This window comes from Lotus japonicus, chromosome 6 (genome assembly GCF_012489685.1).
Source record: "Lotus japonicus ecotype B-129 chromosome 6, LjGifu_v1.2".
NCBI classification, from domain to species: domain Eukaryota; kingdom Viridiplantae; phylum Streptophyta; class Magnoliopsida; order Fabales; family Fabaceae; genus Lotus; species Lotus japonicus.
Window position 1 is genome coordinate 40,943,894 of NC_080046.1, and position 60,870 is coordinate 41,004,763.

At 35.8% G+C, this 60,870-nt stretch overlaps 5 protein-coding genes and 1 long non-coding RNA gene across 8 annotated transcripts; 4 read left to right on the top strand and 2 right to left on the bottom strand.

Annotated features, from left to right (window-relative positions):
- The first annotated feature begins 4,498 nt into the window (after window positions 1–4,498).
- Window positions 4,499–12,023, top strand: LOC130722242 (cellulose synthase-like protein E1). Of its 2 annotated transcripts, XM_057572917.1 has the most exons (8): window positions 4,499–4,869; window positions 5,161–5,497; window positions 8,702–8,842; window positions 8,965–9,099; window positions 9,394–9,606; window positions 9,736–9,960; window positions 10,394–10,741; window positions 11,372–12,023. In XM_057572917.1, the coding sequence occupies exons 1-8, from the start codon at window positions 4,583–4,585 to the stop codon at window positions 11,912–11,914; spliced, it is 2,229 nt and encodes a 742-aa protein (XP_057428900.1). In that variant the 5' UTR covers window positions 4,499–4,582; the 3' UTR covers window positions 11,915–12,023. The 2 variants fall into 2 exon arrangements, with proteins under 2 accessions (XP_057428900.1, XP_057428901.1); XM_057572918.1 differs by lacking the exon at window positions 9,394–9,606 and having other exon boundaries at window positions 4,508–4,869.
- A 457-nt stretch (window positions 12,024–12,480) lies between these two features.
- On the top strand, window positions 12,481–23,566 carry LOC130722243 (cellulose synthase-like protein E1). The gene is made up of 8 exons (XM_057572919.1): window positions 12,481–13,054; window positions 17,299–17,635; window positions 20,079–20,219; window positions 20,344–20,478; window positions 20,766–20,978; window positions 21,115–21,339; window positions 21,899–22,246; window positions 22,898–23,566. The coding sequence occupies exons 1-8, from the start codon at window positions 12,768–12,770 to the stop codon at window positions 23,438–23,440; spliced, it is 2,229 nt and encodes a 742-aa protein (XP_057428902.1). The 5' UTR covers window positions 12,481–12,767; the 3' UTR covers window positions 23,441–23,566.
- On the bottom strand, window positions 15,126–15,935 carry LOC130722245 (uncharacterized). Its single transcript, XR_009013845.1, has 2 exons — window positions 15,385–15,935; window positions 15,126–15,316 (listed from the first exon to the last, which is right to left on the bottom strand). It is a non-coding gene; the product is annotated as an uncharacterized LOC130722245 (long non-coding RNA).
- Window positions 23,567–28,847: 5,281 nt separating the features above from the next.
- Window positions 28,848–32,811, top strand: LOC130722244 (transmembrane emp24 domain-containing protein p24beta2-like). 2 transcript variants are annotated; one of them, XM_057572920.1, is made up of 5 exons: window positions 28,848–29,420; window positions 30,549–30,763; window positions 31,833–32,019; window positions 32,132–32,239; window positions 32,465–32,811. In XM_057572920.1, the coding sequence occupies exons 2-5, from the start codon at window positions 30,557–30,559 to the stop codon at window positions 32,587–32,589; spliced, it is 627 nt and encodes a 208-aa protein (XP_057428903.1). In that variant the 5' UTR covers window positions 28,848–29,420; window positions 30,549–30,556; the 3' UTR covers window positions 32,590–32,811. The 2 variants fall into 2 exon arrangements, with proteins under 2 accessions (XP_057428903.1, XP_057428904.1); XM_057572921.1 differs by lacking the exon at window positions 28,848–29,420 and adding an exon at window positions 30,129–30,246.
- Window positions 32,812–33,658: 847 nt separating this feature from the next.
- LOC130723421 (protein NOI4) lies at window positions 33,659–37,386 on the bottom strand. The gene is made up of 3 exons (XM_057574466.1): window positions 37,172–37,386; window positions 35,026–35,211; window positions 33,659–34,032 (listed from the first exon to the last, which is right to left on the bottom strand). The coding sequence occupies exons 1-3, from the start codon at window positions 37,175–37,177 to the stop codon at window positions 33,991–33,993; spliced, it is 234 nt and encodes a 77-aa protein (XP_057430449.1). The 5' UTR covers window positions 37,178–37,386; the 3' UTR covers window positions 33,659–33,990.
- Window positions 37,387–54,666: 17,280 nt separating this feature from the next.
- Window positions 54,667–59,411, top strand: LOC130723636 (poly(A)-specific ribonuclease PARN). Its single transcript, XM_057574742.1, has 7 exons — window positions 54,667–55,097; window positions 55,221–55,351; window positions 56,156–56,481; window positions 56,661–56,774; window positions 57,219–57,345; window positions 57,436–57,706; window positions 58,183–59,411. The coding sequence occupies exons 1-7, from the start codon at window positions 54,754–54,756 to the stop codon at window positions 59,009–59,011; spliced, it is 2,142 nt and encodes a 713-aa protein (XP_057430725.1). The 5' UTR covers window positions 54,667–54,753; the 3' UTR covers window positions 59,012–59,411.
- The last annotated feature ends 1,459 nt before the right edge of the window (window positions 59,412–60,870 follow it).

Sequence of the window (60,870 nt, forward strand, 5' to 3'; positions counted from 1 at the left end):
TGCGAAATTATGGTGGGAAATACTTTACCAATGAGACGGTCTTTGAATATCCGGAGAATTTTGTGCCGGCTATCAGAGATAGCTTTACAGATGAGCTTCATCCCGTCATGAAGCGTAGCTCCAGGATGAAAAAGCTCCAATTTTTTTCTCGTAAGGTATGCTTCTCTCAACTTTCCAATGTTTTTTTTGTTTTTGTGGACCTTTGACACTACCAAGGAAACTCACATTTGGATAGAATACATGGACAATATGATTTCTATGTATGGTGTCCGGAGTGAGGTAATAGAGAAAAAAATAATTCAGTTTTTGTTCTCTTGTAATTATTATGTGGGTAGTCCAACTTCTCTATGTTTGTGTAGTATGACATAACGAGTGTATTCCGGAGTGCTCTTCAACTTGGTGCTCCCAAAAAAGTTTATCTAGAAATCTTAGGATCGTATGAAAGGGTTGTGGAGCGTGATCGTCAATAGAGACCGAATGAAAGAGGGCCTACTTTTGCTGATGAATCACTAAAACAAATGACCAAGAAGTTTCGCCATTCATGCCTAGTACTTTGTTTTAACCTGTAAATATAGATTCTTCACTGAATTAGGAACTGTACTAGAAACTTACTTTTACACTAAATTTCAGGTTTGGATGAGGCGTTTACAAAGTCTTTTGAAGCAAAATCACGATGACACATCTGTTATGATGAGTGCTGTGTTATATCTTACCAAAAAATAAGCATGCAAAATTCATCTCTAGGTAGACAACTTGAGGCTTTGGCTAGAAGAATCGGTCGAAAGTGTTTGTTTGACAATCGCTTTTAATTGCTGCCAAAGCGAACATATTTTCTATGATGAATTCTTTGAACAAGCTTTTTGTGTATGTGGTGAAGATGGATATGAAGATCCCCACGTTGGTGTCGTGTTCTTCGGCTCTGGTCGAAAAGACGAATTCAGTAAAGGGTTGATCGATCGTTCTACGAAACCCATAGGTGGACCTTTCCCCCTTTCTTTGTCACAAATCATGCGGGATTATGATGGACAATACTTTACCAATGAGGAGGTCTTTGAATATCCAGAGAATTTTGTGCCGGCTATCAGAGGTAGCTTTACGAATGATCTTCATCCTGTCATGAAGCGCAGCTCCAGGATGGAAAAGCTCCAATTTTTTTCTCGTAAGGTCCTCTCAACCTTACAAGATGTTTTTGTTTTTGTGGACCTTTGACATTACCAAAATTTTGATTGTCAGGATGTACCATCGTATTTGAAACATCGGTTGAAAGATCTCTCAAGGAAGCTCACATTTGGATAGAATATATGGACTGTATAATTTCTGTGTATGGTGTCCGGAGTGAAGTAATAGAGAAAAACTCAATTCAGTTTTTGTTCTCTAGTAATTATTATGCGGGTAGTCCAACTTTGCTGTGTTTGTGCAGTATGGCATAATGAGTGTATTCCAGAGTGCTCTTCAACTTGGTTCTCCCAAGAAAGTTCATCTAAATCTTGGGATCGTATGAAAGGGTTGTGGAGCGTGATCGTCAACAGAGGCCTAATGAAAGGGGGCCTACTTTTGCCGATGAATCACTAAAACAAATGACCAAGAAGTTCCGCCGTTCATGCCTAGTACTTTGTTTTATCTTTTAAATATAGATTCTCCACTGAATTAGGAACTGTACTGGAAACTTACTTCTACACTAATTTCAGGTACGGTTGAGGCGTTTACAAAGTCTTTTGAAGCAAAATTACGATGACACATCTGTTATGATGAGTGTTGTATTATGTCTTCCCAAAAAAAAAAGCATGCAAAATTCATCTCTAGGTGGAGAACTTGAGGCTTTGGCTAGAAGAATCGGTCGAAAGTGTCGTTTGACAATCGTTGATGATTGTTGCCAAAGCGACCATATTTTCTCTGATGAATTCTTTGAACAAGCTTTTTGGGTCTATGGTGAAGATGAAGATGAAGATCCCCACGTTGGTGTCGTGTTTTTCGGCTCTAGCCGAAAAGACGAATTCGGTAAAGGGTTGATCGACCATTCTAGGAAACCCGTAGGTGGACCTTTCACTGTTTCTTTGTCACAAATCATGCGAGTTTATGGTCAGCAATACTTTACCAATGAGGAGGTCTTTGAATATTCGGAGAATTTTGTGCTGGCTTTCAGAGGTAGCTTTACGGATGAGCTTTATCCCGTCATGAAGCGCTTCTCTCAACTTTACAATGTGTTTTTGTTTTTGTGGACCTTTGGCATTACCAAAGTTTTTATTGTCAGGCTGTACCATCGTATTTTGAAACATCGGTTGAAAGATCTTCATAGGAAGCTCACATTTGGATAGAATACATTGACTATATGATTTCTATGTATGGTGTCCGGAGTGAGGTAATAGAGAAAAACACAATTCAGTTTTTGTTCTCTAGTAATTGTTATGTGGGTAGTCCATCTTTGCTGTGTTTGTGCAGTATGACATAATGAGTGTATTCCGGAGTGCTCTTCATTGTCTATATTGATTAATTAAACATAATATGGGTATATATGTAATTAATCTTATGGTTCTGTTCTGTTTGTGATGTATTTGCCAAACACAGTAAACATAACATTTTTGTCCCGTTCCATCTTGTTATGTTCTGTTCCGTTCTGTTCGGTTTCCAAACGCTACCTTAGGGTAGATCAGACTTTCTGATATGGTTTGGGAACACAAAGGATCGTCTTGAAAACCGGTGACAAAAGATATGAACTTGACCCTAACCGCGGCCTGCCGGTAGAACCAAAGTTATCAAAGATAAAAGGGGAACTTGACCCTAACCGCGACCTACCGGTAGAACCAAAGTTATCAAGTTTAGTTCTTAACCCAAGAACAAATGGGAAGCTCTCACAATATGAGAAAACTCAATATCATTCAGATTCAAAAACTGATTTGTTCCATACATTGAGTCCCTATTTATAGGCTAAGTGGGATGCTACTCTTTCAAATAAGTAATAATGCTCCCACTAACATTTAATAGACTCCACTAGAGATTTATAGCTCCACTAGCATTGGAAACTTGAGTAAAAACCCACTATTCCTAAAGATGAGTCAAAGACTCATAAAATACATTAAAAACCAACTAGGGAAATACAAAATGTCATCAGAAAATTCACCCCTATATTAAATACGAAAATTCAAGAAAATAACTAAAATGAACTTATTTACTAAATATTAATGTCCATGAGGGCATCTTGAACATGCAGATTGGGCTCTTGAAAATTATGCCTTCAAGTTGGGTCTAAGTCATCATCATTCTTGAGTTCAAGAAAATTGACCCACTTTGGAGATGCTTCTAATTTACTCTGATCTTCTTTTCCCTTGAGCTCTAAAATCAGTCCTTGCAAAGCTTGCTTCATTCTTTTGGTCTTGGACCTTGTCATTGGACCTCCTATTTCCTGCAAAGGGTCTTTGTCTGGGCTGGACCGATCCTCATCACTCTTAAAAAGAGCATACTTACTCAGACCTAAAAAAATTATGACAAGTAACATGCTAAACCTATACTTTTGACGTGCTTAGTAAGTCTGACGTATTAAAGCAAGATTTAATTTATTTCCACTCTTATTACTTGCATGTTTGTATGAGTTTACACTAAAATTTGAATAAAGTGGAGCTATTTCAGAATATAGGTAGAATAATTTAAAAATAAACACGTTTTACCAACAATAATAATCTATCGCATTGGATTTTAGATGATATTAATGTTATCTTTACCTAATTTATAAGTTATTAGTCATTTTTATTTTTCTTATTCTAATATTGATTATTTATTGTTTCTTTTATTCTACTTGTACATTAAGTCATCATCGAAAAAAAAACTTATACATTAAGTTGCATCTCATAATTTTGTGTTTTAGTGTCTTAAAGATGGTAAGAAGCTCGTAATTAATAGTAAGGCTTAATACATCATAAGACCCCTGTAATTGTAAAGGGAATTAAATCCAGGGCTTGAAATTTTTTTTGCATCAAATTGGGTCCCTAGGTATATTTTTTTAATTCAATTAAGGCCAAAGTGTGGCAGCCTTCAATTTTATCCCCGGCATCAATTCCACGTGGCTTTTATAATTTTTTTTAATTAAAAAATAAATAAAAATTATTTTTAATTCCAACTCATTAAAAAAATTATTTTTAATTATTTTTAAGGCCAAATAAATTTTTAATTGAATTAAAAGCCAAATTTTTAAATTTTCTTTTAGGGCAAATATTTTTAATTTTTTTTAAGGCCAAATTTAATTTATTAAAAAAATAATTTTTAGTTTTTTTTTTAATTAAAAAAATTATAAAAGCCACGTGTAATTGATGACTAGGACAAAATTGAGATTTGACCTTAATTGAATTAAAAAAAATTTCTTAGGGACCCAATTTGATGCGAAAATTTTTCAGGCCCTGAAACTGATTCTCTTTACAATTTCAGGGGTCTTCTAATGTAATAAGCCTAATAGTAATAATACTCAAATAAAGAGCAATCTTTCCGTGCTTATACATGTGTATTGGCTATAAATGGGAATGCACCCAATCCAACTCAAAGCAACAAGCAACAAACAACAAGAAGCAGAGATAAACAGAACAGGATCGAAGTCATGAGCAGCGTTGATGAGTGTTCTCCATTGTTTGAGACAACAAGGGGCAGAGGAAGGTTCATCTATAGACCCTTTGCAATCTCATTGTTTGTGGCTATATGCTTCATCTGGGCTTATAGATTCACCCATATAACAACAAGAACCGGTGAAGAAGATGCAACAAAATATTGGGCATGGCTTGGTTTGCTTGGAGCTGAGCTATGGTTTGGTTTCTACTGGATCCTCACCCAAGCTCTCAGGTGGAACCTTGTGTACAGGCAACCCTTCAACACCAGGCTCTCTCAAAGGTCCTCCACATACTATCTTTTCAATACTTTAATCTATGTTAGTCAGTACTCACACTGTTTTTTATGTGAATTTTGAACAGGATTAAAGGTTACAAACTTGTTTTTTGTTTTATTTTAGTTTTACAAAATTAATTTTATTGAAAATGAATTTAAAGTAGTAAACTCAGCTCCTACCACCTTGAGCTATCATACGGGGACAAAGTGTTTAATTTCTAGCATATCTCCAACAACAAAAAATGAATTATCTATATACATCTACTTGATTTTGTTGTTACATTTTATGAAAAATAGGTATGAGGATGTGTTGCCGGCGGTGGACATTTTTGTGTGCACGGCGGACCCAGAGATTGAGCCGCCGATGATGGTGATTAACACGGTGTTGTCTATGATGGCATATGATTATCCAGCTGAGAAGATGAGTGTTTATCTTTCAGATGATGCAGGGTCAGAAATCACATTCTATGCTCTGCTAGAGGCGGCTAGCTTTGCAAAACATTGGGTTCCTTTCTGCAAGAGATTCAAAGTGGAGCCCAGATCACCTGCTGCATATTTTAATAGCATTATCTCAACTACTGCTTTCCCAAGTGATGATCACACTGAACAAGCCAAAGAGTTGGCAGCTATAAAGGTACCAAAATCAAAGTAATGAATTTCAAACTTTTCTGCATGATTAATCACTACATGAGTACAATGTTTATTATAAGACAGTCAATGATATTAAGGTTGAAAATGTTAAGTAGGCGTTAGGTAGACATTCCCACCACTTAAATTTGTTTAAACTTATACTCTTCTATTTTTATATATAAGTCACATTTGTTTAATTTTTTAAGTAAGATAACTAGTTATTAGTAATAAATTTATTAAAAAATGTATAAACTTTCCTAAGCTGTTCTTATTTAATATTTTATAATTTTTTCTCTTCAATTCAAAAATCTCATTATCTCATTCAAATTAAATATTAAATATGTGTGTAATTTTAGAAAAAAATTAAATAATTCATTAATATTATAATATAACTTATATTAAGGAATTTTTTTTGATTTAATAAATAATGACGGTGGGAGTAAGTAGAACAATATGAATGATGGCTAAGAGTGAAAAATGGTCTCAAAATTAGAAGTTTGAAAAAGGAAAAGAAAAGGGACCACCAAGAATTCAACTTGGCTTGTAATATGGTATTTTAATGGTAATATTTTTTTATGAGACGAAAGTTTTGAATGAAAGTTATGAATGTCCCCATAAGTAACTACTTGAGTTCAGAGAAGGGCAAGTGATTGAAAAGTGAGGAGTAAAGTAGGGGGCAAGCGGATTCAGTTTGACTTGCGCACCCAACTAATTTAAATTGAACCAAACACATTTTAATGGGCTAGGTTGAGTTATTGGATAAGCTCTTTTTTGTTTAACTGCATCCTATTATCATGAGTTCGGGTATCGAGTTGGATTATATGAAATTTTGTATAATTTTATAAATTTTAAAATGATATTATTTCATTTTGAACTCGACCACCCAAACCGAGCTAACCCAATTGAGATCAAGTGTTGGGGAGAGTCACGGCGAGGACCCACGGGGCAAGGTCGAGGGGAAACACCAAGGAGATCTTGGACACCACATCTTAACCCAAAACCTTAAGGCATTAGGTTTATGTGTCCATCTCCTTAGTGTTTCCCCTCGACCTTGCCCCGTGGGTCCTCGCCGTGACTCTCCCCAACAAGTGGTATCAGAGCCGATGGTTCGTGGGACCATGACGACTCCTTGTGTCGAAAGTCTTCCTAGCAGTGTGGCTAGGCGGCGGGTTCCGTTGGCAGCAAACGGCGGTGCAAGGTGGATAGCTTCCGCAGACGGGAGGACCATGGGTGATGTGGTTGAAGGACTCACACTTAAGGGGGAGAGATTGTTGGAATCAAGTGTTAGAGTCAAGTCCCACATCAGAGAAGTCAAGGTAAGAGGGAGAGTTTATAAGGAGATGGACCCATAAACCTAATGCCTTAAGGTTTTGGGTTAAGATGTGGTGTCCAAGATCTCTTTGGTGTCTCCTCTCGGCCTTGGCCCATGGGTCCTCGCCGTGACTCTCCCCAACAAGTGGTATCAGAGCCGATGGTTGGTGTAGCCATGGTTACGGCTCCTTGTGTCGAAAGTCTTTGATGCCATATAGATGAGCTATTGACAGCTTCAGTTACTGCTATCATGTCCTCCTCTGCAACCATATAAAGGGAGCCTCGTTTCTTTCCTCGAGCTACAACCAGATTGCCTTTCGTTACCTTCCAAGCTCCACCCCCAAAAGTGGTGTGATAACCCTCATCATCCAACTGGCCTATAGAGATCAAATTTCTCTTTATTCCAGGGACATGTCTGACGTTATGCAATGTCCATAGAGTTCCATTAGAGGATCTGATATCAATATCACCTCTTCCCACAATATCAAGTGGTTTTCCATCTGCAAGATAAACCTTTCCAAACTTTCCACATATATAGTTATGAAAAGATGCACCTGAATCAATAACCCATGAATCAACAGGACTATCCAAGCTGCAAATTAATGCGTCTGCTACTTCCTCAGTTGCTGCATTAGCAGATTCATCATCATCTTGCCTCTTTTGGTAATTTTTCTTCTTCCTTGAGGCTTTGCATTGATTGGTGAAGTGACCTTTTCTGTCACAATTCCAGCAAGTGATGTCATTCCTGACTCTTGTCTGACTTCTGCCTCTTGATTTTGATCTGCCTCGGCCTTGGCTTTGATTGTGACTCTTCTGGCTACCTCTTCCTCTACTTTCAGTATTCAATGCTGAACCGGAAGTGTTTGAAGACTCTCCTGAATCTTTCCTGCGAATATCTTCGCTTAAGATCAGGTCTCTGATGTCATCAAACTTCAGCTTGTTATCCCTTGCGGAGTTACTAACCGCAGTGACAGTTGCAGCCCAACTATCCGGTAAGGATTGTAACAGACTCAAGGCCATCAATTCGTCGTCAAAGGTAATCTTCACTGACGATAGCTGCGAAATAATTGTATTAAAGCTATTAATGTGTTCAGTTACAGAGTTACCTTCTCCCATTCTGAGATTGAATAGACGTCGTATCAGATGTACTTTATTGGCGGCAGATGGCTTCTCGTACATATTTGATAATGCCTTCATCAGATCTGCAGTAGTCTTCTCATTCACAATGTTGAAGACAACATTTTTGGATAACGTCAATCTGATCACACCAAGGGCCTGTCGATCTAACAGATCCCAGTCTTCCTGCTTCATGTCGTTTGGCTTCTTCCCTGTCAAGGGTTGATACAACTTCTTTTGGTACAGATAGTCCTCCATCTGCATCTTCCAAAACCCGAAGTCTCTGCCATCGAACCTCTCGATCTTCACCTTCCCTTCTTCTAGCGCCATTGCTCCCACTTCTTCCTCTAAACTGAGGATCTATCCCACGAACCTAAAGCTCTTGATACCAGTTGTTGGGAGCAACAATAGAAAAGAGAGAAGAGACCAAAGAGAAATATTACTACCTAGTGTAGCCGTGGACGTAGGTACACACATTGTGTTCCGAACCACGTTAAAATTCCTGTATGATATTTCTTTCTCTCTTCTCTCTTTTCTATTGTTGCTTAAGGAAAAGAGAGAAGGAAATTTGGAAATAAGGAAATTTGAACCAACATCAAGTTGGTTTTGTTCTGGTTGAGAAACAAAAATAAGGAAATTTGAACCAACACAAACAAAACCTGTTTTGTTGGTTAGACATTTCAACACCATAATTCTGGCTTGAATTTTATTTTTTAAATTGTGATGTTAAAATAAAAATGTTGCATTTTGGAGAATTACAGTTCTTTGTTTCACGTTGTAGAAATTGTACGATGAAATGGAAAAACGAATTGAAGATGCAACCAAGCTGAATGAAGTACCTAAAGAAGCACGTTTAAAACACAGGGGATTTTCTCAGTGGGACTCATATTCTTCTCGACGTGATCATGATACAATTCTTCAAGTATATAAATTGTTTCTTAACTAACACATTCAATTCAATTCAGTGCATAGTTATTCCATCATTCCACATACCCTGATGCATGTTAATTAATTTACACACTCATGTTTTGATTTTGTTACTAGATACTACTTCATAAAAACGACCTTAGTAACTCTAAAGATGTTGATGGGTTCGTTTTGCCAACTCTGGTGTATTTGGCTCGTGAAAAGAGGCCCCAATTTCCTCACAACTTCAAAGCTGGAGCTATGAATTCATTGGTAATATATTGTATATCTACATCCTTATATGTGTTAAAGACCACTCTTCTGACACAGTGCATGTTTGGATACACCATGTAAAACCAGTGAAACCAAAATCACGTTAGACTGCCCATAAAACTAAAGTGATTTTGGCTCACCATGGTCTTCCACCATGCATCCAAGCAAACATATAAACTATGAGTTTCTTCCACCAGAATCACTTCTCCATTTAGATAGCATGTTTGGGTCAGACTCCGTTTTATCATAATTAATTCTAGCACTTAGAAGCGAATTATATGCTTTTTAATTCAGCTGAGGGTGTCCTCCAATATTAGCAAGGGGAAAATCATTCTAAATGTAGACTGTGACATGTACTCAAACAATTCACAATCTGTGAGAGATGCTCTCTGCATTTTCATGGATGAAGAGAAAGGCCATGAAATTGCTTTTGTGCAGTTTCCACAGAATTTTGATAATGTCACCAAGAACGATTTATATGGGAGTGCTCTACTAACAATTAGCGAGGTGAGTTATCTGTGAAATCTAAAGTCATAAAAATTAAAGAATGTTATTGCTATTTCTTAATTTACTTCATACATAAATAGCATTATGTTTTTATTCTTGATGATGATGTATGTTTGTATTTATATGAAGGTGGATTTCCATGGTGCTGACGGTTGCGGAGGCCCTTTGTTCATAGGAACTGGATGCTTTCACAGGAGAGACAGTCTATGTGGGATGAAGTTCAGTGATGAATACAGGAGTGACTGGAAGAGTGAAGAAAACCAGTTCATAGAAGCAACCTTGCAAGAACTAGAAGAAAGATCAAAGCCTCTTGCAAGTTGCACCTATGAGCAAAACACACCATGGGGAAAAGAGGTACCTCTCAGGTCCCAGATTGACTAGAAATACAAATAAATAAGTTCTTGTATAGGGTAGAGCACCCATCAACCCTAACCTAGTTTTTGAGGTAGAGTTAGGCCTAACTCAATTTTTAAGATGGTATCGAAGTCTATTCTAGATTTGTTTAATGAGTTCATTCCTGCAAATTTCACACTTTGGATGACCAACTCTATGCGTGAGGGGTGTGTTAAGGTCTCACTTTGATTAGAGATATGACCAAATAAGTCCTTATATAGGATAGAGAAAAATTCAATCCTAAGCTAGTTTTTGGGTAGAATTAGACCTAATTCAATTTCTAAGACTCACTCACACACACAAACACTCTCCATGGTGTTAAACTGTTTATTATATAACAGTAACTGTGCTGTGACTAAATTTAGCTGCTTAATGTTTTTTCCCTGAATTTCAGATGGGTTTAAAATATGGGTGTCCTGTGGAAGATGTGATAACAGGATTGTCCATACAGTGCCAAGGCTGGAAATCAGTGTACTACAACCCACCAAGGAAGGCTTTCTTGGGTGTTGCTCCAACCTCATTGATTCAAGTACTTGTTCAACACAAGAGATGGTCTGAAGGAGACTTGCAGATTTTGCTTTCTAAGTACAGTCCTGTTTGGTATGGTTTTGGAAGGATCAGTTTGGGCCTCCAAATGGTGTATTGTACTTATTGCTTATGGGCACCTAATTGTTTTGCAACACTGTATTACTGCATTGTCCCTTCACTCTACCTCCTTAAAGGCATTCCCTTGTTTCCAAAGGTAACAGTTCCCTTTCATAAGTGCTTACTTTTGATTAAATGAAGGGAATAACTATTTTCTAATAGTTTATAGAGATTGAATTGAATAGTTTGCCCTGTTGTAATTCTTTTTCTGTTTTGTGCTACTTTATTCTACTCATTGTTGCATGGGTTCAAAAGGTGATTGATATGTGATGAGATGTTCACATGGAGCATAGAAACCCAAAACCAAAGTGGGAAATCATTTTAAGGAATTAGGTGCAAATTTTGAAATTCTACTACAATTGATTTTATGGCTGAGAAACAGCTTTCATGAGTAGCTTCTGGGTGTTAAAATTGATTTTGAGGAAATAGAAGCTGATCCAAACATTCTATTACTCTAATTATCCCAAACCACTCATGTACCTCCAAAATGACTTTTAGTTAGGCTTTGTTAATTTATCTGTGTATGCTTAGGTGAACCTACATAAAGCTCGTTTGGGTGCGGACCGAAAAGCACTTGTTGGAGCTTATCTGGTGTTTTTTTCTAGTAAATAAGCTCCAATAAGTGCTCTTTTTTATCTGCTTCCTTTATATAAGTGATTTTTTCTAAGAAAATTCACAGTTTTATTTAGAATACAAGTTTTTAACATGTTACTGGTGGATTTATCAGATGTCAAGTCCATGGTTCATACCTTTCGCTTATGTAATAGTTGGGGAAACTACTTATAGTTTGTTGGAGTTTTTGCTCTCTGGAGGCACATTTCAAGGTTGGTGGAATGACCTAAGAATATGGATATACAAGAGAACAAGCTCTTACCTATTTGCCTGCATTGACACCATCTTGAAGCTTCTTGGGTTCTCAGATTCAGCCTTCACAATCACAGCTAAGGTTTCAGAAGAAGATGTTTCCAAACGCCATGAGAAAGAAATCATGGAGTTTGGAACCTCCTCTCCAATGTTCACTATATTAGCAACACTTGCACTGCTCAACTTGTTTTGCTTTCTTAGTGTGTTGAAGAATTTAGTCCTAAGTGAAGGTTACCATGACAAAGCGGTATTGCAAATTCTGTTGTGCGGTTTTCTTGTTCTCATCAATTTGCCTCTATACCAAGGCCTCTTTTTGAGGAAGGACACAGGTAGATTGCCAAGCTCTGTTGCCATCAAATCAACAGCATTGGCTCTAGTAGTATTTGCCTACTTCATATCAGCATGACTAAAAGAAGAATGTTTGGAGCTTAAAACAAAAATGTTAAAATCACTTTCTTTCAATAAGAATTTTAGAGATTTAATATATCATATAAATTATCAATTTTTTTATATTATTTTTTTGGTTTTTTAGTTGTGAAATCATTTATCTGAGTTTTATAATCAAATAATTTTAACATTTCGCTTTCAATAATAAGATAGTTAACTCATTCAATCTATTTATACAGGATATTAATGATTCATATTACAACAATACCCCTAGATAACCCCTTTAGTCATACCCGTACCGTAAAACAATTGTTACGTCCTTTGTTACGTTCTGTGCATTCTGGCTACCACCTCTGGTCTCATGTACATTGTAGCTACCATAGGTGGTGTCAAGTACATTTAATCACCATGAGCTATACTCAAAAAGATCTTAGTTTAAGATCCCAATTTAAAGAATAATGTTACTTTCACACCTCTTTTTGAGGTGGAAAGAAGTGCAAGGATGAGAGAGATACGTAGAAAAGAAAAAGTAAGAAAGAGGTGGAAATGAAGTGTTTAAAAAATAAGGTGTGTATATATCATTGTTGCAATTTAAAATCTCCATTGAAAATACTTTTCGTGCACAATTTTTTATCCAGCTCTTATAAGTGATAAATAGATAAAATAATTTTACATTTAGACAACCCCGGCCCATATATTAAACCAACAGGCGCGTTTTACCGACAAAAAAATTAATACTAGAATAAGGAACGTGTATATTCAGGTACTATATTGGGCCATTGGCTATAAATGAGGATGCACACTCTGAAGCACAAGAAATTAAACAAGAAGCAGATCGAGATAGATAAACAGAATTAATAGGAAGCTAAGTCATGAGCAACAGTGGTGATGAGTGCTCTCAATTGTTTGAGACAACAAGGGGCAGAGGAAGGTTCATCTATAGGCCCTTTGCAATCTCATTATTTGTGGCTATATGCTTCATCTGGGCTTATAGATTCACCCACATAACAACAACCACTGAAGAAGATACAGCAAAATGTTGGGCATGGCTTGGTTTGCTTGGAGCAGATCTATGGTTTGGCTTCTACTGGATCCTCACCCAATCTCTCAGATGGAACCTTGTCTTCAGGCAACCCTTCAATGCAAGACTCTCTCAAAGGTCCTCCTCCCCCACCCTCTATTTCCACTATCTTTCAATGCTTATGAAAGTGAAAAAAGTTTAACTAAGTGCTTATTCTTATAACTAGTTTGAGGAACTTCAAATATGTTATAGAAATTAGCTTAAACTCTTATTCATAAACTAATATATAAACAACTTACAAATATAAGCTCAAAATAAATATTGTTTTAAGACAAAGAAATATTATTAAGTGAAACAATAAACTTGGGTACCACCCGTCCAAGTAAGCAAAGTTAATCAGTTGTTGTTACAGTCCAAAGGTTATTAAGTCTACTGCACTCTTGTTTAGCTAGCTAGTTCATCAGCGAAATAGTTTATCTCTCAACTTGACCTCGAAACAACTTATAGATTGAGCATAAATTATTTACATTCTTGGCTTTTCCAATGTACATATTGAAGATTTGTTTAGAGGGGCCGAAATAAAATACCCCAAAATTTTATCAAAGAGTATTATATTTACTTAGATAATAATTTTTTTATTTAAATACAACTTTCCGTTCTTTCATATTAGGCTAAAAAGCACTTTTGGCCCCTGATGTTTCAAGTTTGTGCAAATTCTGCCCCTACTATATTTTTGTCGATGTTTCTACCCCTCATGTTTTCAAACAGTGCACTGGTTACCCCTCTGTCAGTCAGACGTTAAAACACTAACGAAATGAGCTGATTTGACTTTTTTTAAATATTTTTTGGACCAAACACGTGGAAATTAGAAGTGAAATTGGAAAAAGGGAGCATGAGAGATTCAAACTCAAGACCTGTAAGTAGCAAAACATGCATTTAACCAGTTCAGTTGCATACATAATTGATATATACATCAAGCAAATTTAATTTATATCATTTCCTTAATCATCATCAACTTCATATACTCCTCTTCATCTCTCCAATCCACTCAGGAACCTCTCCTTAGAAAGTCTGACTGACGGAGGGGTAGACGGTGCACTGTTTGAAAACATGAGGGCTAGAAACGTCGACAAAAATAGAGTAGAGGCAGAATTTGCACAAACTTGAAACATCAGGGGCCAAAAATGTTTTTTAGCCTTCATATTACTAAACATTGATATTTTTAACAATTTCTCCCTCAATATATACCATTAATAAACTTTTGAAAATGTAATCTTCGATTTCGTTGCGAAACAAAGTCTTAAAAATTTCCGTTGTAGGAAAATTTCGCTCGTAGATATAGTTGAAACATGAAGTGTTAAAACAAGACATATGTCAACCTATCAACAATTGATAAAATTGTTGTTTTTCCAGTTTCAACTAACCGCCGGTAAAACTTGAAGAAACTTAACATATTTCCTATATAAATTAAGATCTCATAGAACATCTAAATGATAATATTTTAACTGAAACGATAAACTTCTTTGTTTTCAGTCACAAGCTTAGCTAAAAAGACCAATTCAATTATCTTGACTACTGGCTGCTCTTGTAAATCATAATGACTTTTGGGTGAAATACAAACCACGTCGATTATATCAAAAAAAAATTTAAAAAAACTCATCAACTTCTCTAGCTTCTACAACAATATATTAAACATACTTACATTCTAGAAAATCTACAAAATCATTGAGCCGGACTAAGAGTAAAAAAATTCCATGTGAGCATTCAGTTAACGTGCGTCAACTTTTCTTAACCCAGGGACTAACGTGAATGAGTTTTGCAACATTCAGGGACCGCATGAGGCATTTAGAAGTTTAGGGACCAATGTGAAGGTGGATAACACATTCAGGGACCAAGTTGGCTATTTACCCCTAAATTAACTAGACCAACCTAAAACATTACTTGATAATAAAAAAATAGTGCTAGTAGCAACAGACTGCTTTAAAAACATAATACTCTAAGAGCATCTCCAACGCGGGTTCCTTAGACTAGGTGGAGATGCTAAGGAATTGTCCTTATTTTTCAGCTCCATCGGAGCTTGCTTAGCTGTCTATTTTGTTCCTTGCACAAGGAACTCGACTTTATCATTTCTTGGCTTAAAATATATTATTTTCTCTCACTTGCATCCCAACTGATTTTAGAGAGAAGCCAACAGAACACAAACACAGTATAACAGAAGATGGAGCAAGATCATCAACAAGATGAACAAAATATAAAATTTCTACAACATAAAATTTCATAATATGAATTTTTTTACATGAAAAATAAACATAAGCTTCGTTTTTACAAGAAAAATAAAGGAAAAAAATTACAAGCTTGGTTTTGCTTCAAGAAGCTTTGATCCGGTCGCTTTGCTCTGATCTATAAGGGAAATGAGATGGTTTCAATACAAGAGTGAAGGAAACATAAAAAAATCAACATAAACATACCTTTCATGTGTGGAAAGAAAGCTCCTTTGCGAGATTGAAGACCTTACGAGTATGCAACAGGGGCGGTTGGGGCCGAATCATGGCCGAAGCGTGGTAGGTTGGGGGCGAATAGTGGCGTTTGGGGGGGGGGGGTTGTGGCGGTTGGGGTCAGAGATGGAGGCTTGACAGAGAAAGAAGAACCGAGAAGTGAGAGGAAGAAGAGAAAGGTGAGGGAGAGAGGAAGAATAAGCGAGAGGAAGAAGAAGGTCAAGGAAAGAGGAAACAAAACCGAGAGAAGAAGAAGAGAGGAGTGGAATGGGTGGCGGACGGCTAGGGTTGGATTTAAGAGAGAAGAAAAGCCTTTTATAGACCAGTCACCACCCGTTGGGAATGGTTACAAACCGGTTTTGACCGGGTGAAGTCAATTTTTTGCCCGTTTGGACTTACTTTGACCGGTTTTCTGAATTAATTAAATTCAATTTTAACTTTTAATTACTTTAAATATTAATTAAATTATATTGTTAAAAATATTGATGAAATTAATTTTTAGTTTGAGTATAGATTTAATATTAAATTTTAAATCTAAAATGGGTGAAAATAAATATTATAAATATATGTGGTATGGTGAGACCTGAGTAATAGTAAAATAAGGAACCATGGTTGAAGTAAATTTTTTTTTTCAGTTCCTTACAAGTTCCTTAAATCTTATATAACAGTACGAGTTCACTATAATAATGCAGAATAATATTTAAGGAAGTAAAATTGGGACTTGGGGTTGGAAATGCTCTAATAAACTCTTTGTGATTACATGGATTGTGACTCATGTTTACCCTCCCTAAATAAGTCATCTTGACGGTTAGTATAAAATTGTTTTTTGACGCTCAACCTAAATTAACTAGACCAACATGAAACGTTGAAGGTGAATGGTTCAGGGTGTGAACCTTGATGATGATTAATTTACTAACATTACTAACAACTAAGAGCATCTCCAATGAAGATATTAATCTGGGATCTTAAAATAAGATATGGATCTAATAAGATCTCACCACAGGAGTTGTCATACAAGGCATGAGTGAGATCTCTAAAAGCTAAGATTCGTGCCTTAGCTTGATAAAGTGAGATCTTAAATAAAATAATTATTGTTTCTCTTTCATTCAATAAATGTAAAATAAATAATATAAATATATTGAGTATTGTGTGTCCAACAAAAGTAAAGTAAGATTCAAACCATTTGAGTGAAATGTGCATCGGTACCTTATGGGTGCCTTAAATTCTATATGGCAGTACATACCCACAAAAATGAGTTAAGTCCCAAAATAAGATCTCCTTGTTGAAGATGCTCAAACATTTGCCTATAAAAAAAACATGAAACATTACTTAATAAAAAAAAAGAGTGTTAACACACTCTTTTAAAAACATAATACTCAAATAAACTCTTTGTGATTACATTTTTTGAAAAATCAACGTGAGAACTGAAATGGGTGGTGGACAGCTAGAGGACATAATGGTTTGGGAGGGTAAATGGTGAAAGGTCCAGAGTTCGAACCCTGAGAATGATTAATTTACTAACATTACTAACAACTAACATTTGTCTATAAAAATAAAAACCGTTCTTTCACTTCTTAAAAAATTACTAATGTTCTTTCACTTCTTAAAAAATTACTAATTATTTAAAATATAAATCAATTGTGTGTTGGAATGTATGTTTTTTTTTTGTATATCGGAAAGATAAATTGCACCCGCCAGGAATTGATCCCTAGACTGCCCCTACACAACTCATATGTCTCTCAGCTCCTAGTCTCCTACCACCTTGAAGCTTGAACTATCCTACAAGGATAAAATATTTAATTTCTAGCATATCTCCAACAAAAAAATTAGTTATCTATATACATGATACATCTACTTGATTTTGTTGTTATATTTTATGAAAAATAGGTACGAGGATGTGTTGCCGGCGGTGGACATTTTTGTGTGCACGGCGGACCCAGAGATTGAGCCGCCGATGATGGTGATTAACACGGTGCTGTCTATGATGGCATATGATTATCCAGCTGAGAAGATGAGTGTTTATCTTTCAGATGATGCAGGGTCAGAAATCACATTCTATGCTCTGCTAGAGGCGGCTAGCTTTGCAAAACATTGGGTTCCTTTCTGCAAGAGATTCAAAGTGGAGCCCAGATCACCTGCTGCATATTTTAATAGCATTATCTCAACTACTGCTTTCCCAAGTGATGATCACACTGAACAAGCCAAAGAGTTGGCAGATATAAAGGTACCAAAATCAAAGTAATGAATTTCAAACTTTTCTGCATCGATCACCCAATGGTTTTTTTTTTTTTATACTTTATAGAGACAGTCAATAATATCAAGATTGAAAATGCATGTTAGATAGACTGATAGACGTATAGAAGTTAACATTTACATAAATTCTGAAAGTAACTATTAATAATAAATTTGTAAAATAATTTAGTAATTAACTTTCATATGTTGTTCTTATTTAATTTTTTGTAATTTTCTTTGTAAGGGTGTTCATCAAATTGGATCGATTCGATGAAACAGACGAACCGAACCGAATTAAAGTAATTGAATTGTTTTTTTATTATTCGGTTCAAAACCGATGTAAACCGATAAAAACCAAGGAAGATTGGTTCGGTTCACGGTTTGAAAAAATTAAAAACCAATGAACAGATGATATATATATATATATATATATATATATATATATATATATATATATATATATAAAGAAATATTGTTTATGTTAGACTTTTTATGTTTATTAGAGTTATCATGATTTTGCTTTTTATTATTAATTTGTAATGGTACTAATATTAAACACTAATTTAATCATTTTTACATTGTTAAGTACTTAAGTTATTGATTATGGATTATGTATTAAGCTATGATTGAGTTATTGATTTGACATTTTTATACAGTGTTAAATTGTGAGTCATATGTGGTTGCTATATATTTAAAGTTGTGAAATTGATATTAAAAAAAAAGTTGTGAAATCGATGAACCGAACTGATCCAAACCGTTCATCATCGGTTTGGTTCAGTTCGGTTTTGGAAAATTTTTCGCTAGCAATCGAACAAAACCGAACTAATGAATTTTAATTGGATTAGATTTTGGTTTCACCTAAAACCGATCCAAACCGAACCACAAACACCCCTATTTTTTAGTATCAAGTTAATGATTCAAAATCTCATTATCTCAATTAAATTAAACATGAGTGTAACTTAGAGAAAAAAAATTAAATACATCATTAATATATTTTTTTTACATCCATAAAGAACTTCATTAGTAATTAGTATTATAAAATAACTTATATTTAAGATTTTTTTTTAAATGACGGTGGGGGAGTAAGTAGAACAATATGAATGATGGAGAAGGGTGCTCAAAACGATGAGAAAAGAAAGATCATCTCAAAATTAGAAGTTTGAAAAGGAAAGAAAAGGGACCACAAAGACTTCAACTTGGCTTGTAACATGGTATTCTAATGGCAATATTTTATGATGAGACGAAAATTTTGAATGGAAGGTATGAATGTTCCATAAGAGCATCTTCAACGTTAGTTTTTATTTCTTAGTTCTTATTTTTGAGTTAATAACTAAGAACCGTGAACATTATCATAGGAAGTGCTGACGTTGAACTCTTAGTTCTTAAAAATAAGAACTAGGTTCTTATATAAGATGTTTTACTTTTGAGTTCTTAATATAAAAAATTATTATTTTTTCTCTTATTCGTTTAATTTAAGTATTAAATGAGCATTTAAATTTAAATCAAAATTATATGGAAATAAAAAATATGAAAATAATGGTATTGTGGGACCGGATGAATAGTGATAAGAACTAAGAACTCATGGTTTGAGCAAAATCTACAAAGAGTTGCTTAAGCACATGTGGCAGTACGGGACCACATGAATAGTGCTAAGAACTAAGAATTAAGAAATAGCATTGGAGATGCTCTAAGTAACTACTTGAGATCACACAAAGGAAAAGTGATTGAAAAGTGAGTGCGTATATTAAGGTTGTGAGTGGATATAGTTTGACTTGCGCACCCGACCAATTTTAACTAAAATAAACACATTTCAGTGGATTGAGTTAGGTCATTGGATCAACCCATATTTCTTTTACCGCACTATCACCATCAGCTTGGGAATTGAGTTGAGACTGTTGAATATTTGATGAACTCGAACCAACCCAATAGTATTTAGAATTTTTTATCATTGAGCCCAAGAGCTCGAGCTCATTACACTTATTATACTCTAAGACCATAGTTAATGTTTTTTAAGTCAAGACGTAAGTTACTTATGAGTTTAACATTCTATTGTCGGTTAATGTTTGTTTTGTAATTGTTGATTTTAGTTTGTTTGTGTTGGATTATATTAAATGTTTTGATTTTTTTAGAGATGTTGGATTATATAAAGTTTCTATATTTTTTATAAATTCTAAAATAATATTATTTCATTCTGAACCCAATCACCCGATCGAAATCAATTCAATTGAGATCATGTTGGTTTGGTTCCTGTCCAGAAGCAAAAATCAGGAAATTTGAGCTAACACAAATTGAACCTATTTGATTGATTGGACATTTAAACACCAAGCAGTCCGATTATATCCCTATTCTTGAATTTTATTTTTTAAATTCTGATGTTAAAATAAAAATGTTCTTGTATTTTGGGGAATTACAGTTCTCTTTGTTTCACGTTGTAGAAATTGTACGAAGAAATGGAAAATCGAATTGAAGATGCAACCAAGTTGAATGAAGTACCTAAAGAAGCAAGTTTAAAGCATAGCGGATTTTCTCAGTGGGATTCATATTCTTCTCGACGTGATCATGATACAATTCTTCAAGTATATAAATTGCTTTCTTAACACATAACACATTCAATTCAATTCAGTGCATTAGTTTTTCCATACCTGATACCTTGATGCATGTTAATTAATTTACACACTCATGTTTTGATTTTGTTACTAGATACTACTTCATAAAAACGACCCTAGTAACTCTAAAGATGTTGATGGGTTCGTTTTGCCATCTTTGGTGTATTTGGCTCGTGAAAAGAGGCCCCAATTTCCTCACAACTTCAAAGCTGGAGCTATGAATTCATTGGTAATATATTGTATATCTACATCCTTATGTGTTAAGACCACTCTTGTGACACAGTGCATGTTTGGATACGCCATGTAAAATCAGTGAAACTAAAATCACGGTAGACTCCCATAAAAAAGTGATTTTGGCTCACCATGGTCTTCCACCTTGCATCCAAGCAAACATATAAACTATGAGTTTCTTCCACCAGAATCACTTCTCCATTTAGATAGCATGTTTGGGTCAGACTCCGTTTTATCATAATTAATTCTAGCACTTAGAAGCGAATTATATGCTTTTTAATGCAGCTGAGGGTGTCCTCCAATATTAGCAAGGGGAAAATCATTCTAAATGTAGACTGTGACATGTACTCAAACAATTCACAATCTGTGAGAGATGCTCTCTGCATTTTCATGGATGAAGAGAAAGGCCATGAAATTGCTTTTGTGCAGTTTCCCCAGAATTTTGATAATGTCACCAAGAACGATTTATATGGGAGTGCTCTACTACCAATTAGCGAGGTGAGTTATCTGTGGAATCAAAAGTCATATAAATTAAAGAATTTTATTGCTATTTCTTAATTTACTTCATATATAAATAGCGTTATACTATTATTCTTGATGATGATGTATGTTTGTACTTTGTATTTATATGAAGGTGGAGTTCCATGGTGTAGACGGTTATGGAGGCCCTTTGTACATAGGAACTGGCTGCTTTCACAAGAGAGACAGTTTCTGTGGGATGAAGTTCAGTGATGAATACAGGAATGACTGGAAGAGTGAAGAAAACCAGTTCATAGAAGCAACCTTGAAAGAACTAGAAGAAAGATCAAAGCCTTTTGCAAGTTGCACCTATGAGCAAAACACACCATGGGGAAAAGAGGTACCTCTCTCTCTCTCTCACACACACACACACATAAACACTCTCCATGGTATTATATAAGAGTAAGTCCATGTTTGGAACTTCTTGTACAATTCATTCTAAAGAAAAAATCATTTCTAATAAGAGCTTATGTGAGTATTTTTTGAGTGTCAAAATTGATTACGAGTGTTGAAAATATACAAAGGAAGTCCCACATCGCTAAGTTGGAGACAAAATCAATAGAATATAAGCTGGAGAGTTGCAATCCCAATTTGTTTAAGGTTTTTGGGTAAAACTTCTACTCCAGCATCACAAGTCCACTCTCCCTAATGCAAGTCCGCACACATCCAGACCCAACAATGAGGAATAAGGAAATGATCCAAACATGCTATAAATTTAGAATTTGGATCAGTCCTAAGTCCTAACTTTACTCCCAAACTTAGCTTAGGGTTGACGATTATTCTACCATTTTTAAACACTTATTAGGTCATATAATGCGAAACTTCTCAAAACATACCCATTCACACTCAGAGCACTAAAGTTAGCTATTAGCTGCATGATGTTTTTTTCTAAATTGCAGATGGGTTTAAAATATGGGTGTCCAGTGGAAGATGTGATAACAGGATTGTCCATACAGTGCCAAGGATGGAAATCAGTGTACTACAACCCACCAAGGAAGGCTTTCTTGGGTGTGGCTCCTACCTCCTTGCTTCAAGTGCTGGTTCAGCACAAGAGATGGTCTGAAGGACAGTTGCAAATTTTGTTTTCGAAGTATAGTCCTGCTTGGTATGCTTTTGGAAGGATCAGTTTGGGCCTCCAAATGGGGTATTGTACTTATAACTTATGGGCACCTAACTGTTTAGCAACACTGTATTATTCCATTGTCCCTTCACTCTACCTCCTTAAAGGCATTCCCTTGTTTCCAAAGGTAATAGTGTCTTATGTCTTTACTTTTGATTCAATGAAGGGAATCATTGTATTCTCATAGTTTATATAGATGTGAAATGAATAGATATTTTTGTCCAATTTTATTCTACTCATTGTTGCATTTTTTTCACTCTGGGGTTTCAAATGGTAATTGATTTCTGATGAGATGTCCACATTGATCATGAAAACCCAAAACCAAAGTGAAAAAGCATTTTAAGGAACCGAGTGCATGTTTGGAAATCCTACTACAATTGATTTTAAAGCCAAAATCAATTATGGGAAAAAGCTTTCGTGAGTAGTTTCTGATTGCCAGAATTGATAATGAGAAAATAGAAATTGATCCAAACATGGTGTGATTCTAATTATCCCAAATCATCTATGTACCTCCAAAATGACTCTAAGTTAGGCTTTTTTGAATTTATCTATGTGTGCGTGAACTTACATAAAACTCATTTCGGTGCGGAATAAATAGCACTTATTGGAGCTTATCTAGTTGCTTTTCTAGTAGATAAACTGCAATAAGTGCCCTTTTTTTATCTCCATCCAAACAGGATCATAAATGGGTATTTATGTAAGAGATTTTTCTAAGAAAATTCGAAGTTTTATTGAGTATCCAAGTGTTTAACATGTTTGTTTTTGATGGATTTATCAGATGTCAAGCCTATGGTTCATTCCTTTCGCATATGGAATAGTAGGGGAAACTACTTATAGTCTGTTGGAGTTTATATTCTCTGGAGGAACATTTCAAGGTTGGTGGAATGACCTGAGAATATGGCTATACAAGAGAACAAGCTGTTACCTATTTGCCTGCATTGACACCATCTTAAAGCTTTTGGGGTTCTCAGACTCAGCCTTCACAATCACAGCTAAGGTTTCAGAAGAAGATGTTTCCAAGCGCCATGAGAAAGAAATCATGGAGTTTGGAACCTCTTCTTCAATGTTCACTTTATTAGCAACCCTTGCACTGCTAAATTTGTTTTGCTTTCTTAGTGTTTTGAAGGATTCAGTCCTCAGTGAAGGCTACCTTGACAAAATGGTATTGCAAATTATGTTGTGTGGTTTTCTTGTTCTCATCAATTTGCCTCTATACCAAGGTCTTTTTTTGAGGAAGGACAAAGGTAGATTACCAAAGACTCTTGCCATCAAATCAACAGCATTGGCTCTAGCAGTATTTGCCTACTTCAGATCTGCATGACTAAAAGAAGAACCTGTAGTTTAATTTTCTCTTTTAATTGGATGGGTAATATATCAGGGACGAAAACTGCAATTAAGCCTTTATAAATAAAGCTGAAGTCACGAGTTCGGTTTCAAAATTAGAAAAATTGTTGCAGATTCATTTACAAGCGTGCTCACAATTCTCTTTTCATACTCAAATGAAGAAAAATATTGATGAGATGGAAAAAATTCAAAAGTGTGTTTTCCAACCAATTTTGAAGAGATAAATTGGTTGGGAAACATACTTTTGAAATTGAATTAAACCTGCATATTGTAAACCATGAATTAAGCAGGTGACTAATAAAATTGGTTGGGAAGCATGAAAGATAGCATGAACAGTGGGTGATAGTTAAGATTTTAAAATAAATAAAAAAACAAATGCAAGGGGTAAATATGGAACATTACAATATTATTTTTTAAAATCTAGTAGAGGTTCTTATATTAAGGGACAAGAGGTATGCTACTAAAGGGTCTTATAATAAGGGACGGAGGGAGTATTATAATATAATTCAAGAAAGAAACTAAGCTAAAATCCTAACTCTACAAAATGGACATGTGTCATTTCGTCGGAGGTGTTGAGACACACATTCCTGATGAAATGCATGTCCACACGGAAGACTGTAAAGTCTGTTGTTATTTCCAAAATCTTCTAAACATATAACACACTCAATCTGATCGAGTGTTCAAATAATCCTCTCTCGAATAATCCTCTCCCAAAAAGCTAAAAGGCGTGCGTCTCGTTTTTCAAAAAAACGGTAAATTACATAAACCTAGCAAAAAATAAAAACTATAACTATAACTACTGCTATAATGGCCAAGAGTAGCACACTAGGATGCCAATGTCGATCGGCTGTGTTTCCCCAAGGAGACATCTTCCTGAAAAAAGTAAATTCAACATTGAGTATGAGCCTCATTTAGACAATATCTCAAATTAAGATACAATAAAAAAGAACTATATGAATTTAGACATCAAAATCTAACCAAGCATAACCCCATTTGTTAAACTTAGTAATCACTCATCTAATACATAAGAATGATTTGGTGAATAAACATGTACAAGTAGAAAAGTCATACAAAACAATCGATAAAACCATAACATATATTCTTTTCATGCCATTTATGGATGCCCTAATGCATAAACTACCTAGTCAGTAGTTTAAATGAATGAGAGTATGTGTGTACTAGATATTATACCCGTGCAACGCACGAGTTTGCACGCACGGATTTGCACGGGTTTCAACTGCTCTGTCTATGAATGGGTGGCCCAACCAGTTTTATGCATTAGGGCATCCATAAATGGAATGAAAAGAATATATGTTATGGTTTTTTCGATTGTTTCGTATGACTTTTCTACTTGTACATGTTTATTCACCAAATCATTCTTATGTATTAGATGAGTGATTACTAAGCTTAACAAATGAGGTTATGCTTGGTTAGATTTTGATGTCTAAATTCATATAGTTCTTTTTTATTGTATCTTAATTTGAGATATTGTCTAAATGAGGCTCATACTCAATGTTGAATTTACTTTTTTTCAGAAAGATGTCTCCTTGGGGAAACACAGCCAATCGACATTGGCATCCTAGTGTGCTACTCTTGGCCATTATAGTAGTAGTTATAGTTATAGTTTTTATTTTTTGCTGGGTTTATGTAATTTACCGTTTTTTTGAAAAACGAGACGCACACCTTTTAGCTTTTTGGGAGAGGACTATTCGGGAGAGGATTATTGAGTTGTCCTACGACTCAAACAATCCTCTCCCACACAATCAGATTGAGTGTGTTATATGTTTAGAAGATTTTGGAAATAACGACAGACTTTACAATCTTCCGTGTGGACATGCATTTCAACAGGAGTGTGTGTCTCAACACCTCCGACGAAATGACACATGTCCATTTTGTAGAGTTAGGGTTTTAGCTTAGTTTCTTTCTTAGAATTATATTATAATATTATATGTACATGTAAAAATAGAAGTATTGCAACATTTTAATTGTCTTATGTATTTTAAGATCTTCCATTTTAAATGTTAATGACTTTAGTCGAATGAAAGTTGATAATATTGAGCATCTTAGTAAAAAAAAAAGGAATTAATTTTTTGTGCCTTAGAGGTTACTTGCAAGGTAAGGTAATAAGGTTGCCCGCCTTTGACCCACCTAATTTCCTAGAGTTGGGAATTGACTCATCAGGAAAATCTGGAGCCCACAGGTTTTATTTTGAGGCCAAATATTCAATTTGTTAGGATTTGATTTAATGTGGATTGTAAAAGGTTTTAAGGGATTGTTATATGATTTATTAGGATTTTATTGTAAAATAGAGATCAATAGAATCCACTATAAATATATAAGGTCCCTAACCCTAAAAGTGTGTTAGTGTGCACCAGATGTGTGCGGAGTGCGCCGCAATTGGGTGGTGCGCAAGTGTGCCGCAATTTGACGGTGCGCGAGGGTACACAACAATTGGGCAATTAAGAGAAACTGCTATTGTAAACAATCGTACTATATGAATCAAGATGTGCTTTTCCTTAATAAACCTCTCTCTCCCCACCCATAAGTCTGACCAGAACCTAGTACCCTTCCCCTCCCCTACTTTCTTCCTCACATTTTCCTTGAACCAATTCCCAAATCTCCCCTCTTCACACACTTTACCTACATCTTTCCACCACCTAGAATCTTTCAGAAAACACTCACCATTCACCCGGTATAATTAAAATGGCGCACAACAGCATACAATTGAAAATAAAGCATTTTATCTTTTATTGAACCAAATTTGATATATAGTTAGTAGTTGTAAATTTTAATTAATGAGTTAAATTTTCGCCCCCTTAACTATTTTTCCTGGTTCCGTCCTTGCTCAAAAGTCTTCATCTCCATTTGCCTAATAACGCTACATTAGACATCTCTATATCCTTTATGCCTGATCGAGACTATCTTTAATCTCAATAAAGTTACAACTTGTGTGCTTAAAAGTGGATTTATTGTGGTCACCTGAATCCTTGCACCCTATTACGATTATAGTTGAATCTTTCAATCTTTTTGGGGCTATCCCAAGTGATTTCTTGTAAGGGGTGGATTTTTTTTATTAGGTTTGTTCATGAATTTGAATTTCGAATTATTTCTCCATCATACATTTTTGCACTAGTTACCCTTATAATGTCCAATACATTTTTTTTCAATTTTCAAAGTATCAAAACCATGGGCATGCAATTAATTGCAACCATATTAATAATATCAAATTCATCATACTAGATATTATACTCGTGCAACGCACGAGTTTGCACGGGTTTACTTACAATATTTTTAAGCATAAATATAAAAAAAAATGTGTTACGACATTTCAATAAATATTATTATAGTTCTTTTTGTATAAATATTTAATATTACTCAAATTTAATCATTAGCATAAAAATATTTTGACCATTAAAAAAATATTTATTTTATAATATGAAAAATTATTAAGTTAATTTGAAATATTTAAATTACATAAAAAAATGTTAAGTAATAAATGTTTAATATCATGAAATAAGTTTTAATATCATTTTTTATACTTTTTACCTGGAAAGTCATTTGTTGTGACATTTCAAGACTAAGAAGAATAAATTAATTTTAACTTTTTGAATTATAATAAGTGATAACTTAAATACCCTTTTGACAAAAAATAGCCTAAAATATTATCTTGTGAATTTAATTTTTTTCAACTTATTTGGTTTGTGAATGTTTTCTCACTGTCGATAGTCATGAGACTAATCCCTTAGGGTGATCACGTTAAGTGGATAGGCTAGGCCTCTCACAACAAACATTTATTCAGGTTTGATCATTATTATTTTTCTCTACTATGCTTTCTCGAATAATTTTTACTAATATATCATAGATTAAAAAATATATTTAAATACTTTTTTCAATAATGCACATATATGTTTTTTTTATTTCGAAAATGAAAGATATATATATATATATATATATATATATATATATAATAGTTGAGAAACAACCCCTTTCAACATGTGTAAAGTAACCTAGCAAACAAAAAGCCGGTAAAAGCTCAACCACTTTAGCGAAAACCTCCCAATGACATCTAACAACCCTCTCAAGCATTAACGCCAAACCAAAACTCATACGACTACCCAATCGGGAAACACCCCCATTTTAAAGTCGAAAAACAGCGACAGGACTAAGCCTATCAAACTACACGACAACTGCAAAACAAAGACCTAGCCCGGCCGAGCAGAACAAAACACCCATGACCCAACAATCAAAACCCACCAAAGCGCCAAAGAGCTGAGACACAACTCAATAGATAACATAAACGGGAATAATGCACATATATGTTACAGTTAATACTAAATAACTTTTAGCGGTATTTTTAAATTTTAAACTATTTTATCCATATTATTTATTATTAAGTAACTTTTTATTTTAATTTTTTTAATAATTTTTTTTTTAGATTTTTTTTGAATATTTGTCAAATGCAAGACTTAAGATAATTTCATATTTTTTCAAAGTGAATTTTAAGTAGATGAATGTTGTTATTTAATATAAGTAGTTGAATATTTTTTTACAATACAATTTTTTTTCAGTTTTTAATTATTTTTTAATATATTATTACAAAGAAAATTTATTATTTCTTAATGTATTTTAATACAAAAGTAAGAGATTTTTATGGTTTAATGTATTTAATGTAAAACTCAAGTCTTCTTTACATAATACAAAAGTCTTCTTATTGAATTTAATTTTCAATATTTGTAAAATACAAAACTCAAGTATATTTTAAGTTTATGAATGTTGTTATTTAATGTAAGTAGTTGAATAGTTTTTCACAATATAAATTTTTCTCAATCTTCATTTTATTATTGTTTAATATATTTATTACAAAGTTTTTTTTTGTTTGGATGATTTTAATACAATACGTTACACTTGAGTTTCGCTTATGTATTTAATGCTAAAACTCAAGTGTGATTTATATATATATATATATATATATATATATATATATAGATGCTAGTGTTAGTTTTAGCAAGATGCAGCGATCTTTATATTAAGCTGATAGTCTTATTTTCTTCGTCTTTGATAGTTTATTTTCTTTGCCTATGCTAGTGTTAGTTTTTGCTTTTATGTGTTCTTTTTTCTTTTGGCTGGTTCTGGGCCTCTGTCTTAGATTTATGTACTAATGTTATGTACTCTTTTCATGAGAACCTGATTCTCATGCTTATCCTTAATATATGATTTTTCTTTTTTGAAAAATCAAATTCATCATATGTTTAATTTCAGAACAAGCATTAAATAACATTTCAATACATGTTTTAAAACTTGTTTGGGCATTTATATAAAGTTTATTTATTTATTTTATAAGCCAATTTTATTGAATAGAAGTACACGTTGACACAGTTCGGTTACTTTTTTAGGAAGATGTTTGCTTGGGGCAAGACAGATGATGGGGGTTGGCATCCTGGTTGGCTCGCGGCATCTATAGCTATAGTCCTACTTTTAGTTTTTATAGCTTGTTTCAGTTTGCGTAATTTGCTATTTCTTAGACAAACAACGACTTGAGCACTTATACTTTTCAGTTTTTCAGGAGAGAATTATTTGAGGACAACTGCATCCACAATGTTTCACCTCTGGCACACCCATCTTTTGCCAATTTGTCAGCTTTCTCGTTTGCTTCCCTGAATATATGGTAAAAGCCAACACAATTGACAAGTTTTGCCAGATAGTCTATATGATTCAGGTCATTTGAAAGGGTTAGAGGTCCTCGAACAGGAGAGGACAAGACACCCATCCCAATGCCATAGTAAAATCACTCTCTATGACCAGATTGTTATTCACAAATTGTTGACAGAACAATAGCGGATTGAGTATCGCTTTAACTTCGGCTTCAAATGCCAATCCATGACCCACATTCTTTGAGAAGTAACCTAAGATGACATAGTTGAAATTTCGAAGGATACCTCCCACCCCACATTGACCAGGTGTGTCTTTTGTTCACCCTTTTTGTGCAAATTTTATGTCTTGTTGGATTTGTAATGCATGATTAAATAATTCCTTCTTAATGTAGGAGTAGTTACATTCTTGTTGTTTTATTCTGAATTGTTTAATTAGTTTTAGTCTTATTTTTTGACTTAAAGTTCTTAATGAACTTTTCCAGTTGTAACCGAAAAAAAAAAAGTTCTTAATGAACTCCTTCCAAGTTCTACATTTGATAACCACGAAACAAACATAAAAAAGAGGGTTTTCTTGTGGTGAGGATAAAACAAAAAAACTAAACTAAACTAATTAAATCCACTCTTAATGAACTCCTTTAGTTTACTTTAAACTAAGTTCTTAATGAACTCCTTCCGAGTACTTAATAATACCCTCTTCTTATTATATCTTTTGTGATTGGAATTATTAGTGTCAAATTAAAGCTACGAAATTAAAGTTAATTGCATAATTATTCTTCACCAGTAGATATAATTCTTCATTTTTTTAAGGAATCTCTTTTTTTTTTGTAAAAAATCCACTCTTACATATATTTTACTGGTAACATTTCAAATAGAAATTCTGAAAAATTAAGTTTTAAAAATTATTTTGTACTAATTATCCAATCCCACATTATTGGTTCAACACATGTTTTGTTCTAAACTCTAGCAGCAGAGGATCACAGCTCTTAATTAACAATGTAAACCTCAAACTTCACAAAATGATCTACCTGAGAATCCTTCTTACGTTCCTTTCCTTTTCCTTTTTTTCCCCTTAGAATCATTACTCCCTTTCCGTTTTTAAATTCGTTTTGGAGTAAAATCATTGATATAAAAGGTAACATTCTTCAATTCAATTGTTGCATGTGTCTTTCCAACCATATTGATTCATCCTAATGCTATCCATCGAATGCTATAATTCTCAAATTGAAATTCATATTTTGTTTCACACATTCATCATTTGAAAAGATGATCATTAATGTGAACATTTTGGAAACAACAATTTTTTCAGAAAGCTTACAAAGTAGATATATTGGTGTCCTGCACTCCTGCACTATGAAATTTTGGGGAAAATGATGGCGCAAAACAGAGAAATTCTATGCAATTCTCATTAGAATCTTGTTGAATGTGTCAATGCAGTGATAGAGATGAAGCTGGGGTTGCTCAATGTTGCCATTGTAGTGGTAATTTTATTATGCAGCTTGAATACATTGCTTGGGATTAGGTTTATGATTGATAGAGAAGAATGCTTCTCTCATAATGTTCAGTATGAAGGGGATACAGTTCATGCTTCATTTGTTGTCATCAGCACTGATTCATCTTTGCACTATACTCAAGAAGGTTTAGACCTTGTGGTAAGCACTGTGAAATCTATTTATGAACCTTTTGTGTGAAATTGCTTTTCTGATTACAGGAGTTCCTTTTTTTTTATTATTATTGTGTTAGGGGGTCTTTTATGATATTGTAGAAGGACTGTAACATCATGTGCTTTAAGATGATTTGAAACAACACAAAATGAGTCATCTCTTGTATTATAATCCATCTTTCATGTCTTTGGATATCTGCAAATGTAACCAATCCTAATAGTGGAATGTGCTGTGAAAAGTCAAGTGAGTTATGTTAGAAGTTGTTATTCCATAACCTAAGAAGAGGGATTCTCCGATGAAGCATGGTGGTGCGTATTGGTGAGTATGGCCAAGAGCACGGTGGTGTTGAGAATCCATTGCGAGGAAGATATCTGCAAAAGACACTTCAGAAAACTCTCTCACTCAAGTCAACAATAGATTAGAGAGAGAACTCTCTAAATTTAGAAAAGCAATATGAGAGCAAAATGAGCAATGACTAGTTTACCGCGTGATCAAACTAGTATGTATTGCTGTCAAAGTGAATAGTAATAGAAGCATTTATCCTTTGCTAGGTTGTCGAGTAGTTGACATTTGAGATATCAACCTTACTTAGGCAAACTTGACCATCAATTTTATCAACTTAGCATTGTTCTGTGTTTGGCCGTCATGGCCGACCAACTTGATGGTCAGCTGGTCATGTAGCACTTGGGCCGACCAAGACAATGGTGATTGTGTGGTCATTTGAGCCGACCAGAATAAAATATAATACAAAACCATTCACGTATCTTCATCAAACACCTTAAGTTTTTTGGATTATGGTTCACGATAAGTTACCATATGCAAAATAACATCACTGGTTTGTTCCTATAATTAATATCTAGGACTGTGACATTTTTATAATTTATTTTTCTGTGCAGTTCTAACTTCTAATTAAAGCCTTGCTTGCCATATGAGAATAAAATTATAAGTTGATGACTACAATTTATTACCCTCAGTGTTTCAATTTTTACTTACATGTTATATTAGAATGCTTAAGAAGTAAACTACTGATTCAATGGTTTTCTGTTGAAATCGTTAGGTGAAGGGACCTTCTGGTGATCAAATTCAAGATTTTCAAAACAAGATAAGTGAGAAATTCGAATTCGTGGCTCGACACAAAGGACCCTATCGCTTCTGCTTCACCAATAAGTCTCCTTATCGCGAAAAAATCGATTTTGATGTGCATTCAAACCACTTTCCACCCACTGATCAGCATGTGAAAGATGGTGAGCCACTCATCATGAACTAATTTAAAATTTGTTACAGTTTACTTTAATTTGATCCATTTTGCAAATTGCAACCGTAAAGCCTTCTAGATTGATATGTTCATGTTTGCAGAGCATTTGACTCCTTTGTTAGATCAGATCATAAAGTTAGAGGAAGCTCTTTTCAACATTCAGTATGAACAGCATTGGCTTGAGGCACAGACAGAACGCCAGGCAATAGGTACATCACATTGATATCACAATAAGGTTATGTTGCTTCAATTTCATGTATAGAGTAACAAATTATTAGCATATTTGGACCAACCACCATTTCATCAAAATCAGTTCTCGATCCCAGAAGCTATTCACCTAGGCTTTTCTGCTGAATTGATTCTGATTTCAGAATCAATTATAGAAGGATTTTGAAACATACACTGTATGTAAGACTTGTGCATTGCTGTTGCAGTAAATAATGCTATGAGCTCCAGAGCGATTCACAAGGCCATACTTGAATCAGCAGCATTAATCGGTACCAGCATTCTGCAAGTTCATCTTCTTCACCGCCTCTTTGAAAGAAAGCTTGTGACGTAGAAAACTGCAATGAATGGATATGTATGTTGATTTTGGAGAAAAACTTCTCAGCTCCACTCAATTTTGTTTGTATTTTAAGTTAATTTGTATGATAGGGATCAGCTGATTCAGAATCATTTAGCAGCTTTGGTTTCCTTTTTTATTTAAGGGCAATTCTGCACATGAATTATACTTTTGTCACCCTGTTATGCTACACAAGAGATATGCTATGTACTGTTAACATTATTTACTGGCTTATTAAATTTAAGCAAATATTCTTTATTTGCAGTTTTGACTAAGTTTTTTGTTTTATTTGTTAAATTTATGTGGTAAAAGATAAATCGACATTTTGTTATTTTATTATTTTCTGTATAAATATTTGAAAATAAAAAGTAAATTTAAAATAATGACATTTTTACAGAAGAAATATTAATGAATATTCTATATTAGAAAAGAAAATGAATTTTTTATAAGTATATTAAATGCTTTTTAGTTGATTTTTCGAGGCACCTATTAGTAAATTCTTTTGCAATTGCTAATAATAATAAAAGCAACAAAATTCATCAAACTGAATATTAGGAGAATTTTACTAAACTCTGAACAAAAAGAGACAAATTAATTAAGAAATGATTGTCATGAAATTCACTATAAGGAATTTGTGCAGCACTTCATAGCAAAGAAGAACTTCAACCGAACTTAAAACATGCAGTAGGTCAGTTTGTTTCTCAAGTCACCCAAGTTCATGCAATCTTGAATTTTTTACTGCGTTTTACTCAATCAAGATTAGAATAAAGGCTAGCTAGCTACACCATAAAAATTTAAATCTTTAACAAAGATAAAAGGAAACTAAAGAAACTAAACTAACCAAAATGTACCTCTTGACAACTACACTAATCTTCTCTACAGTCCATAGCCTATTTACGATTCTCAGCTAGACTGAAAATATTCTATAAGCATGTTAACTAGGTATTTGGAATTTAGGATCCAACAGGTATGTACGATTTGGCATGTCTTATGAGCACAAACAAGTAAATAAGTAGAAAGCTTTCCAAGTTCTTAAGAGTTCGATCGGGTAATCAGGCATGTAACATATTCAAAGGAATTTATAAAATAGGATTTGTTTGATAATACAAGGAATACAATGTGACAAGCAGCTCTAGCTCAGAGCAAGACAAGGCAAAACAGGAAGCAACCTTGGCTCCTAATAATAATAAACCACAACATTGATACACACAAATATAAATAATAGTCTGTCTTCTTTGCTTTCCCCCATTGCAGCTCAGTTTTACACCACATAATCTAAATTCTAGTAGAATTCACTTATGGCTCAAAAGCTTCTATATCTCCAAGAAAATACTGCGGGGGGAGCTAGTCACACAAACATTGTTCTTTTGTCCAAGCTTTTCACAAGAGCAGCACTGGCTATGATTCTGCAGGAGGGTTTACGCAGCAAAACCATTTTTTCTGAAAACAAAGTCAAATCATTCATGAGGAGAAAAAATCAAAAACTTACAAGACTGAATTAATTTGAATGCCTCCACATCTATTTAATAATAATTACATCTCAATTTGGCAATCTATAAACCCCACAACAAAGAAATGCAAAAAGATGACCCGCCCCCCTTTCAAAAAAAAGTTCCAAAGGTCAACAAACAAATAATCAGTGCTAGATCAACCAATCATATATTCACTTGTGTGGGCTTAGGTGCAGGGTTGTTATCCTTGGCTCTGGCCTCGTTTGTTGGTTAGTCGTTGTTGTTGAGCTGGTGACAATTTTTTTTGTCTATGCAAAGTCTTCATGTAATGAGTTGAAGCACCCTTTGTGCTTCTTATTAATTCATTTTGGCTTTTAACAATAAATAAAAAAACCAATCATATATTAATATTAGCAGGTACTAGAACCACCATCAGACTGACATCCAGATAGATCCATCTTTTCCCCTTTTCTTTAGGGTTTTGACGATATAATTGTTTTTACCTTCATCCTAATCACAGTTTAATACTATAAGCAATGCATGTATTTTAATTTTGAATGCAAAAGCATACAAAATGTAATCCTCAAGAAAAATGGTAAAACTATAGTTTGTACTTTGTAGTTATGATTGATATCATGGAGAGAAAAGGGGGGGGGGGGCACTCAGCGGAGGTTGAAATTTAGAAACTACAAATCATTTTTTAATAGGTCTTCTATTTAGCTGGCCAAAGCTTCATGTTCTTGAAAATTTTCTTTTTATATTAGTCTTACTCTAGCATATCTTGTCAACATACATATTAAGTTGCTTAAACTCTAATCATATTGTTTCTCAACTCATTAAACACATGCATGCATGCGCACAATCAGCATTTTCGCAAGAATAGACCTCACCTCATCAGGAGCACAAAAATACATCATGTTCAGATTATGTATGATAAGGGTTTGCGCCAGGTTATATATATCTATAATGAAGAATATCTTACACTTTGAGGTTTGCCAGGATCTAATGCAGGTTTGCTTTGAGTTTTAGTGGCAGTCTTTCCTGGTGACTCAGAGCCACCAGTCTTTTTTTCATCCCTGGCCTTATTGAAAATCACTGTGAACCCCTCAGCAGAGGCCGGATCATTGACATCCCATTCACCAAATTTTGGTAGTGGACGACCCTTGTCCTGTGGCACAATCAAATAAGCCAATGTAAAATAAAGAGTAAAATACTTATGAAAATTTCCTTTATGTGCATATGAATTTGATAATCATAAACTCTAGGAAAGGAAAGCTGAGGACAGAACAGACTCTCTGCATATTACAAAAATGTGACAAATGCATGCCTTAATAATAGTATTGGGTAAAGGATACCATTAAGCATAGAAGAATGAATACCAAACATAATACTGTAAACTATGAGCAATAGTTATTTTTAGTTTAGAACCCCAAATCCATGTGATCATAGGAATACTTCTTTGGATTCTTCTGGATCTACTCATGCAAATTGTTCTTCTTATTCTGTTATTCATTCCCCAAAAGGAACATGTTTCTAATTGCCAAACCTCTTTGCTTATCTATAATCCACGACTCCCTCAAAGTTCAAGTCATTATTTGGAGCTTGGACTGCACTACTTGATATAATTAATCAAAGATTATTTCAAGTGTGTTAATAAACCATACAAACCTCTCTCAATGTTCATTTCTTCTTCTGCTTCTTGTTTTCCCGCTCTGAGAGTAGTAGTCATTCATACCTAAACAGTCCACTGACCTAAAACCTACAGTTTAGACTCTCTGGTGCCTATGGGAAATGGAACAACTACCATAACATTTCAAATATTTTCAGAAGATCAAACAGGGTAAGGCCCTATGATATTTTGCAGTTTAAACGGTTTCTTGGGTTAGGGTAACTTTTTCCCTCGTTGAATTGTTTATCTTTTAGAGTTCACTTTTTTGGTGTTCTAGCTCCCTTCACAAGATACTTAATTTTCAAGTGATTCACTCCCCTAGTTGCCCTTTCTAAGAAATCGATGCTATTCAGTAAAATCGTACTTGTTCTAACTGTGCTGTGTAAGCAACAAGAACTAAGGTTCATATAACAAGTTATAAAAAAATGGCACATCAGGAGGTAGTAAAAACCAGGTTGAACTACAAAAAAGAACAACTAAGAATTTTGTAATTTCACCCCACACAAAGAAGAAAGAAAAGGAGTCAAGAATTCATAAAATATCTGGATCTACAAGCACTTTTGATACTGAAAATACTTCATGATTTAGAAGTTACTAGAAAAGGCGGCAAACTGATAAAAAACTGTGGCTGGGGTACTGAAAAGAAAGAGAATGACAAGAACATGATAGTTTGTGGCTGTGTTCCAAGTGATGAAATACTAATCCTTATTTATACTAATAAGGATCACCTATATCTAATTAAATAAGGAAACACATCAAAGAATATATGGAAACTAATCCAAGTTACCATATATTCTTAATTTAACAATATAATCATAATTACCTAGCTTGCTAATTACCTATAATATATTTTCCTAATCTGACCTGATTCTCCAATACAAACACCCAAAATACTATCAATCAAATTAGCCACAACATACTGACCCAAAAAAAGAAAGAAAACTTATAGCTAAACTGCATTTAAACTGGCATCCATTAACCACCCAATTTGAGATAAAGTAGTAAGGAACTAATAAACCTAAACTTTTGATTAACAACTAAATAAACATGTTAAAGAGAATCGAACCGAATCACCAAGCACTGCTAAACAATAAAAAGAGATTGCTAATCATCAGAAACCATAACATAACCTATCAAACTATTACTATATTCTAAAGGAACAAGCTCATAATACAAATTAATTCATCTTCTCTAGCTTTCACTTCAAATTTACAATTCCATTTTCTTTGGATCAAATCAAAGAATAAGGATCAGAGTGCTAAGATCCAGAAATGAAAACATAACTTTATAAATCAAAATTATCGCTAGAAAAGGAAACACAAATCGCCGATCAGGGAATCGAATACAGCAACACGATACAATTAACAGAAACAAAATCAAAAAAATTCAGGAAAAAATTGCGAAATTTTGGAAATAATAGCAATAAAAATAGGTGGAGAAAAGGGAAAAATATACATACCGACATGAAAACGAGAGAGGAAATATTTTGGGAGGAAAGAAAAGGAGTGAGGGAAAATGGGAATAAATAGAAAAGGGAGAAAATTCTGAGAAATTGAGTTTAGAGAGAGAGAGATTGAGTGCGCGTATTGGTTTTAGAGAGAGAAAGTGATTGCGTGCGTGGTGTGTGATGAAGAAGGAATAGAGAAGACCTTGGTGTGTGTGTGTGTGTGTGTGTGTGTGTGAGTTGGGCCGCCAACGGGCCTTACTTTAACGGGATTCTCTAAACGCCGTTACTTGTGACAACAATTTGCTAAAATTTTAAGTAAAATAATTAAAAACCCAAAAGGCTTGGTTTAATGGAACATAACAGAGTTGAGACAGAGTTGAACCGGGTTGAGTCATCACTGGATTTTAAAGGTGAAGGGCTGGTGTTGCTAAGATGGAGTCCTCCTCTTTTGGATACATTATGGGTTAAACCGAACTTAGATGGTACTTTCTCCTCTCTGATTGAGAATGTTGCTTGTGGGTGTGAGGTTATAAGAAATCATGAAGAGGAGTATCTGGTGGGCTAGGCTCCTGTTGTTCTGTTATTCATTTTGAACTTTTGGGGATTTTTTTCATGGAATTAAGTTAGTCTATGTTAGAGGTTTTTCTAAGGTTGTTGTGGAGACTGATTCACAACTAGCTGTGATTTTCTAGATAAGGGGACGCTAAGGTCGAGTTCAAGTGTTGCTTTGGTTAATGAGATTAAGAGTTTCACGTGCTTCTCTCAAATTCACGCGAAGCATATCTATAAGGAAGTAAACTCGGTAGCTCATGTCTTTGCCAAGAATGGGATCTCCCTTCTCATGTCTTTAATTTGAAGATTTATGAGTGTCTCCCTTATTTTGGTAGTGTGTCTTTTATGATTAACTCTTGTAATATCTTCTTTTTAAGGGTCTAATTTATGTTGGTTCAGGCGTTCTGTTGATAAAAAAGATGGAGCATGATAGGGCATTATACGTGACACGTTGCAAGTTTGAACCCTCTATAATTTTTTGTGAGGTAAATGTAAGTACTCAGTGCTTTTTATATTTGACAATTTTCTCATCTTAAATTGAGAGGCACCATTATTAACCTACTTATTTTTTATATTATTAGACCACCTAAAATATAGTTGAATAATTTGGAAGAAAATGTTAGAAAATCCATTTTTAATAATTGAGGTGTGAGTCACTGACAATTATCATTTATCAGCACAGTTAGTATATAGTTGATCTCCTTAGTCGAGAGTTTGATTATTAAACAATGTGTATGATAAATTATTTGTTGAAAGAATTCGACCCACTTAATATAATATTCGTGCTCAAGGAATTATTCTCATAGTTGTCAGGTGTGAGATATAGAAAGATTGTGAATTGTGAGACAAGTATTATGTTATCCTATTGACAATTTGTCATGCCTACTTACTATATTAGGAAAATAAATTATTTTCCCAATACTTACATGAGCTGGCAAACGGTGTCACCGTGGGGAATTGTTATGTGTTTCACGATGCCTTTGTTTTCTTTTTTGGAAGGGGACATCTTGCTTCTCAATTGGTCACTTTTATTGAGCATATATATAAAGATACTTTTAGATGAAGTAAAGTAATTGTATAATCGGAAACTAATGGTTGTCTAATGTTGATGAGTATATTTGAATTTATAAGCTATATGCTGTTTTTTTTTTTTAATGGATAAGCTATATGCTGTTGAATGAGCTTGAAATGATGGTGTATGATGATTAAACTTATAATGATTAGATTCTTAGTAGCTTTATTTTGTCATGGTTAAGCAACTTGAGATCCTAATATTAGATACTTTATTACGGGATATAACAATATGATTTGACATGATTATCATGTGTATAATTCAATTTTAATCTTGATGCAGCATGAAAAGATTATATATAGTCATTTAATAACATGTATTATCATAGGTTTAATTACATTTTTAACCCTTAATTTAATTATTACTTGATTTTGGTCCTCTAATTATTATTATTTTGGTAATTTTAATCCATTCTTTTTCAGTTGAGTAATAATGGTTCATCTTAAACTTTCCATCCAAATTTTAACAAATTTTGCTGAAGTGGATCTGACTTGGCAGTTCATAAAATGAGTAGGATGACACATATTTTACTATATTAATTACGGTTCTCCCTAAAATGCATCACTTTTATAGTGGTGTACTTTTACACTACTTGCTTTGACCGGTCATAACAAGTTGACACATCTTATTTTTTTTAAAAAAATATTATTAAAAATTTGTTATATGTTAAATTTTTATAAAAAAAATGTGTTGACCTGTTATAGCAGGTTAATTCAAGTGTGTAAAATTACACCACTTAAAAAGTGTGCACATCAGGGGTCACCTATTAATTACTAAATCATCTAAAATATATTTTTAGCAAACCTATTAATTAATTTCACAATAATCCTTATTTTCATTGTAGAGGTTTGTAGTATTTTTGTGTTTATCTTTTTTGGGCGCCTTTAACCCTTTTTTGTCTTTGACAAGTGTTATTTATTCGAGCAATTGTGGTTGTCTCTTCCAACAAATGACTTTCCTAAGTAAGATTTTGTGATTCCACCATTACACAATCTAAGTTTAGACCAACACTTTCTTGTTTTTTTTTTTTGGTGCATGGGAAATAGAACAACAAATAAAAAGTAGCAAAGAGAAAAGGCTCGCCGCACCCCACAAGAGGAGCAACTCAGGACGGGGTGTTCTAAGTTGAGAGATCTCTTCTAAGTCTAAGACTCATCATTGCAATAGCAAATGCAAGTTAATTCTTCTCTCTAGGCTCATGTTGAATAACACTTCCCTATTCTGACGCAGTAAACTCCTTTCCTCAGTTAAGTATGCTGCACAAGAATGCAAATTCAGAGACTTGTTGTCGATGAGTGCCTTGACTACATCCATGTAATTTGAGTTGTCGATAAGCCTAAGAATTCCCTTCTACCAAGCTGTTCCGATAAGGGATTCAAAGGGAATCAGGAGCATACAAGACTAAGAACGTACGAATTGTTATTTCAATGGATAGAATATGAGATACATGAAAGGGCGAAAGTCTTTCTTTTATAGCAGGTCGACCTCCAAACCCTAGTTGACGCATTCAATACATTGTCGGTTGACCTGTGTGCCAATCATGCCCGTCAATGGAGCGTTTTTATTACGCGATCAGCTAACTCTGTGACAGGTGGCGCTGGTCAAGGAAAGTCTCGACCCTTGACCAGGCACGCAATCAACGGTCATCCTGCTTCTTCGCTGACGATCAGGACGTCTTCGTAATGGAGTGGGCCTTTACTTTAGTCTTCCAGCCTGTATGCCCAAACATCATCTGTCAGGCTCAATCCTAAGAGAGCAGTCTAGTCCTCTGTTAGGGACTTAACCATCCAGTCCAAAGTCCATGACGGTCCACAGCCCTCCCAAAGCTTGTGGTTAAATGCTTTAGCCGCAGAGCCTTAAGAGAGTTTTACGTGTATTTCTCTTCCCTTCCATTCACTTGCTTCTTCACTTCGTGTATCGGGTGAATGTTCATGTCATAATTTTTATTTTTCAAGTCGCATTGTCCCCTGCCTCAATGCACATTGTGGATTGAACTTTTCGTGGTCATGTTCGCTTTGGTGGTCAGCTACCTCCCTCCACGTCCAGTCTTATCTATCCTAGTGCATGCAAGGTAATGTTGCTCCTAGTTGGTCTTCTCTCTCTTGATTCACGTGCTTCAACGGTCGGCTGACTTCCCCCGCAGTCGGCCTTCTCTCTCCTAATTCATGTGCTCCGTCGGTCGGTAACCTTCCCTGTGGTAGGCATTCTCTCTCCTAATTCGTGTGCTTCGTCGGTCAACAACCTCCCCCACAATAGGCCTTCTCTCTCCTAATTGTGTGCTTCGTCGGTCGGCTTCCTCACCCCCCCCCCCGGATCGGCCTTCTCTCTTCTAATTCATGTGCTCTGTCGGTCGGCAACCTCCCACACGGTAGGCATTCTCTCTCCTAATTTGTGTGCTTCGTCGGTCGGCTTCCTCACCCTTCAGTCGGCCTTCTCTCTCCTAGTGTGCGAAGGGTAATGTTGGTCATGGTTGGTTTCCTCTCTTCTAATTCGTGTGCTTTGTCGGTCGGCTTCCTCATCCCCCGGTCGACCTTCTCTCTCCATAGCTTCACAAGTCACAACATGAAGTGTCGCCAAATATCAAGAGTCAACTTGGCTAAGGCAATGTCACTGTCATTCGTACAAAAGCAAGTGTACTATTCTGACCGCCTCACCTGCGATGTTCATCCATAGCAGGCTTTGGAAATCCCAGAACTGCCCTCCAACAGATGGATTCTTTCAACGGACACAAACCCTAAACCTTGGAGTATTTAAAGGCTGAAGATAGAAGAAATTGGCTAAGAAACTATTGTGCAATACAAGTGAAAACCTACAAGCAAATACCTTAGCAATATTTCTTCATTGTTCTTATAGTGTTTACTTCTGCTTGTTTTAGAAGCATTTCTTTGTAAACCAAACCTTTCACAAACCTTGTTTGTAGTTCCTTGAGAGACCGGTGAGGTTAGTATTCTTGAGAAGACTAAGACAAGGCTGTCTTGGTGTTGCTAGTTCTTAGATTTCTTAGTCACTGAGCAAGGTGTGCTAGTGCAGTTGTAACAATCTTTTAATAGTGGATTGTCTTCATTCTAAGAAGGAAGAAATCACCTTAACGGGTGGACTGGACTAGCTTGAGTGATTCATCAAGTGAACTAGGATAAAATCATTGTGTGTTTTTCTCTATCCTTCATCTTTAGCACCTTATATTCTTTCACCGAAAAAGATTGTCAAAATCTTAGAGAGAGAGCGTTTAAACTTCAAAACTCTATTCAACCCCCCCCCTTTCTACTGTTTTTCATACCTTCAATCTTTTGACTTCTATGTATTCAACTTGATTCTCATATATGAATTTATGTTTTATGTGATGATTTCAATGGGTTTTCTTGCTCTTAATGCTAGCTTTAGATTGATCAACTAACACTTGATCTTTGGTTTGATTGCTTAGTGGAAACTTTATTCTTAAATCTGAAATAGGTAAATTCATCTCTTGCATCTAAGGCTTTGTTTGGATTGATGGTATAAGATGGGGTGGGATGGGATATGATGGAATATTTTTATATTTCTTTGTTTGGGTATGTTAATGGAGGGTGGGGTGGGATGGAAAGGGGTGGGATGTGAACCATCCAATTCCATTGAATTCCATCATTTTGGTTCCCTCCCAATTTGGATGGTATGGAATGGAACCACATTTTTCCTCCTTTAAAAATTTCAATTTTACAATTTTACCCCTAGTTAGTGAGAAAAGTAACCCTAGCTTGACTGTTCACTATCACTCTTTCTTCCCTCCAACAAGAGCAACTTTGTCGTTCTTTCTTCCCTGTGTGGTCTGGTCTCTGCAACGGTCTTCATTGTGGTCTATGCATCGTTGTTCTTCTTCTAAGGTAAATTGATTGTTTCCTTTATTATTATTCTTGCATTATTTTCCTGGTTCCCCAGTTCTTCCATGTCTTGCATTATTTTCATGGTTCCCCAATTCTTCCATGTTTCTGAGATATTTTGTTGTTTGCTCCTCTTTCATTCTTGATTGTTTTTTGCTTTATTTAATACCTTATTTTTTATCTTGTTCTTTGCTCACCCCACAAGTACTGTTCGTGCATTTTGCATCTTTCCCCAATGTTTCTAATATTTTTTGTACATATACATAAGGTCTGTGCAATTTTGGTAAAAAATTAGATAGATAGAACTAGTAGATACTATGATGTAATTAGCTGTCATACATAGTCTTACCATTCAATATGATTTTTAAAAACTTAACATGTTTTATATTTTATTGTAGATGGATGATGAAGATATAAGATCTAAATGTATGCTATTATTTCACATGTTTCAAACAACAACTTCTCAAATATTATGTATTGTAGCCGTACTTTGTGCACTAAAAAAAAGTCTAGACGACCCCAAATACCTCCTCATATCACAGAACATAGAGAAAGAGTTCGAGATGAACTAATGAAACAAATTGTGGGTAGTGATCGATGTCGTGATATAATTCGTATGAGCCCTCGTGCTTTCTTAAACTCGTGTGCCATATTAAGAGATCAAGGTGGACTTCAACATACACGAGGAGCAACAATTGAAGAACAAGTAGCAAAGTTGTAGGTCATAGTGTGAGGAATCGCGTAATGTCTTTTTTCTTTAGACGCTCTGGTGAAACTATTAGTCGACATTTTCATAGAGTTTTACAAGCTATCATACAGTTGGAGGATATATATTTGAAACAACCTGATGGGATGCGTGTTCCTCCAGAGATACTTAACAACCATAGGTTCTACCCTTATTTTTCATTACCTGGTGGAACTTTAAGAGGGTATTCACGTGTCAATGCACTTTTCACTATCCTTGAGTCTGAAGTTGTTCCTTCCTATCCAGGCAAGACATATGTAAATTTCAAGTCAAATGAACATGCCGCAAGCACATTTTGTGTAGGATAATCTTTTCTACCACGATACCTAGGGGCGTGTTCCTTTGGAACTTTAACATGCACATGTGTACAATCAATTGCTCCAACACAATCCTAGCATCCATTTATCTCATTATACATGTTTTAAAAGATCATTTCATTAAAATATTTGTCTCATCGCACCTTAATGAGACAAATCCACCTGAAAATCATCACGAATTATTCAACAACTAACACTCATCATTAAGAATTTTCATTGAATGCGCGTTCGGAGTGCTACAATTTAACAAACTACAACTGATCCCACATTTGGTGTTAGGACTCAAAAGGAAATCATTATTGCTTGTTGTATCTTACACAATTACTTAATGGGTGCCGATCCGGATCAAACTCTCATAGCCGAGGTGCAGCATGAGCTTGCAAATTAAAGGAGTTTCCAAGAAAATCAACGCCGTAGAGAAGATAATGAGGATTCAGCTAATGGAGAGTTAATTAGAGATAACATTGCAAATGATATGTGGCTACATTACTAAAAAAATATATCTTATTTGGTAGATTGTACAATTTTCAGACTTATTGTAGTTTGATGTGATTTTATTAGATTCATTTTGACCTATATACTTGAATTTTCTACTTTAGTTTGAGTCAATGACTTGATGCATTTTAATTAAATGTCTTGTTTGTTTTAAGTTGGATGAAAATAATATAGAGTTGCAAGCTTTTATTGATTGTTACGTTATAGTTTAAAAATAATTTGTGGTAAATGTCATTGTTCTTTATATTATCTTAGATATGGAAGCAAATCTGAAAAGGCCAAAGAAAAGTGATGACACATTGTTTTGGACACCATCTATGAATGAAGTCTTGATCGATGCATATTTGCATCAACAAATTTTGGGAAAAAAAAAATAGAAATTCTATGACAACAGGTTCTATGGATACCATTCTACAAGAGATGAAAAAACATTTCCCAGAGAAACCTATTTCTAAAGAAAAGATAAGGGATCACATGAAAAATTTAAAATCAAAGCTCAATTCTTGTTATGATATTTTCAAGAATGGTTTGAGTGGGTTTGCTTGGAATTCAACAACAAATATGTGGATTGTTGAACCTGATGTGTGGGTGAAGCTCATTGAGGTATGTCTAAAGTAAAAACATTACATTTTTGTATTTTTTAATAATGTTTAATTTTCAATTTTTCTTACGTATTGTTTTATTTATTTAATTAAATTTCTGGCTAAACCTGAAGCTGCTGATTGGAGAAACAAACCAATCTTATTTTATGATAAACTAGCTCAACTATTTGGGAAAGATCGAGCCACGGGAGAACATGCAGAAACATCAACTGAAATTAGGGCTAGAAAGGTTAGAAATAATGGAAACATGCAGTGGCGGACCTACCACAGGGCTTGGTAGGTCCAATGCCCTGGCTCAAAGTAAAAAAAATACAAATTTCTTTGGACTAGGTAGGTTTTTTGGCCCAAAAAAAAATTAGAGAAAAGACAAATTTGTAAGGAAATGCAAAGTTTAGGGACTTAATCATAAAATTTGCCTAGGCTTCCTAAAATTTCTAGTTCCGCCACTGGAAACATGTATCCTGAAACCATAGAAGAAATTGACAATTTAGTGTCTGCCAATGAGGTTACTTTAGAGAGTTTTGAAGTTGGTGCGGATATTCATCTGAATACTTCTCCTCAAAGGCCTTCTCCTGGCTTTTCTCAAGATTCATCATCATCTAAGAGTAAAAAACGTGCAAGGAAAGTAATGGAAGATGATACACCGATGGGCGATATTGCTCTTGCTATTAATAGACTGGTTGGTGCACATGAAAAGAGCACATTTGAGTTGGTTAAACAAATGAAAAATACTGATGTTGAGACTCTTTGGGCACAATTGGAGGAGATAGGTATTGAGCCTGCTTCACTACCTCATGTATACATGCACCTTAGTCAACATCCAGATTCTATGAAGGCTTTCATTGGAGTTCCAGTTCTTATGCGCAAGGAGATGTTACCTTTTATTGTGTGAAACTATCGACCTTCCTATTAGCCTCTTGAATTTGATGGTAGTATATTCATATGATTTTTTTCCTCTTCATGACACTTAAAACTAGTCTATTTTTTCATGACACAAAGACTAATTTATGGTAGTATATTCATATGATTTTTTCCTCTTCTTATTAGCCTTTTTTTGCAGATTTTGTGCGGGTCGTGCAGAAGAATATTATTTAACTTTGGAGACTTGACCATGTTTATCTTTATCGTTTGCAACCAGCTTTAGTTAAAATGTTGACTATGGATTGTAATTGTTGGATTGTAATTGTTATTTATTTTGTGAAACTTGTTTTTTGCCTATAAGGTGTGGTTATAGACAATGCTGGATATGAATTAGAAGTTGAGTCAACTTATTTTTTTTTTGCATTCACAATATATCTATTTATGACTATTTGAGTCAACTTGTTGCATTTTTCTTATGCTATTGTCTCAGGTAGGATTTCCTTTTGGTGGTTAGTCCATTTTTCAGCGGTGGGCTTGATGCATTTCAGTTAGGTTGTTGGTTTAAATTATATATGAGAAATCATATATGGATAAACTTAAAGAAATAAAAATATAAGAAAGGGTAATATAGGAATAAAAAAGTTATAACTCATTCTGCTTCGTCTATTATCCAAATAATGGAATGATATTTCTATTCCGCTCCATCATAAAATACCCAAACAATGGAATGGTAGTTTTATTCCATTCCATTTCGCTTCATTCCGCTCCTCTATATTCCATTCCACTCCGCTCTGTTATGTTCCATCAATCCAAACAAAGCCTGAATTCTAGGAATATAATTAGTTCAAGAGTCTAAGACACCTAAGTTTAATGCTACTTACTTTCTAATTTATTCAAGGAACTGATGATTGAAAAGTAATTTGATAATCTTTGTCATTAGGGAACTATGATGAAGTTCAAAAATGGTGTGATGAAATCAATCATAAATCATGGTTTGTATGTGAAATCATAGAATACAACAAAGTTAATTGATGAACCTTGACCCCAACCATTTTCTTAACTTGTTTACAATCATTTTTACTATCGCTTGTCGTGTTTTTCCATGTGCTATTGATTGTTAATCAAAACAACCAATCAACTTTTAATACATTGTTCAAGTAATTCAACTAGAGAACGGTGTTGTATTTTCAATTCCCTAATGACGATAAAAACTCATTACTATACTGCAATTGAATCTTGAGGTATTCGAAAGTGGTTCAGTAAAAATCTTTCAACACCCACGGTGGGCGCCAATATTCCGATAAAGGATTCAAATCGAATCAGAAGCATGAAAGACTAAGAACGTATGGATTGTTATTTCAAAGGATAGAAGATAAGATACATGAAAGAGCGGAAGTCTCCCTTTTATAGCAGGTCGACCTCCAAACCCTAGTTGACGCATTCATTACATTGTCGGTCGACCAGTGTGCCAATCATACCTGTCAATGGAGCGTTTTTATCACGCGGTCGACTAACTTCGTGATAGATGGCGCTGGTCAAGGAAAGTCTCGACACTTGACCAGGCACACAATCAACAATCATCTTGCTTCCTCGCTGACAGTCGCGATGTCTTCGTAATGGAGTGGGCATTTACTTTAGTCTTCTAGCCTGTATGTGTAACATCCCACACTCTAACCAAACAGGTGATGACCGTTAGATGACGACTTAACCCTAGAACTAGGAATGGACTAGGATTAGGACTCTAACAAAGCCTGAGGTAGTATGAATAACTATATATATATATATATATATATATATATATGATACGTGTATGTGTGTGCTTGTGTGTATATATATATGCCTATTTTATGCACGATTTACGATGCGACGATAGAATGTCGGTGTGACGACTAGATCAAACCGACAATCAAAAGTACCAAAGTCATGGTCTTCATTACTCCCATTTAAATGAATGACTCGAGTAGATGAGGATAGGAAGCTAATCTAATCGAATCTCTTGACGGTAGTAACACACTGTCTCAGATCGATCGATAGTCGAACCGACGAGCCAAACCCTAGTATACAATATGTGTTAGTATTAGGCATTTAGAGGGGAAATACACTACTAGAAAACCCTTAGTATTCAGAAATGATGAAGCATAGTAGCCAATTTGTCCCGACTTGAAGACAGAATAAAATAATTGACCAACCGGTGCCCTAGGTTACTATTCACCCATGATGACACACTACTATTCATCAATAGTAAGCACCATGATGGCTTCTAGTTCCCATAAACCCCTCCTGAATGATGCCTGGACGAGTACAGACCTGCAGCAGCACCTGGAACCTTGTGATAATCAGCTTGTATGCAATGCCATAGGTGGTGCAACTTGGATTAGAGCTTAAGTTTGGTTAGCCTTAATTACTAGCCTTCAACCTATAAAACGAGCCATTATGAAATCTCTAAGTCCCCAACAATTCATTCCAAGTCCCAGAGCGAGCTGAGAGTGAAGAGAGAGCCCTAAGAGTGAGAGAGACCGAGAAGAGCTTCACGAGCTTCTTCTCTTCGATTCTCACAATTGGTTGAGTGTTAGAGTGTAATTTCCATTCCATTAAGTTCCTGAGAGAGTAAGGATTCGATCTGGGTCAATTTCATGAAGCTTTGAGCCCAGAAAACCCAAATCCGCGAGCACCCTGCAACTCCGGCGAGCACTTTCCAAAATCCGGCGAGTGCTCCGACCTGTAACTCGACTTTTCTCACGTTCCAGACCTCCATAGCAACACCCATTGGCACCAAATTCATCCCCATAAACTGTAGATCAAGTTCCAGTACCCAAAACAGCACGGCGGTGAGTTTTTGTAACTCCGATCATCTTCGATCATCTTCTCCGGCGAAGTGAGTTTTTGTAACTCGCTTATTTTAGCTCGTTTTCGATTCAAAACTTACCCTTAAGCATGTTAGGACATTGTTAGGATGCTTTAGACTAGTTTGGAGCCTCAAATCACCACGAATTAGCAGAACCAATATTTGAATTTTCAAACTCGAGCATGCTATCGGGTTGAGCTTCAGGCCTCGAATTGGAGTGCCAAATTGATTAGTTTATGCTTCTGGAACATGGTAGAGCCTTTTAGGATAGGTAGGAACGATGATAAAGCTCTGAGGTGAAAAACCCCAATTTCACCTCACGACCGATTGGAAAATTGGTCAATTGAGGTAGTTATAGTACCCAAATGCTTCTAAAAATGGTCTAGCTGGATTCAGAAGGTTGGAAACTATAGGAATAGAGTACCAGAAGTTAGTTTTAGCCTAGTTTGTGAATTTCTTAATTTGCAAGTAAACTTAGGATTAATTTGAACTTAAGCTAGATTAATCTGCTTAATTAAGTGATTCTGAACTTGATTATGAGTTAGGAATACTAGGAATAGAGTAATGAAAGACCAGAAGTTAGAAGTCAGTAGGCTAGCATGATGAATTAGGAAGTTAAGTTAGTAAGCTAATGAATAAGTGATTTTGACAAAATGGCTTAAGGAATCAGTTAAATAATCTAGAAGTGAGTATGAGCTTAAGGACTGAGTTTAGTAACAGAATCAGGTCAGTAAAGAAAATTGGTTAAGTCTAAGAGTATAAGGGTAATAAAAAGAAAATAAAATTAGTACATGAGGTAGTTTATATTTTTAGCTTCATAGATCTATAACCCGACCATAATCCATGATGTAGAGCGTGAAAGATCAGGCTCTCGAGTTTCAAAAGAAATCATTGAGTTATGGGTAAGGGGAGTTAGACAGGACCTTGTCTTGGTACATGACAATTAAGTAATCATTAAAGCGATAGTAGACATATTATTATTTACTCGCTTGTTTACAATAACTGCGGATTTTATGAAGTGATGCTGAATGTTTGCTTGTGATTCATATGTGAATTGCTTGTGGATGTTGTATTGCTGCATTGTTAGAAAGGAGGTAAAGTATACCATGGGATATGGTTATACTTAGGAAATCGGCTTAAAAGCCCGGATAAAAGAATTTGTCTTGTGACAATATATAAATCTTAAAACATATGAGGTAGGAGGGTACAGGGAAATAATTCACCGGCTTAATGTGTTATTGATACTTGGACTCGAAAACTTGACCAACCCGTCACATGTTAGGAATCACCTTAGGAAGATAGATAATAATAATTGGAATTAGTGAACGAATAGGTGATACCCTTTTATTTAAATCAATTAAGGAAAGTACATAACCATTACCGGGTCGAATAACTATTTCCTGCCCTAAAACCCGACTACTTGGTTCCTTCGGATGTTTGTTTCTAGTTCGCTAGAAATTCGAGAGAAGAATAAGCGGGCGATGAATGATGTTTGTAAACAACCTTTCGGAGCGATAAGGAGTAGGAAAGTGCTGTCACTACCACTGAAGAGAGTGGGAATACAGAGACGCCAATGGTGGTCTTGTTCAGAGATGAATAGACCCGGGACTTACACAATGACTCTACCTCTCCATCAGCTACCGGCAGGGTCCGGAGGGCCGGCCTGATGCAACGTACCAGGAGGCGCAAAGTTGTGTATTTATGTCGGAGAGCTACTGAGCGATCATGTCCGGTAAAGAGTGGACTGTAAGGAGTGTCCATGTTCCCGAGACGACTTTCCGAAGATTAAAAGAAGCTAAGGCTTTGGGCCCCATAAAATATACTCATCACATGATAAATATAACTAAAAAGGTTGGCGATGAACTCACCATTTCGTAAAGAAGTAGTGAGAGAAGTCAATTTGAAGGACAAAGATATAAGGCGGTAAAACCCCATACTATGTATGATCTGTATGTGCTTGTTGACATGCTTGTTTTTAATAGTATGTTATCTTGAACTTTATCGTTTATTTTATTTGACATGTGGCTTGTGCAAAGTCGCGTTTGACTAACCCTTGCATTATTTTTACTATAAAGCATATCATAGGTTAGAAGATGAGCATCCCTCCAATACTCGCCATTCATGCTGACTTCCCGTCCCGTACTGGCTGACACCTTGACCCTGCTACTGGTTTCTGTTTTTATTCTTGACTGACCATGTTGTGGTGCAGGGTACCCGGATCAGATGAGCTCGGCTACCCAGTGACCATACCCCTCATGTTCTCATTCTATATGCCGAGGCATGCCCGGAGGTTTTTTCCGCTCGTTCCTGATCCGCCACCACAGCCTCAGCCGGAGGTGGATCCAGCGCCCCAGGCCGAATTGTGTCCTGATCCGCAGGTTGGTGTGGACCCTATGCCCCAAGAGGAGCCATTCCGACCCGTACCAATCAGAGTCAGGAGCCCACAGGAGCTCTTTGCGCCTAGTCAAGCACCTCAGGAGCCATTAGGTTCTCCGCCCCGGAGGACTGCGCCTCGTCTCAGGTCGACAGCAAGGAAGAGGGTGCGGTCACGAAGCTTTTCCAGAGATGCCTGAATCTACAGACAGCGGTTCGTGAAACCCGATGGATTGGGGGAGAGAGTGTCTATGCCAGTGCCGGAGGAGGGGAGCAGTGGTGACATGGAGGAGGATCCGGAAGAGGAGGAGGTTGGGGAGTGGAGCTGTATGGTCCGATGATAGTTCTCACCAGTTTTCTTGATTAATTAAGTTTATGTTTGATGATGCCTTGCGGGGGATGTGTATTCCCTCACTTGAACGCTCTCTTGTTTCTGTCATTCGAACTTTATAGTGGCATTGGCCACACATGCTATGTGTTTAATGTTTCATTGTGTGCTAACTTGCTTGCCTTTAGGTATACGGTCATCCATCTGAAAAGGTTAGAAGGGAACTCTGCGACTGTGAGAAGTCGTAAGTGGTCTCTGAATCGATGCATCATTAGAACGGCAACACTAACACTAACACTAATGCGACAAAAAAAACCGGCTCACTCATTCATAAGTGATAGGAGTTGGGTGAATACGTCACTTGTGGAAGAGGGACGCCACAGTATGCCCAAACTTCATATGTCAGGCCCAATCCTAAGAGAGATGCCTAGTCCTCCGTTAGGGACTAACCATCCAGTCCAAAGTCCATGACGGTCCACAAGCAATGATCCACCCCATAATAACAACAAGCAATGTTGTGAGAAAAACCTCACCAACACCTTTGTAACTAGCAAACCTAAGGAACCAACCACCATTGTGTCCCTAAGGAGGCCGCCACAGTTCATGGTGGAGAAGGGATATCGAAAACTACCATTAACATTTAGCTTTGCCCAAACCACTAGAGGATCATCCCAATTCGAAACTGTACACAAGTTGAGGTCCTCGACAATCCAAAAACGTGATGCGAAAATGGAGCTAGAAATTTGGTGTTGAACTTGCTCCATGGGCCAAATCTTGCTTTTAATAACCATATTGTTACTCCACCACCAACAGTCCAACACCTTCTTGCTACCTCTTTAGCCCCGCCCTCCTTTTCTTTAGTCAATGAATAAAGTTTCATTCAAAACGGGCCAAGCCAGGAACAAAACAAAGGGACCCAGCCATGAAGAAGCTAAAACATGCATAGCCAGAAGAAAAAAACATATAATCACGTGGCTAGCTTAGCTTTGAGAGAATTTCAATTATTTTGACGCAAAGACCCACTAAAGTAAAAATCTACCCATTTTCAATAAAGGCAAGTAGCTGGCCTTGAGCATAACACAAAGTTTTGATGCTACTAAGAAAGGTAGGTAGAGAGAGAGAGAGAGAGAGAGAGAGAGAGAGAGAGCCATTTTTCAGAACTACCAGAGCTAGGGAGAGTGCGGTGGAGGACGGTGGGTAGCGAAATGAACATGGGTGGGAGAAGGAGACCTAAGCAAACTCCAGTAATCAGGATGAAGAAAGCATGGCTCGAGGCTCTCACTCACTTGTCTCTGTTCAAAGCCTTTATCAAAGAAGGAGGTGGATTCCATAACCAAAGTGGTGGTAAGGCGTCAGATCTATTTAATTGTGCTAAGGTATGGGTCGTGGCATTCCCCTCCCTTGGAGTCCAAACAAAAGACCAGTCTTGGAAGTCCCTTTTCCACAAGGTAATATCATGAACAATATTATGAATTCCTCCTACCTTTCTTGATCCTCTACAAGTCTCTACTAACAACTTTTTATCTGATTCAAAAATGACATTTTTGAGGTCAAGATTGAGGGCAAATTGTATTGTCGCCCGTAGAATGAGAGCTTCAGCCACTAAAGGAGAACAAGCATAAAGCTTTTTGGCAAAACCACAAGTAATATTACCATGTTCATCTCTAAAAAGAAAACCCCCTGCTGCATTGTGCGTTTGCTGTGAAAAGGTTGCACATTTAAGGAAGTGAACTAGTGGTTTTTGCCACCGGGCATTCCTTCTTGCTTGACCAACATCTGATTGAGTATAGGGTTGGGTCTGGGACACTGTAGTGATATTTGTAAGGAGAGCATAGGCATTGCTCAAGCATCTGCTAGGATCAGGAGGGCGACCTTCGAAGACACATTTGTTGTGCATCTTCCACCCTTCCTAGAGGAAAATAAATAGGTAATCCACAAAGCTACTAATTGCAGACCCTAATGAGCCCATGGTCCTTATAGTATCTTCCAACCACGAGGGGAAGAGCTACAAAAATACTCCAGCAGTAGATAAGGTCAGGGGTGGCTGCCAAACCAAATTAGCCTAGTCTAGTGACATAAAAGGAGCATATGGGTAACATCCTCTAAGCCCAAACCATATACTGGGCATTGGCATTGGTCACTCCTCTCAAGGTTCATTCTACAAAGATTAGTCTTGACTGGTGAAGCATTGTGACAAGCTCTCCATAGGAAATTTTTGATCTTTTGCGGTACATTAGCCCCCCAAATAGACTGCCACAAGAATTTAGAAGGATGATTGGAGGAAGAGGTTGTGTTCTGCACAGGAATGGAAACCATCTTAGTTGTTTTGTACCTTGATTTTACAGAATAATCCCCAGAAGTTCCATAGGGCCAGAATAGGCTATCTTTAGCCCCTGTGAAACTAAAAGGAGTTTGGAGAACTTTGCCAATGTCTGTGACTGGGAGTAATTGTTGCATTGTATTTACTTTCCACTTCAGGGCTTCTTTGTCAATAAGTCCACTAACTTTGAGTGCAGATGCTCCCTGTTGTAATCTCTCTCCATAAGAGATCCATCTATGGTTAAGGATGTTCACTTGGTACCCTGACCATATGTTTCACTATCCATGATCCAGTAGTAGGGATCTACCATGAAAATACTTGCCCAGACCTAGGAAGAGCGACTCCTTTTTGTTGAAGCGAGAAAATCAGAATTAGGGAAATAAATACCTTTAAGTATCTTAACCCATAACGCTTCAGGTTGCTGTAGTATCCTCCATGTTTGTTTGGATAAAAGGGCTTGATTCATAATTTCAATATCTTTAAATCCCATACCCCGCTCATCTTTACTCTGAGTCAATAAATTCCACTATTTCCAATGTATTCCTCTATCTGATTTCCCTCTCCACCAGAACTGGGCAATTTTGAAACAAACCTGCTTGCAAAACCCTTTTGGGAACTTAAGGATGGCCATGGCAAAGGTAGGAATAGCCTGCAACACTACCTTAATCAATATTTCTTTACCAGCTTGATTAAGCAAAGCCCCCTTTCAGCCTTGAATTTTGTTAAGTATTTTATCCTTGATCCATTGGAGAGAGTTGGACTTAGATCTCCCCCATTCAGCTGGCATACCGAGACAGAGTCCTGTGTTAGACCACACTTGGATTCCGAAAATCCCTGCTAAGGTGGTCTTCCTTGCACGAAGCAAACAAGATAGCATCGTTTGCGAACAAAAGGTGTGTAAGGCTTGGTGCCGAGGAAGCAAGCATAAAAATGTTTTGGTGCAGAGTAAGAAAACTCTAGAATAAAATGTTTTTTTATTCATTGAAAAAAAGTAAGAATTAAATTTCTTCAAAAATATTATTATGCTTTGACAATAGATGGGCCGGACCAGCAAATTTTTAGCCCAAGTCAAAATGAGTAAATGACATTAATTGAGCCCATGAAACAAAAACGACGCCGTTAGATGCTCACCTTCATCGTGAACACTACCACTGTTTCTTCCTCGCTATCCCTCTTCTAAACCCCGAGCCAGACGAAGAAGAATGCAACACCACCACAGATAACAACGCAATGAAACCATGGAATCTTCATCTTCCTTCGTCACCACTCTCACGTGCGCTATCACGTGCACTCAGCTCCGCCGCATCGGCGTTTCCCCTGAAGACGGTAACCACCGCCAACTTCGAACCCTCGCTGGTGGATCTCCGGCGCCACGTCCGCTCCTCTGACTTCGTCGCCATCGACCTCGAGATGACCGGCATCACCAGCGCCCCCTGGCGCGAGTCCCTCGAGTTCGATCGCTCCGACGTCCGCTACCTCAAGGTCAGAGACTCCGCCACCAGGTTCGCCGTCGTTCAATTCGGCGTCTGCCCCTTCCGATGGGACCCCTCCAACAACTCCTTCCTCGCTTATCCGTACTCCCTCTCTCTCTTTCCCATTTCTGCTTCAGATTTTGTTAGCAGTTTGGTTCTGATTACTATTGCTGTGGGAAATGGTTTTCTGGTGTTGTTCTGATATGGAAATTTGATCATTGTCAGGTACAATTTCTATGTGTTTCCACGCCAGGAGCTTGCGGGTTTTGGTCCATGTAATGAGTTTCTCTGCCAGACTACTTCAATGGATTTCTTGGCTAAATACCAGTTTGATTTTAATGTCTGCATACATGAAGGTTGCAATTTGTTCCTTTTTCTTTCCTATCATTGTCTTTGTTATGATGCTAGTTTATAGCAGGGTTGTTAATGGTGGATAGCGTAGTGTAGCGGCAAGCTCAAAAAACACTATTGCGGCGCTATAGCAGCAAATAGCGGTGAATAGTGGAGTAGTGGTGAACCCCAAGGGTGCTACGCTATAGCGCTATTGCGCCACTATAGCGCGCTATTAAGAAGCCTGGTTTATAGAAGAAATGGACTCTTTGGGACCGATATCGGGGATAAAGGTTCCGGCCTTAGTACCTGAGATTGGCTTGTATGCTTTATCTATACATGGAAAAACTGCGTGCTTCAATCCTCGGTCTATAACAGTATAACTTATATTATATGCTTGAATTATGCAATGGAAAATATCTAATATGAAAAGTGATATACGCAGTGCATATTTAGAAATTCTTCTAGAATTGATTCTAAAGTCATAATCAATTATGGAAAGAAGATTCTGTGAGTAGCTTTCGAATGTCAGAATTGATTCAGAGAAAAAAAGAAGCTGATCCAAAGTTCGAATATGGTAGTAGATGACTTTCAAGGTTATATGCAAACTGAAGGGACTTTTAGGGTCATAGGAAATTAGAAAATGGTCGAGACATTATAAATGCTGAAAGCCTATAATCAATATTATAGTTACAATTTATGGGGATATTTTGCTATTGGTTGCTCTTTCAATCATTGGTTCATAGAATAGGTTTTGGTTGTGTGTATAACTCAATCATGTGTTCTATGATTGCTGTAGTTTGAGAATTTGTACCCTTGGATAATGTCAGGAATATCTTATTTATCCAGAGAGCAAGAAAGGGAAGCAATAAGGAGGTTGAATTCGACTTACGATAGTGAGAGGCCAGACATTTGTAAATTAAAAGATGTCAGGGACATACCATTGCTCAGCATGGCAGACACTTTGTTCACTGCACGAATGAAAAGTAAGTTCAGTGAATGGCGTGATGGGTTATTACATGAGCAAAATCAAGAAGACAGAATTCAAGAAATTTCAGAAGACTCAAAAGAACAATTTCAAGTGATGTTCTTTAAGTTGCAGCCTGCTCTTAGGCTTAATGGATTCACCTCTCATCAGCTTAAATTGATTCAGTTGGTAATCTTGTTATTTCTCGTTCCCTCAGCTGATATGTTTACATTCTGTCTCTCCTCTTGCGTTGCTATTTTGATTGGATCATCTATCAATTTCCTTTGCTTACTGACATTGTAGTACTGTACATGTATCAAGGTTATACAGTGGCTAAATTTTGCTAATGATAAATTAAAAAATTTCAGGTCATCAGAAAGAACTTCAAAGATCTTTATTATGTCAGTGTGAACACTGAGGCTTCTGGTTCACAGCAAATTGTTCTATATACAGACTCAAAGGATGAACTGAACTTAATTATGGTAATAAATCCTCATATTATGTTTAGTCCGTTTTGAATTGTAATGAGCGCTTTAGCATTGCCAATGGTTTTAGGAATTTAATTTTGCCTTCTGCACTTTTGAAGTATGGTGGAGCGCTTAACCGACTGATTCTTTTGATTACAAATAAAAATGAAAATATGAATTGACCATATATTTGCCTTTTAGTCTAGAATCTGTTGATGGCCAAGTTTTTTTCTCAAAACGGAGCTTAATCCAAATTTTAGTTACAAAAGGACGCAATTAAATATTAAATAATAATGCATCTATGCTCCATTTAACATTTAATTTGGCATCTCATGCATAGTATAGGCCAAATACTGATGCTGAAAGATGAAAAAGCTAAAATATAGTGGTCAACATCTATTGATGCCACAGTACCTTTTTAAATTCTAAAAGAAGAAAGTGTTTGCTAATCTCTTGCAGAAGGAGGTGAAAGATGAAAATCACAGGATGGAAGAAATGAAGATCCAGACTGCAGTTGGTTTTCGTCATGTTATTGATCTCCTTTCATCAGAACAGAAGTTGATAGTTGGCCACAACTGTCTTCTGGGTATCAGCGGCATTTTAAATCCATAACAAGCTATTTAATTTTATCATACATAGTTACATACACTGATATTATATAATTCCCATGATACAGATATTGCTCATGTCTACAACAAATTTATCAGACCTCTTCCTGAGACTCCTGAAGAGTTTGTTGCCTCTGTTAACAAGTGCTTTCCAAACATTGTTGATACCAAAATACTCCTAAACACTAATTCTATGCTCCAAGGAAGGATGAGAGGGTCCAGAAAATCACTGGCCTCTGCATTTTCTTTGTTTTGTCCACAAATTGCTGCAGGCTCAGGAAACACTGAGCCAGGTTCACCATCACATGTGAAAGTGGACATTGAAGTTGATGATTCAAGGTTTGACTCTCTTTTTTCTATATTTGGTGGCTATGGAAGATTGTGTTTCTTTTATCTGCATCATTCATTCATGTGAATTAGTTTGCATGTGATTGTAGTCATACAGTTTTCAACAGTTTCCATACATGATGCAGTTCTTTCCTTTTTATCCCTATCTCTATTTTTTCTTTTCCTGATATCTTCAATACAAGTTTATAAATATTTAAAGTATACACATTTCCTCTTCTTTTTTATTTGAAAATATTTGTACACTGGTAAATCCTGACAGTCAAGTCTAAAGTATAAGTGTTTTCTTTTGTAGCTTTGTGTTGTCTGCATATCTGCATATACTTCTTTCTAATCCTGACAGTCAAGTCTAAAGCATAAGTGTTTTCTTTGTCTACTTTAAATGGAGTAATGTTGCCTTCCATTTCTTATGTGTTCCAAGCTGCCTCTCATTTATCTTTCACACAAACAAATGGTACATATATTTGCAGATCATCCACCTGGAACCCTGGAGGTAAGCATGAAGCAGGGTATGATGCTTTCATGACCGGATGCGTCTTCACCCAATTATGTAGTGATTTAGGAGTGGATTTTAAACTCCATGAATCTTCAAAAGAATTAGCCCTTAATGAGAAACTACAGAAGTACGTTAATCATCTATATATTAGTTGGATGCATGGAGACATTATTGATCTAAGTACTGGTGATAAGGTTGCAGATTCTTCACCGAGCTATAGCCTCAAGAGGCGGTACCCACAAATTTTGTTTGAGAACATTGTTATTATGTGGGGGTTTCCTTCTAAGCTCAAGGCAAATGAAATAAGAAATTGTATATCTCTAGTTTTTGGTTCAAGTTCTGTAGTTTCTATCTACCACTTGGACTCAACTGCAGTGTTTGTCCAGTTTAGCAAAACAAATCTGGTTTCTGATTTTCTTTTATTGAAGGACACCTTAGAGAGAAGTGATGGTCCAATCTTGGTTTTGCATCCGCTGGCAAAACTTTTGGAAGGTGGAAATACATGTGCTGCTAATTATGATGCTTACAGAGAAATTTGTGGTTCAACCTTATCAGAAAGCCTGTTTGCTGATCAGGCCAAGGCAGTTGGTATAACATGGAAGACCAAATTGATGGAATGCAAGGTAACATTGGGGAGCGAAGAACATGAAAATCAAAGTGAACAAGGTAATGTGAATACAGCTATGAAGTTTGTAGGAAAGACCAAGCCAAACACAATAGATCAGTTGAGAAATTCACCACCTCATGGGCAGGTCTCACCTTTTGAGATTGAAGATTCTTGTGCCGCAGAAGCCAACTTGTGATTTCTTTTTGGTTTTTGGTTGGGACCAGCTCGCCAACAACAATGACTATTCCGTTGTTGCAGGTGCTCACGCTAAGCAGTAAATAACTGATCACAAAATGTGTTTCATTTTAATGGGCGAGGTTCGAATTCCCGACCTCATGGTCCTGATTTTTGACTAATGATTTTGTAGTCACCTGCATGAGCACACTATTGTATTAAGTTACATTTTTGACATAGCAACCTATAAAGTTAGAAGATGTAGCAATCTTAGATGCATAGGGTCATGCAGATTAAGTCGATACCAGTAAATTTTCTAGTGGGGATAGCAATTTTTTTTGCGTATCCAAATGTTACTCTATTAAATTTGTTTGTACAGTGTAGTGTAAATAGTTTCTCTTTTTGAAAAATTATTTCCATTATTCTGAAAGTGTTTAGAACTTAGAAGTCAAGGATCCTTTCACTTCGGTTAAATTTTGATTTTTTTTAATTGCACAAATATAATTGTTTTACTATTTTTTTAAACAATTTCCCCCCGAAAAACAGTACAAAGGTGATAATATTGTTAATTGAAAATGAAAGTTAGAAATATGTACTGACTCTTCTAATTAAAAGACTCAAATCTCAGTAAGCAAACGACATGTGCAGCTAATAGAAAACTGGTAGTTGATTGATTAAGTGTGTTTGAATACAATGTGGATGGGAATTAGATTTCTCACCCCATCCATTAGAATTGCCATCCCACTAAAATACTCCGGAAGATTAAGTTCTGGAGTGCTCCGGAAGATAAACTTCCGAAGTCCTTTAAAAATGAGGGGTGCCAAATTTAAGTGCGTAGTAAATAAACCAACTGATACGATCCGGAAGTTTAACTTCTGAAGCACTCCAAAACACTCAGAGTATTTTAGTGGGATGACAATTCTAATGGATGGGGTGAGAAATCTAATTCCCAATGTGGATCCATGTTAAATTCCACATGCTAAAATCATTTTTCTAATTTCTAATTGGTATGTGATACAAACCTAGTAAATGCACATTGACAAAATGGACTATGTGTATATATATATATCTGAAATGGTACAGGCAGCAGCTCCTGTGCATGTCCACAACGTGTCACGGAAAGGAAAATGTTATCTGAAGTCAGAAATCAGAAGAAACAAAGGCTAGCTACATAAATAAATAAATATAACAATGCAATGGGAAATTAATCCAAAACGCCAAAATTGCATGCATTTTATAGCAGGTCGTTATGGTGTATCCAATCCCCACTTGTTGCCATTGCTATCCCTTTCTGGCTCCACCTGCATTTGATTGCTGCTATAACTGTGACGTAGATTCTAGTATGGAATGCAGGTGGTACAGCTCATTTATGACGCACATGCTAGTGGTGGAGTAGCTAGAATTTTAGTTTGAGGGTCAAATTAAAAAAAAAAAGTTTGTTTAAAATTATTTTGTGTCAAATATATTTTATATATTTGAAAAATGTACACGTTAAATTTTTACTTAGTTATTGTTAAAAAAAATTAATTCTTAACAATAAAAAAATTCATGTGCTATTAATACTTCATCGGAGAATGGTCAAAATTCATGTGTTCTTATATCAACAGTAGGATAATCATGAATGTTCGATCTAATTATGAAAAATTAAGATTAAAATATTAAGTTAATTGATTTTTTAAGAAATTATATGACATCTTTAAGTGATATTAATATGACTATTAGATATTTTTTAATCATGATCATTCATGATTCTATAACCCAAGCATCAAGTGACCAACGAGAAGAGAAATTTAAAGCAGAACCTTTTACTAAATAAATTAGATAGAAAAATGTGAGCATCTCCCCAATGCTAGCGAAACTTAAAACCCTTCACTGCAAAAT

What these genes read in the sequence shown, in the direction of transcription:
- LOC130722242 (XM_057572917.1), top strand. Translation starts at nt 4,583, where the DNA reads ATGAGCAGCGTTGATGAGTGTTCTCCATTGTTTGAGACAACAAGGGGC. An exon ending in CTCTACTAACAATTAGCGAG is followed by an intron (nt 9,607 to 9,735) that starts GTGAGTTATCTG and finishes ATTTATATGAAG; the next exon opens with GTGGATTTCCATGGTGCTGA. An exon ending in GCATTCCCTTGTTTCCAAAG is followed by an intron (nt 10,742 to 11,371) that starts GTAACAGTTCCC and finishes TGGATTTATCAG; the next exon opens with ATGTCAAGTCCATGGTTCAT.
- LOC130722243 (XM_057572919.1), top strand. Translation starts at nt 12,768, where the DNA reads ATGAGCAACAGTGGTGATGAGTGCTCTCAATTGTTTGAGACAACAAGG. An exon ending in ACACACCATGGGGAAAAGAG is followed by an intron (nt 21,340 to 21,898) that starts GTACCTCTCTCT and finishes TCTAAATTGCAG; the next exon opens with ATGGGTTTAAAATATGGGTG. An exon ending in GCATTCCCTTGTTTCCAAAG is followed by an intron (nt 22,247 to 22,897) that starts GTAATAGTGTCT and finishes TGGATTTATCAG; the next exon opens with ATGTCAAGCCTATGGTTCAT.
- LOC130722244 (XM_057572920.1), top strand. Translation starts at nt 30,557, where the DNA reads ATGAAGCTGGGGTTGCTCAATGTTGCCATTGTAGTGGTAATTTTATTA. An exon ending in AAGAAGGTTTAGACCTTGTG is followed by an intron (nt 30,764 to 31,832) that starts GTAAGCACTGTG and finishes TGAAATCGTTAG; the next exon opens with GTGAAGGGACCTTCTGGTGA. An exon ending in GACAGAACGCCAGGCAATAG is followed by an intron (nt 32,240 to 32,464) that starts GTACATCACATT and finishes TTGCTGTTGCAG; the next exon opens with TAAATAATGCTATGAGCTCC.
- LOC130723421 (XM_057574466.1), bottom strand. An exon ending in ATCCTGGCAAACCTCAAAGT is followed by an intron (nt 34,033 to 35,025) that starts GTAAGATATTCT and finishes CTTTGTTTTCAG; the next exon opens with AAAAAATGGTTTTGCTGCGT.
- LOC130723636 (XM_057574742.1), top strand. Translation starts at nt 54,754, where the DNA reads ATGAAACCATGGAATCTTCATCTTCCTTCGTCACCACTCTCACGTGCG. An exon ending in AACTCCTTCCTCGCTTATCC is followed by an intron (nt 55,098 to 55,220) that starts GTACTCCCTCTC and finishes GATCATTGTCAG; the next exon opens with GTACAATTTCTATGTGTTTC. An exon ending in ATTGAAGTTGATGATTCAAG is followed by an intron (nt 57,707 to 58,182) that starts GTTTGACTCTCT and finishes ATATATTTGCAG; the next exon opens with ATCATCCACCTGGAACCCTG.